The 72089-nt window shown below is 38.4% G+C and overlaps 2 protein-coding genes across 8 annotated transcripts; one reads left to right on the top strand and one right to left on the bottom strand.

Annotated features, from left to right (window-relative positions):
* Nucleotides 1–5364: 5364 nt before the first annotated feature.
* Nucleotides 5365–37484, top strand: mslnb (mesothelin b). Of its 6 annotated transcripts, XM_051908569.1 has the most exons (86): nucleotides 5365–5462; nucleotides 5741–5765; nucleotides 5982–6030; nucleotides 7685–7804; nucleotides 7884–8062; nucleotides 8178–8281; nucleotides 8378–8490; nucleotides 8610–8822; nucleotides 8955–9029; nucleotides 9160–9398; nucleotides 9496–9580; nucleotides 9680–9823; nucleotides 9949–10151; nucleotides 10243–10343; nucleotides 10435–10544; nucleotides 10736–10912; nucleotides 11016–11047; nucleotides 11136–11227; nucleotides 11351–11373; nucleotides 11471–11492; nucleotides 11579–11606; nucleotides 11696–11771; nucleotides 11929–12087; nucleotides 12175–12386; nucleotides 12475–12563; nucleotides 12657–12775; nucleotides 12906–13082; nucleotides 13655–13686; nucleotides 13777–13874; nucleotides 13990–14015; nucleotides 14193–14214; nucleotides 14950–14977; nucleotides 15067–15142; nucleotides 15304–15462; nucleotides 15550–15761; nucleotides 15850–15938; nucleotides 16032–16150; nucleotides 16281–16457; nucleotides 16691–16722; nucleotides 16809–16906; nucleotides 16990–17018; nucleotides 17138–17159; nucleotides 17271–17298; nucleotides 17382–17466; nucleotides 17557–17709; nucleotides 19179–19375; nucleotides 19504–19604; nucleotides 19718–19830; nucleotides 20219–20395; nucleotides 20476–20507; nucleotides 20593–20690; nucleotides 20809–20831; nucleotides 20924–20945; nucleotides 21030–21057; nucleotides 21699–21783; nucleotides 21871–22017; nucleotides 22300–22508; nucleotides 22590–22693; nucleotides 22776–22888; nucleotides 22980–23135; nucleotides 23432–23640; nucleotides 23713–23798; nucleotides 23871–23998; nucleotides 24137–24262; nucleotides 24447–24640; nucleotides 26243–26334; nucleotides 26428–26555; nucleotides 26633–26751; nucleotides 27255–27372; nucleotides 27473–27688; nucleotides 27912–28082; nucleotides 28210–28359; nucleotides 30182–30231; nucleotides 30317–30446; nucleotides 30623–30705; nucleotides 30794–30923; nucleotides 31063–31253; nucleotides 32327–32417; nucleotides 32497–32629; nucleotides 32895–33082; nucleotides 33169–33324; nucleotides 34328–34464; nucleotides 34932–35080; nucleotides 35169–35263; nucleotides 35506–35725; nucleotides 36852–37484. In XM_051908569.1, exons 1-86 carry the CDS (start codon nucleotides 5411–5413, stop codon nucleotides 36935–36937), a joined length of 9684 nt encoding a protein of 3227 aa, XP_051764529.1. In that variant the 5' UTR covers nucleotides 5365–5410; the 3' UTR covers nucleotides 36938–37484. The 6 variants fall into 6 exon arrangements, with proteins under 6 accessions (XP_051764529.1, XP_051764537.1, XP_051764545.1 ...); XM_051908577.1 differs by lacking the exons at nucleotides 11929–12087; nucleotides 12175–12386; nucleotides 12475–12563; ... (6 more) ...; nucleotides 14950–14977; nucleotides 15067–15142; XM_051908585.1 differs by lacking the exons at nucleotides 12175–12386; nucleotides 12475–12563; nucleotides 12657–12775; ... (6 more) ...; nucleotides 15067–15142; nucleotides 15304–15462.
* A 4184-nt stretch (nucleotides 37485–41668) lies between these two features.
* LOC127517950 (NACHT, LRR and PYD domains-containing protein 12-like) lies at nucleotides 41669–60838 on the bottom strand. Of its 2 annotated transcripts, XM_051904190.1 has the most exons (10): nucleotides 60561–60838; nucleotides 57407–57561; nucleotides 57165–57278; nucleotides 49156–51005; nucleotides 47977–48150; nucleotides 44534–44707; nucleotides 44258–44431; nucleotides 43383–43556; nucleotides 43245–43291; nucleotides 41669–42536 (listed from the first exon to the last, which is right to left on the bottom strand). In XM_051904190.1, the coding sequence occupies exons 4-10, from the start codon at nucleotides 50784–50786 to the stop codon at nucleotides 41971–41973; spliced, it is 2940 nt and encodes a 979-aa protein (XP_051760150.1). In that variant the 5' UTR covers nucleotides 50787–51005; nucleotides 57165–57278; nucleotides 57407–57561; nucleotides 60561–60838; the 3' UTR covers nucleotides 41669–41970. The 2 variants fall into 2 exon arrangements, with proteins under 2 accessions (XP_051760150.1, XP_051760159.1); XM_051904199.1 differs by lacking the exons at nucleotides 57165–57278; nucleotides 57407–57561; nucleotides 60561–60838 and adding an exon at nucleotides 51106–51560.
* Between the last annotated feature and the right edge of the window lie 11251 nt (nucleotides 60839–72089).

Here is a 72089-nt window from a genome sequence, read left to right as displayed (position 1 = left end):
TTGGTTCTCGTTTGGTCCAAGTACAATTCCTTTGTCAGTCCCACCTTATATTAGGTGTTATGTACTTACATAAATAATAATAATTATGTTGGTAACACTTTAGTATAGGGAACACATATTCACTATTAACTACAACTTTTCCCTCAATAAACTCCTAATTTACTGCTTATTAATAGTCAGTCAGTTAGTTGTTAAGTTCAGGTATTGGGTAGGATTAAGAATGTAGAATAAGGTCATGCAGAATAAGGCATTGATATGTGCTTAATAAGTACTAATAAACAGCCAATATTCTAGTAATATGTATGATAAAAAACAACTAGTTAAAAGACCCTAAAATAAAGTGTTACCGATATGTCCAATGTGCTTATTGTGTTGATGTTGTATTGGAAACTCTTGCACTGCTGTTGAGGAGGATACCGTAAGGTTAGGACAGGTTTGCTGGTTCAAGGGAAGGTTCAAGGAAGTTATTACAGACATGCAGGTATTTAACTGTAAGTACAAACACGCATGTACACGATAAGCGCATAGATTTAAATATTAGTATGTAATAGTTAAAGACACTTCATATAAAGTGTGATTGAGATGTCTGTGTGGAGTCTCAGTCCACTATCACCTGTGACCTCTCTCTCTCTCTCTCTCTCTCTCTCTCAAATTCAAATTCAAATTCAAATTCAATTGAGCTTTATTAGCATGACCGTGAATCACAATGTTGCCAAAGCATTAACATATTATATACAAATAATAAACAAAGAAACAAACAAAACATATATGTATACATCATGTCATATGTAGCATAGTAAATAAATCCATCTAAGTAAATGAATAAATAAAGCAGGTCTCTCTAGAGAGTTATCCGTCTCTAATGTTGTGAATGGCTAACACATATTGTGCAGCTAGTGTAGCTGTGTTATCATCTTCACCAAGTATGAAGGGCATTTTCTCAGTATCACTCAGTTCAATGAATGATGGAATGAGTGTTTCAAATCTCTCTCTCTCTCTCTGTGCTGTGGGCGGAGTCAGGTGAATGGCATTGGCTGCAGGACAGACTCAGTTTAATTCTTCAACTCTAACACACCTGACAGGTACAGTCACTGCTTTTCTCCATTTATACAGCTGCGCTCGTCTGTGTTTGCAGGTTTATTGTTCTGATGGTTTAACTGTGTGCGAGTGTTTGTGTGTGTGTGTGTGTGCGTGTGTGTTGTGCTGTTACTCTGGTAATACTCCTCTGAGAGTTTAGTGTGTTTAAGTGACTATGACACAGCAGGATTGACTGAGAATCGCTGTAAAATCTCATCTGTTATTGATCTTATATGTGTGTAGAGATGAGCTGTGTGTGAGTGTCCGTCTCTACACTGAATCATATGATTAATTTGATACATTTTATATTTAATGGAAATATAGTTTTTCTTCATTTTTTTATGATTTTCACATATTTTAGTAGATTTGTTAAAAATCATGTCTTGGAAAGATCAAGTGAAATACTGTCACGTTCAACACATGAGCTGATCGTGACGCTCTGTTATCTGAGATCTCATATCTGGAGAATTACGAGACGTGACGGAGACGTCTGTGATTTGTTTTGTAATCGGTCTTTCACGTGTTAGATCATGGAAATAAGTGGTGGCGTCTCAGTTATGTAAACCAGGAGCATTAAAGCAATGTGAGTTATATTGAAATCATGGGCACTTTTTGAAACAAACATTTTATTGGTAACACTTTACAATAAGGTTCATTAGTTAACATGAACTAATAATGAACTGCTCTTATACAGCATTTATTAATCTTTGTTAATGTTAATTTCAACATTTACTAATACATTATTAAAATCTTGTCAACATTAGTTAATGCACTGTGAACTGACATGAACTAATAATGAACAACTGTATTTTCATTAACTAACGTTAACGAAGATTAGTAAATACAGTAACAAATGTATTGCTCATGGTTAGTTCATGTTAGTTAATATATTAACTAATGTTTAACTAATGAACCTTATTGTAAAGTGTTACCATTTTATTAATAGTTTACAGATTTACAGCGGTAGAAAACAGACAATCAAAAGTTAAATAAGAACACATGTGGGGTACAAAATTACCAAAGTTATCATGTAAGTCTTGTAAGTTTTAGTTGCTTCCCATGTTTTACACACTATGAGTAATTTCTAGATAATGTTGCCGAGGTACAGTGTTGAAAATCCTCTCGTACAGAAGTGTCCAAAAGTGATGTCTGGCCTAAAGGAAAACTGACATCCTCACCCTCGATGCAAACATCATTAAAGATTTTGTAATCATTTTGCGTAGTTGTGCTTGGAGTCGATTGTTTTATTTGTGATAACACACAGAAACATGACAAATTGTTTAACATAATTTTTGTTCAGGCTGTCATACAAAGAATGCAAAAAACAAGAGAGAACCAACCACATATTAATAACTGATTATGATGTAGTTAATGTTTGCTTTTTCCTTTGTATATAGTAAAATACAACCTGTAATTATAATTTAGTCAAATAAATGTGGAGATATCTCTTTTTATCTAAATGTGAGCTTCATGGAAAAATTAAGGATAAATAAATAAAAAATAAAATAAAATGACCTTTACCAAGTTTAGTGTTTTGTTTTTCTCTCATATTTAAAATATTTATATCATGGATTAATCAAACTTGTAGGGTCATTGAACTCAAACATGGCCTCCGGACATCATCACATTTGAACACTGCTGTACATCACTCTCATTTCAATCCAGCAATTCATATCTCACAATATATGATCTGTCCACATATCGTCTGATAGTTCCTTACACTTTATAATAATCATAAGATTTACAACTCTTTCCACTCTTCCTTCATCATCTGATGTTTTATATAAAGTGATGTGTTTCCTGTCCATCAAATCTGGAAATTATTACTCTTTGTACATCAGTCATTGATAACATATTTGTAGGAAATGATAACACGCCTAATTTACCTTAATTGTACTTCTAAAGTTATATCATATCTTTCATATCACATCAAAGTCATATCTTGGTGGTTTCCTTCTATCCCAAATAAACACGGACACTTATATGACATGAGAAATCAAGAAAAATCCTTGAGACTTGTCAATATTTCTCAAATTATTATTATAATTGTTATTATATAGTTTCATTATTTAGGTTGTTTTATTGGTAACACTTAAGACTTCATTTGTTAACATTAGTTAACTACATTAGTTAACATGAATTAACAACGAGCAATACTTCTGCAGCTTTTATTAATCTTGGTTAATGTTAATCTCAACATTTAATAGTACATTTTAATGTAAGATCAAATGCTTACATTACATTTACATATGTTAACATCAGTTAATGCACTGTGAACTAACATGAGCATTTCTATTAACTAACATTAACATAAAAATGTATTGCTCATTGTCAGTTCATGTTAGTTAATGCATAAACTAATGAGTCCTTGTTGTGAAGTGTTACTGATTTATTTAATGAGATAACACTTGTCTTGAAGAGTGGACTGGGTGTGATTCATCTGACGAGCGGTCGATTGACCGGTCGGACCAGCTGGGGTTTCCACTGGCTCTATTGTGTTGCGTGAGGAATGACGGAGATGTGTGGGAGAATCTTTTGTGTTTGAAATCCAACACATGATGCCACACCGCCCACAGCTGCAGATCACAACACACATGACTTCACCTCTGATTGATTTCTACCTGATATTAATTCATATTATCAGCTGAAACACATGCTTTGTAAATGCCCTTTGAGTTCATGTGTTTTATTTTGTTGTGTTGGTTATCATTCAAAGGATTTTAAATATGCACAGTACCAGTCAAAAGTTTGGAAGCATTACAGTTTTTTAAATGTTTCTGAAAGAGTCTCTTCTGCTCACCAAGGCTGCAATTATTTGATCAAAAATACAGTAAAAACAGTGAAATATTATTACAATGTAAATCAGCTGTTTTCTATGTGAATATATAGTAAAGTGTAATTTATTCCTGTGATCAAAGCTGAATTTTCAGCATCATTACTCCAGTCTTCAGTGTCACATGATCCTTCAGAAATCATTCTGATATGATGATTTGATGATCAAGAAACATTTATGATTATTATCAATGTTGAAACAGTTTTTGCTACTTAACATTTTTTTGTGGAAACAATGATACCATTCAAATATTTGTGGTCTGATTAAAAAATTAGTGAAATTAATACTTTTATTTATCAAGGATGCATTAAACTGATAAAAAAAAAGTCACAGTGAAAACATTTATAATGTTAAAAAGATTATATTTAATAAATGCTTTAATAAATGTAACAAATAAATGTAATAAATAAAAATAAATTGTTCTTTTGAACTTTCTATTCATCAAAGAATCCTGAAAAATAAAGTGTACCATGGATTACAAAGAAATCTGTTTTCAACATTGATAATAATCATAAATGTTTCTTGAGCAGCAAATCATCATATTAGAATGATTTCTGAAGGATCATGTGACACTGAAGCTGTTTTAAATTGTAATAATATTTTGCAATTTGATGAAATAAAAGCAGCCTTGTTGAGCAGAAATGACTTCAAAAACAAAACAAAAAGTTGTAATGGTTCATTAATATATCACATCCTTTTCATGCATAAATAAACAACAGACGGACTGTATTGTTTTTCAGGCAAAACATTATATTATATTATATTACATAATATTATATTATATGGTAACACTTTACAATAAGGTTCATTTGTTAACATTAATGTATTAACTAACATGAACTTACCATGAGCAATATATTTATTACTGTATTTGTTTATCTTTGTTAGTTAATAAAAATCCAGCAGTTCATGTTAGTTCACAGTGCATTAACTAATGTTAACAAATGCAACTCTTGGTTTTAATAATGTATTAGTAAATGCTGAAATTAATATCAACAAAGATTAATAAATGCTGTAGAAGTGCAGTTAGTTATTGCAGCATTATTAGTTTGTGTTAATGTAGTTAACTAATGTTAACTGATGAACCTTATTGTAATGTATTACATATATTATATTATATTATATTATATTATATTATTATATTATTATATTATTATATTATATTATATTATTATATTATATTATATTTTATTATTATATTATATTATATTATATTATATGAACTAAAGTAAAATTTAGTTTTATGAGTTTGATGGTGTGTGTGTGTGTGTGTGTGTGTGTGTGTGTGTGTGTGTGTGTGTGTGTGTGTGTGTGTTGTTGTCGTCCCTTCAAATATCTATAAAATCTTTCTTGTTTGTCAAAATCCTGTCTTCAGTAATTACATTCAGCAATCATTCGAGAGGCAGTGAATTAGCACTACACTCATCTGGTGTTTTGTTTGTTTCTCTCAGAGTTTATTATATTTCACATGAACGTCTCAAGAGAAGGAGAACTGTCTTCATGAGAACGCCTCTTATTTTCCCACTCCTGTGTGTGGGAGTGATGGCTTTCGGTGAGTCCACAATCATCATTTATATTTGAACTGATTAACGAAACGACACACTAATCAAACAGTGCTAGGTTCATGTGTTGTATCGCTCCATACTCTCTTTCTTCTCACAGAATAAAATCATACAGACTCAATATTTCATGACATGTATTAAATACAACAGTGAAGCCCTGATCTCTCCATCTGAGTGTACTTTGCCATAATGACCAGCTGACTGTACATTATCACTCACATGAGACACCAATCTCTGTCTCTCTTTCTGTCTCTCTCTGTTTTTTCAGGCAGCATATGTTCTGCAGTACAGACGTGAGTGAAACTCTTCAGATCTGCCCATTATATAACCTAAAGAAACTTTTGGGACAAAGAGCCCATCCAGAATGCAGTCTTTCTTGTGTTTTATGTAGTTGTTGTGAAATGACTTTAACATTTCTAGCTTTCATTCATCACCGTGACCTATCGCTCACTTTCCACTCACTCTCTTGTCTCTCTGAATTAATCTTCTTCTCATTTCATGACTCACAGTCAAACCTGCGGAACAAGTGCTGGGCTTACAGCAGAACAATGCACTGATGTGAGTTCACACACACACCGTACACACACACACACACACCTATTTTTAGATTGTTCTTTGTTCAAGAATGTTGTTTGTTTTGGTAAGACAGCAGCTAAACACAAAAACTCACTATGAACTAAGCAGTAATGTAACATGAGCAAAGCAGTATAAAAAACTCGAGTACAGTTTTTTAACATTAAAAGAGCTAAAATGACACAATCCAAGACTAAGTGATCTCAGAGGTGATACAAAAACTCACCAAAACCATCAACAAAGATACATGTAAGCACAGACAAACTGGAGAGAGATGCAAACACACTGATTAGACAACAAGACTCCAGACAGAAACATGAAACCAAAGGGAACATGATGACTCTTTTTAAATAAAAGTACCCTAGACAAAAACAAGATCATACACACAATGAAACTTCACCACTCCCATCAAGTCTATGGAACGTGTTACTTAAAGACTTTATTGAAGTTCCTAAACATAGTTTACGTAAACATGTGAATCCATCTAATCTTTCAATTAACTGCCGGAGCATATAAGAAGCCGCTCACCTTGCTCCAGAACCAGCTGTTTCAGCATCCCTCCACCTCCCCAGCTCCACCAACATAATTTAGTCATCTTTCTACCAGACTCATCTTCCAAGTACTAGTAGTTCCACTGGGGGGTTTATTTAAGCTGCAGTTGAAGCTGCTTCCTCGAGCCATATATGTTAAAACGTAATAGCTTAAAGATTATATGGGCAAACTAACTCGTGAAAACTCATCTAGAGCAGCTTCTCCTGTCCAGGTAACATGAAACATGAATAACATTCTGTTGAATTTGGAACAGTACGAGAGAGTGAAAATCCATAGAGGCAGGAGAATGGGAGCAGAAGGACTGTGGGCCTATGAGCAGGAACCAAAAGGAATATTGAGTGCATGGACAGCCATGAGCTTTAGTTCTTTGATTAGTCATCTGTGATGATTTATGTCAAGCCCTAAGACAGGCCAGAGAGTTTAGGGGCTAAAAACAGGATCAGAAACAGGCTTGGGTAGTGACAGGAACCCAAGGGCAACAGGCCCAGGAGCTTGTGTGGACACCGCAGGCAGAGCGGGGCGGGTGCAGCTCTGGTGGAAAGGTTGTGGGAACAAGTGAAGACCACACAAAGAACCAGGACAGGGATAAATAACTATAGGGATCAGGACAGGAGCTGCCAGAGACAACATCCACATGGTCATCCCAGGGACTCTGGCAGGACATGATGCCTTCCTCCTCCTCTTAGACTAGCTTTCCCTGGAGTGGAAAGTGCTGTTCTCCTCAAGCACATCAACTAGAAATGAGCAGCCACTCAAATAACCAAAGAAAAAATTGAGGGCTAGTTCTTCATCACAATTGCTTCTTGTTTCAACTGTGAACTTTATTTCCTGGTGGACTATATAAACCAGCACAACAATGTCCCGTGTAGTCCTCTATGAGACTGTCACCCTGATGGAAAGACAGCATTTCATTTTCTAGATGTTTTTTTCTGTAACACAGTAGCTGATTGAACAACAATACAGGCATGTAAACTTTGGAGGAAGCTAGTGAAAGTCCTAGCGAAATCCTATCCATACACTCCACGTTATACAGAACTGAACTGTTGTAAACTCATGTTCTCAATCTGTGCTGCTTCTGTCGCCTCAGATGGACGGTCCTACGCAGGGCTTCCTGACCTGTGCTGGCGTCCCATCAGAGCCTGACGCAGACCACATCCTGAACCTGAAGGGACTCATCAGCGCTGCTCTGGATGTCTACTCATTCATGGTACGCCAGCACACACAGACACACATATCCCATGAGCCTTCGCTGCTGCGGCTCTGCTGTGATACTGTCTCTCTCTCAGCGCTCCAGCGTGTCCGGAGTTCCAGTCTTGGATCTGTCGGGAGGTGTCAGTTTGAACGAGGATCACGTGATCAGAGCGTGGCTGGACATCAAACTCACTCCTCTGCTGTCGTCCATCTCCAGAAACTTCCTCACATGTCTCAGCAACAGAAACTTCAGCTGCAGCGCCTACCAGACTGTGTACGACAATGAGCACACGAAACTAGCGGAATATAATTAATGACTTAATTTCATTGTGTAAATGACTGTTTGTATGTTCTGGTGTTTGTGTGTGTTTTGTTGTGTGTGTATATAGTGTCAAGGAGTTGAGTCAACATTTCTCCGGTCTGGATCCAGTGAGACAGAAGTGGATCTATTCTTTCTTCATGTACCCGTTTCTCTCCAGAAACACATCCTCAGGTAACACTTCTACTCTTGGATGGAGTGTTGTTTGTCAGGTCATGTTGTTTGTGTTCTGTAAAGTTTTTAGGCACGCCTGATCATGTGTTGTTGTAGGTTGTGTGGATCCAGAGGACAGCACTGAAGACTGGCTGATGAAGAACTTCGGCTCGTTCGCTGTCATGGCTCAAGTGCGAGACTTCACATCCATCAACATGCTCTTTGGCGGGGTAGGAATACTCCCTCCTGCATCTGATGCTCTCCTGAGGGTCATATGATGGCACCAGTTTAACTTCAATACTATGTTGATGTCCTGGAGATATTCTGAGGTTCTTCCCTGTCTTGTCAGTTGGAGGTTTTGCACCTCTTGAGTCCAGAACAGAAGGCAGAGCTTCTCCTTCATCCGGAGGTGGTGGGCTTGACTAACAGCTCCCTCGACCTGGTGTTTCAGAGTTTGTTGTCCTCTCTGATGCCTTCTGAGGATCCATGGACTTCAAATAACAGCACACAATATTATTTGAGCACTCTTCCATCCTCTTTACCGCAAGACCCCCTCGGACAGGCAAGAAAGCCAGTCTAATGGATGTAGATGACTAAATCTGTTTCAGTACTTTAACAAGTTTTACTAGTAAAGTGACCTAAATATGCTGAGATTTTGAATGATTAATGTAGTATGTCTGTTGTGTGGCTGCAGGCACTGAATGGTTTCATGACGGCATTTAGACCTGTCGGGAGTTTTGTGAGAGAATTTGTGTCCTTGACACAGCAGGTAACACACACACACACACACACACACACCTACACACATTCACACACACATTCAGTAAAGCATTACAAACCTAAACTGAATGTCCTGAGTTTGAGGAATTCTGCTTTGTATATCTGCTCTCTTCCTTAAGCAAAATTTGAGCGGCATGCGGAGCGCCACACTTTTGCAGGCCATGATAAACCTGACGCTCGCCGAGATCGCCGCTCCTTTCAAGCAGAATCCCACCCAAGAGCAGCAGGTGGTTTCTTTTGACCCCACGAACATTAATGACTGGTTCACGCATGTGGTTTCTCCTTTACTCCGGCGGTTCCTTCCTCACAACCAGATAGAAATCCACCCCAACCTCACGGCTGTCTTCCATAACCAGTTGTGAGTTTGCCATGCTAGAACACAGTCACAGTTATCCACAAACACATCTCATAGAGTAAGGAGAACATTCTGATGTGGTTTGGGGTGTTTTCTTTAGCTACATCGAGACAGGGATGGGACCTGGAGCCCAGAATGAAAGTCAGGACATCTGCAGCGTTTTTATTGATAATAGAACATGTGGGGTAAGCTGAAAGAATTTATCATTCCAAGCATCTTCTCTGCTGGTATGGCATTATGTTTTCATATCATATCTCACACAATGTGTTTATATGTCTTACTAGCTTACTGACTTGGTGGAACATGTGGCCACTGTCCTGCACTGTGCAGCTCGATCAAACCTCACGCTCAATGAGGAGACGCTCTTGAATGTTCTCCTGCATCTCTCCCAGAACCTCAATGCTCTACTGCAGCAGCTCTCCATGACTGTAAGTACGACCAGATTTCACATCAGTTGTGTATAAACCAGTGCTCTTAAGGAGGAACACTGTTTTAACCTTATCTGCTTTTGATATCATTTCTGTTTGCATGTTGTTTCTTGCCACTCTCCCAGAACTTCAGTTCCCAGAGTTCCCCTTTCAGTGACATGCTGGACCAAATCGTTGATGACACCTTCACGATGAGCAACTTGCAGGATGAGTCGTTTGTTAGATTATGGTTCCAGGTCAAGTTAAAGCCTCTTCTCTCCACACTGACCCCAGAATATCTCATGTGCCTCAGTCACAAAGAGTTCAGCTGCCAAACTTTCCAGATACTGTACGTCCACCGTACGCATTCTCACCTGAACGCTGATGTAATTTGATGACCTCTATTCTCAGCTGACCTGACTTTCATTCATTACTTTCAGTATTTCAGAGCTCAGCGACAACATGTTCCTGATGTCAGAAGGAGCGGAGAATATTTATAAGTATTTCATCTTCTCATTCCTGAGCCGACAAAATGTTTCAGGTACATCTGTCCATTCATCCATCCATTCATGTGTCCATCCATTGACCTATCTATCAATCCATCTAAAAATATGTTATCAACATGTTTTCAGGTGGCTGCCCTGCTGAGAACAGCATCGTCTGGGTTACTCTGAATCTTGGTGAATTTTCACAGTTTTCAACATTGAGGGAAATGTACCAGCTGAACCAAGACTTCAACGCTGTGAGTTACACACATTCCCACTGTCCCATTACAACTTGTTTTATTATATTTCTACAACAAAGATTTAACTCTATGCTTGACCTTCTCATGTGCTTGATGAATTGGATTTCTGGTTATTTTCGATCTTTTTATGCATGCCTTGTACTTCAATGTCTGTCTGTTAAATGAAATGTTCTCTTTGTGTATTTCAGATAAATGCACTGGTGGTTCTCTCCCCCAAACAGACAGCTGAACTGATAGTTGAGGATTTTGCAGGTCTCCCAGAGAAAAGCGTCATCATAAACATGGTCTTTGATCACATCTTGTTTTCACCTGAAGACCGTGGTCTACTTGAGATGCTCAGATATCTCATTGTACTCGCTGGCGAGGTAAGAGCATCTCCGCCAAAGAATGTCTGTCTGTGGACAGATTTCAGCACATATAAAAGGTTTGCTGTAAGTTGAATTGTTTGTTGTTTTCTGTCAATATCAGATGGGTTTGGAGTGCTCATCATACCAACAGATGTAAGTAATACACATAAGCTCACACATTTCTACTACTGTTTCTGAACTGCTTCAGTCAAGACCCAGTTTCACATGATCTCTCTTTCAGAGTTCAGAAGCTGCAGGAATCTGCGGTTCCTCCACACATGATGCAGCCCATCAAGAACAACATCAATCAGCTGGAACAGATGGCACCTCCTGGTATGCACAAACTAAGCAAATAATAATAGTAAATGTCTGAACAATTTAGTTTCTAAAGTATAGTTAGGATTAACACGTCTCTAAACTATATTTATGAGGTCTGTTGTGTGTTTTTTTTAACAGGCTGTTTTCCTCCACTTGTTACGGTAAGAAACACAAGTATTAATTTATTGGGTTGATATTTTCAAAAACATGAAAAGTACTTCATAATCTATTATTGTTTTGTGCTCATATCCTTTGCAGTGTATTTCAACGCCATTCAATGGTAAGTACAATATTATTCTGTAAAGTTCTATAAAAGATAATTATCTGTTATTGTCTGTTTTTCTTATTTTCCTTTTACTTTTACAGAAACCTCAATTTGTGATGGAATCAGCAGGTAGTGTTTATATTAGACTTTTCACTAAATGAAAATAAAACTCATGTCAAATAAATCAAATTCATGAGAAGAGTTTATCTACCCCACAGTAACAAGACTCTCCTGTCCGCTGGTCTCGTGAGCGCCCCCTGTAGTATCGACCTGCAGCAGTACGCTTGCTCTTCGGTAAGCAGAAAGCAGAAAACTCTATTAAAATGAGCTGATACTGATGATTGTGTGGGAATCTACGTCTCTCCAGCGAGCAAATGTGCTGTACTTTCTGGAATCATCATAATATTTCCTGAATGTTGATGACCACTGATGAAATCTTTTGTGTTCGTAGCTGACAGGCTTCACTGCTGTAAACCTGGCTGAACTTCTAAAGTGTCAACTATCCAGCAGCAGCAATTACTCCAAGGAGATCTGGAAGTTGCTTTTCTCCAAAACAAACAATGTTCTCGATGAAGCCCTCGTCATCTTTTCCAGCACCGCAGCAAATATGGTAAATAAGCCTTGTACAAATCTGCTCTAGTGTTCATTGGAAGATTGACTGCGAATATGGCATAATTCCTCCTCATTACATCATCAGTCTCAGCCAATCAGAGGTGATGTCATGTCCCAAGTCCTGGATGTGATTGGGGAGCTGAAATTGGAGCGCATCAGTCCTGACCAATGGAGTAACGTTACGTTCATCAGCATGTTGTTGGGTTCATATCTGAAGCTGTTTTTACCGTACGCGTCACCATCCCTACTGAAGTGCACTAGCAGCAAAAACCTCAGCTGCCAAACTTACCAGAACATGTAAGAAAAGCATTTCCTCAACAATAGCTCAACACTATCGTGAGTTGATAAGATGCGTTGTTCAACATTATTTCCAACCCTTTCTCAGTCTGACAGATTTCCCGCCTATGACCAAGGGACAGAGAATAAACACAGTGGAATTTTTCATCTTGCCCTTCCTCAGGAGAAACGCAACAGGTGAGGTGGAGGTTTGCAGGGGTTTAATGCAGAAAGTCACTCATGTTGAGGTTCTAGAGATCATGAAGGTGATTTTACTGTGTTGTGTGTCAGATGCGGGCTGTGTGTCGAGTTCTAACAACAGCACTGACTGGCTGCTGAAGAACTTTGGCTCGTTCGCTCAGTTTGTGACTCTTAAAGATCTGCTCTCCATCAACAGACTCTTTGACCCCGTATGTATCTTCACATGTGATATAATCAAAGAACAGAAATGACAAGAAGGTTTAATAACCACCAACATGCAATTTAAATGTAGGACTTTTCCACTCAGTGTTGCTCTCTTGTTCTTCTGTGTGTCTTTAGTTGGAGACCCTGGTCTATCTGTCTCCAGCACAGATGGTTGCACTAATGGTTGAAGAACTTACTGGTCTTCCACAGAAGGAAGTTGTGATCAATAGAGTGTTTAATCATCTGCTCGTGTCTCCTGTGGATCGAGGACTTCCTGGTGTTCTTGACAACCTGCTCTTGCTCCCACAGACGGTAAAACTATTTGGATGTTTTCAACTGTAGTGAGATGCCCATCCAGATGGCAATTTTAGGCATTATGAGTGCGCACTTGCGTCTCATTAAACAATTCCAGAATTAATTGTCAAGTTCAGTCAAAGGAATATCGAATATAAGTACATTTTAATCAGTTCAAAAAAGTATTAATCAAACTTGCCTCATGTTACAAATGAATTGCTTCTGGCATTCTTTGTGTGTGTGTTTTGTGCTCATTCGAGGGTTGAGTAATTAGCTTAGCAACATGCTAACATCTGACTGTATTGAAACTGTAAGTATTAGTCGAGTCTTTCTTCACGTATCGCTTGAAGAGTACTATTTGTTTGGTGCTATTGTGAATCAATTTACTGCTCGAGTTTTGTAAGGTCGCTGTCTATGTAGACAGTAGACAGTAAGGCTGCCGCTCACTAGGCTTTGGAGCCAGCGTGTTTGGCTTTTACATGTGCATTATCTGACATGTGATTGTAGGGTATATGCGCAGAGGTCAAAGAAATGAGTTTGATGAATCAGAAATGTGAGGATAACACTGATACATGTTTGTGTTTCCACAGACTGTAATACAGTGCAGCTCCCTCACACTGATGTAAGTGTACTTGAGCCTCTGGTGTCACATTATTGAGTCTCTAGTGTCTCTTATGCTGAAATCTCCTCTAATCCTGTGTGTCTTTCTCAGTTTTGAGAGGCTGATTCAGGCTCTACCTTTCCTGCCATTAGACATACAGACTCTGGTCTTCCACACAACTGGAGAACTTGAGAAGAAAGCAGTAACAGGTGATTCTCAGTCTTTGTGTCTTCATCATCTCTCACTGTTGACTCCACTAGAAGATCAACATGTTTCTCAGTATTTCTACTGGAATTATTGATCAAATGTGTGTCTTATTTTCAGGCTGTTCACTTCCTGAACCTCCAACAGTAAGAGATTGTTTTTTTTAGCACAATTTTCCTTATGAACCTCTTTCAGTCCTAAAGGATTGCTTACCTTTATTCACTTTTTAAAACCTACTCACAAAGCTTTTATATACATAGTACTTGAAAACATGTATTTACATTTTGCCTTTTATTTTGTTTTGCCGTGTTTGTCTGTTTCAGTGTCTGATCACTCCCATGAATGGTAAGTGCATTTATGCTCTAAGTTTGATTCTGATATGAACTCATCAGAGTGTCTTGTTTAGTCCAAAAGAATGTTCCACTACCAACCATCTGTAATCACTGAGCCCAACGTTGTAGTGATCTCTGTTCAGACGCTCCCTATTGAGTGTGCAACATTGGCAGCTGTTGTCTGCACTACAGATCTATTGGCGGCCCTAGAGCTCAGCCAGATGAATAATAAGTACACTAACCAATATGACGGGTGTCCTCACACCTTCATGCTCGGCTCTGTATGATGGCAATTGCGAGTAGCCTGTTGGACAAGCACACTGAAACATAAGCGCTAAAAAGTTTTTAACAGTTTAAGGATATTATCAGATTCAATCATCTCAGTTTATACATTTCCAAAGGGTCAAGCCCAGTAGTTTTTAACTCTAGTAGATGTTTGGCAAGAAATTTAAAAACAAGATTTGTTCCCCACTGGATATTGCTCAGAGGGACTTATTGACCAGACAGTGCTGAATAAGACTTGAGACTCAAAGTCACTCACTGTCGCCACCTACTGCTGTAACCATGTAGCCAACAGGAAGAGACACTGATCAAATCTGCCAACAAGTCTGAACAAGATTTGTTGGTCAAGTTTATACTTTTAAATTCTCTTAACCGTCTTGAGCTTTACATTGGGATTTACAAGATTTGTATTGAGTTATAATGAAATCCAGTAGCACTAATCAATGTTTTCTGATTAATTTAACAGCTACCAGTGTTTGTTCAGGAGTCAACAGGTACAAACAAACACTCTTTTCTGAACTTTGACACTGTGACATCATCTATGAGACAGGAAGTGCTCATGAAATTCTGATGTCTTCCACAGTAATGAGACTCTCCTGTCCGCTGGTCTTGTGAGTGCCCCCTGTAGTATCGACCTGCAGCAGTACGCTTGCTCTTCGGTAAGAAGACGACAAGCAGAAAACTCTATTAAAATGAACTGATACTGATGATTGTGTGGGAATCTACGTCTCTCCAGCGAGCAAATGTGCAGCACTTTCTGGAATCATCATAATATTTCCTGAACGTTGATGAACACTGATGAAATCTTTTGTGTTCGTAGCTGACAGGCTTCACTGCTGTAAACCTGGCTGAACTTCTAAAGTGTCAACTATCCAGCAGCAGCAATTACTCCAAGGAGATCTGGAAGTTGCTTTTCCTCAAAACAAACAATGTTCTCGATGAAGCCCTCGTCATCTTTTCCAGCACCGCAGCAAATATGGTAAATAAGCCTTGTACAAATCTGCTCTAGTGTTCATTGGAAGATTGACTGAGAATATGACATAATTCCTCCTCATTACATCATCAGTCTCAGCCAATCAGAGGTGATGTCATGTCCCAAGTCCTGGATGTGATTGGGGAGCTGAGACTGGAGAGCATCAGTCCTGACCAATGGAGTAACGTTACGTTCATCAGCATGTTGTTGGGTTCATATCTGAAGCCGTTTTTACCGTACGCGTCACCATCCCTACTGAAGTGCACTAGCAGCAAAAACCTCAGCTGCCAAACTTACCAGAACATGTAAGAAAAGCATTTCCTCAACAATAGCTCAACACTATCGTGAGTTGATAAGATGCGTTGTTCAACATTATTTCCAACCCTTTCTCAGTCTGACAGATTTCCCGCCTATGACCAAGGGACAGAGAATAAACACAGTGGAATTTTTCATCTTGCCCTTCCTCAGGAGAAACGCAACAGGTGAGGTGGAGGTTTGCAGGGGTTTAATGCAGAAAGTCACTCATGTTGAGGTTCTAGAGATCATGAAGGTGATTTTACTGTGTTGTGTGTCAGATGCGGGCTGTGTGTCGAGTTCTAACAACAGCACTGACTGGCTGCTGAAGAACTTTGGCTCGTTCGCTCAGTTTGTGACTCTTAAAGATCTGCTCTCCATCAACAGACTCTTTGACCCCGTATGTATCTTCACATGTGATATAATCAAAGAACAGAAATGACAAGAAGGTTTAATAACCACCAACATGCAATTTAAATGTAGGACTTTTCCACTCAGTGTTGCTCTCTTGTTCTTCTGTGTGTCTTTAGTTGGAGACCCTGGTCTATCTGTCTCCAGCACAGATGGTTGCACTAATGGTTGAAGATCTTCCTGGTCTTCCACAGAAGGAAGTTGTGATCAATAGAGTGTTTAATCATCTGCTCGTGTCTCCTGTGGATCGAGAACTTCCTAAAGTTCTTGAGCTGCTGTATGTTTTCTCCACAACGGTAAGAATTGTTTCAGAGTTATGGTTGGAAGTCTTTGGCAATTTCTAGAACCATGCTAACACTTTTCTGTATTTGATCCCATTGTAATTTCATAGTTCTTCTTTCCTATTATTCATTCAATCATGCTTGCATTATGTTTCTTCACTTGGCCGTGTTATTGCTGCTTGTAGTTATATTCCTCTAAATGGAAATAAATTAGGTTAATTTCTATGCATACTGGTTTTCTTTTCTAGAGTCCACTCAGCTGTCAAACCAACCAGATAATGTAAGTGTTTGTTTATTAATAACCAAGAGAGACCAAGACATCAATGTTAGAATCTTCTTGACTGCTTCTTTTCTGTTGTAAATCAGCTTCACGCGACTTGACCACATCTTGAGATCAGCAGCGGGTGATTTGGAGCCCATCATCTGGGCGAGCGTTTATAACTTCAGCCTCACGGCACCTACAGGTCAGCACAGTGCGATCTGTGTTCCTCTAAGCCATCGTGTCTGTTTCCCATGTTCCTTAATGCTATTTCTGACTTTCTCGCAGGTTGCTCTCTACTCCCAGGTGTGGATGAGGTATGTCTGTTATTTAAAATGAATCACTTTTTATGTTCACAGCATCCTAAACAAGCATTTTCTTTAAAAAGGCAGTCTGTTCTGTACATTTCACACTGTATTTGTCTTTTCCTCCACAGTGTCCTTTGACTCCATACAACGGTAGTCAGCGATTCCTGTTCATCGCTATCTCTGCATGATCATGTGTGAGTGTGCAGTAATGTGTTGTGTGTCTGTGTATGTGATGTTTTCCTCTGTTTGTGTGTATTTCAGAGACTCGAGTTTGCAGTGGAGTGGACAGGTAGAGTGAAGTTTTGATAACTGCTTTATTTTTCAGGGTTTTTTTTCTCCTTGACTGAATAATTGTGTCCTCTCTGTCCTCAGTTCTGCATTACAGCTCTTCCTGAACAATGGAGATGCTACAAAGAGCCTTTGTGACTTCAGTATCGCAGAATACGCGTGTACCCCGGTAATCAGATATGACTCTCAATCCCAGAATGCACCTCTCTGATCAGGAATGAGACAGTTGTGTCAACAGTGGTGTTTTGATGTGCTTCAGGTGCTGAATGTCAGTGTGGAGCAGCTGCTGTCTGTACTGGACTGTCACCTGTCTGGACTGTCACCTGTCACCAGCTCACCTGACAGCTGGAAGCTCCTCCTGACCAGAGTCTCAAACCTGCTGGACGGCGCCCTCATCACGCTCTCTAACAGGGTACCAGACAGCTGCATTTGCTGCTTACTCAGAATCACTAAAGCCCTCAGTATACTTCGTTTTTTTTACACGTACACTGGTGTATCCACACAGTGGAACACACAGCCTTGGAAAGTATACTTCATTTGACGCGTACACAGGTGTTCGACTCATGCGCATGAGCAATGTCTACAACCCATGTAAACATCTTTGTGTTCATTCATGCTAGAGTTGTACAAATGAGGGTACTTTCTAACCTCTTCGCACAACCTCTCGTCTATGTATGCCTCCATCGTCGCTGTAGCTTGCATGAGTTCTGGTCTGTTCTGTTTATGCAGTTTTTCTTTGACTACCTTGTGAATTGACGCCCCCAGGGCACGGTTGCCACGTTGTGGATAAACTAATTACTGCAAAAAAAATTAAACAAGTATGTGCGGATGCAAAAATCCAGCGGTGCACGTACGGTACACACATACACTTCTGATGATGAAATTCGCATCACTGTACGCTCACCCTCATGTAAGCATAAAAGTATAGTATGCTTTGGGCTTTAGACTGTAAAACACGATTTTGACGACATTCCATGAAGTACTGTTATCCATAATCTTGCACTTATGTCTACATTTATACTTATTAAACTTAATCCCCCGGTTTCACAGACAAGGCTTAAGCTAGTCCCATACTAAAATGCATGTTTGAGCTGTTTTAACTTAGAGTAACTTGCACTGACATACCTTAAAATATGTCAGTGCCATTGTCTTGTATCAAGACGCACACCAGTAATGTTTTATTCTAGTGAACATTTATAAAAGCTACTTAAATGCCCTAATTGAACTAAGGCCTAATCCTAGCTTAGGCTAAGGCCTGTCTGTGAAACTGGGCCAATAAGTTATGTGTATTGCTATTTGCACTTTGCTGAGAGGCTAACTGCATTTCATAGTCTCTGTACCCAGCAACCAAAAATATGTTCCAAGAAAGTTTTCCTAATGTTCCTATACTAAGTATGTTCTCTGCAATGTTTCAGGAGTCCAGGTTGTTTTTAAAATGTTTTTACAGTGTTTTTTACTTGGTATGCGTATGCTAAGGGAACATTCCATTTTAATTCTTCAAACATTTTCGGAACGTTACTTTTGAATGTTCTCTGAACGTTCTGAAACAAGAAGTAACGTTTAGAAAAATGTCAGACGAATAACGTTTGTCCATAACTTTGGGAGAACCTTGCCAGAACGTTAGCTAAAGTTCTGAGAACGTTCCCTGTTAGCTGCGATAAGTAACACAGATAAATCTCAGCTCATTTCTTCAGTGCTTTCATGCACACATGAACTGAGAGGCTCAAAATGACTGTAAACATCGCAGAAATAATACATTTATACATTCTGAATTATGAACGTTGGTTTGGAAACTTTGCGGCTCATTTGACTGTATATTGAGTACTTTTTCTGTACTTCTTTCCTTGTGTTGACGAATGCTGCAATATTCTCTCTGTTTAGTCGGCGTGGTGGAGCAGCAGCTCCGGCTCCGTCGTTCTGGATGTTCTGCGAGAACTACGACTGGACAGACTCACGGACGACGGCAGTGTCGCGCTGTGGCTCGGCGAGCGTCTCCGACCGTTCCTGCCGTTCGCTTCGAACACGTTCCTGCAGTGTCTGCGCAGCAAGAACTTCAGCTGTCAGAACTTCCAGACAGTGTAAACAGCCCAGATCTTCCTCACAATACACCTGGTTTCTGATTAGCTGTGTATTTATGCTGAATCTTTATGTCAGTGGAGTCTCAGTGTTATTGACATATGCATGTGTGTGTGTGTGTGTGATGAAGGGTTGAGGCGTTCAATGCAGGATTTCTCCATATGAATGATCTTCAGCGCCAAATAACAGTGACAGACTTCATCGTACCGTTCCTCTCGAGTCAGCCCAAAGGTACTGAACAGACGCTCACTCCTGTGTTTCACTCGCCTGTCCTGGTCAGATTAGCTCATTAATGACGTTCTGCAGTGATGAGTTTAAATTCGTGTGTGTGTGTGTTTGCGCAGGTGCGGCGTGTGTGTCTGACGACAGCTCTCAGTGGCTCATCCGTAACTTTGGCCAGTTTTCTGCTCTCGTCCCTCTGAATCAGCTGATCTCGCTCAACACGCAGTTCAGCCCGGTACAGGCAAAGTCAAAGATGCATTCACACTGCAAAAACAATCACTGTATTCATCAGTAATGTGTCTTGTTTTCCCATTAGACATTTAAATGCCTCTACAACAAACTTGAGAAGTAAAACTGAGTAATACATTAATTTTGTTTGTTTGTTTGAAACATAAATTTAACAGTTTAGGTTAATGCTTTTTTAGGTTTAGGTTTATGTTTGTGAACAGAAGTATCAACAGATCCTTTCTTCCATATTGTAAAGAACAGAACAAGACACAGCATCTTCCATGGTTTTGCTTCTCAAGTACATGTTTAGATATTTTACTGAAAAGCAAGGCAGAGATGTTTTGAACCTTAGGAGAGTTTTAACTTTGTATTTCTTCACTCTTCTCTGTTTCCAGCTGAGCAGCCTGCTCTCTCTCTCTCCAGAGCAGTTGGTTGGGCTGATGTTTGATGACGTTCCTGGTCTTCCAGAGAAATCCGTCATCATCAATGCCGTGTTCGATCACCTGATCGCATATCCACAGGAAGTGAGGATCAAATCCACGCTTCACTTCCTGGTTGAGTTGTCAAAGACGGTAAAAGGGTTTTTCGGCACACTTTTACATCTCTTTCTCATGTCTGTCCAGTCATTAACATCTGGACTTGTTTCTTTCAGAGGAACATCTCCTGTGCGTCGTATCAGATCATGTGAGTGTGTTGTCACATGCTGCGTGTGCTTCATGTGTTGAATCTCAGGCTCTCACGCTCACACGTCTGTCTGTATGTTTGCTAGTTTCCACCGTCTGGACCACCTGATGGTCAGCGTGTCTGTTAATCTGGAGACGGTGATTCTGAGGAGCAAATCGGCTCTGCTGCAGCAAGTCCCACCAGGTAAGACACAATTGCAGTTGTTTTAAAGTCACATAGTCAGCTGAATTGGGCTCAGTATGTGAGCGTGTTCCTCAGTAACGTGCTTCACATACTCATCAGTGTGTCTTTTCTGTCTCAGGTTGTGTGAGCTCCAGCAGACAGGTGAGTGTTGGAGATGCTTTGGTTACGGTTAGGTTTAAGCTGATGATTTAATCTCATTTGATGCTCACGTGCGTCTCTTCTGTCTCTCCCAGTGTGGCGTGACACCAGTCGACGGTTAGTATTCCTCTGAGTGAGTTGTGATTTCTGTCTGTAATCGTGCGATATGTGAGCTGAACTCTCTCTCTGTCTCTCCCTCAGAAACGGCAGTGTGCAGGAGTGTCAACAGGTGAAAACACCTTCGGATGATTTTGTAACTCAAATAGTCTTTTAAACGATTAATCGATTATTGGAAGAAGGAAAAAAAATCAGCCAAATAATCGACTATCAAAATAATCCTTAATTTCAGCCCAAGTTCTGATTGGCCATTTCAGCTAACAAAAATATATTCAAAGAAAGTTTTTCTGGCATTTTCAGTAAGTTACGAAAATTTTATTTCTGAATGTTCCCTGAATGTTCAAAACATCCATTTTTTAAATGTTTTAAAAACATTGTTTCTTGCTTATGTGAACGTTAAGGGAACATTTCATTGCATCATTCTTCAAACATAGTGGGAACGTTCTTAAACAAGAAGTAACATTTAAAAAATGTTAAACGAATGTCCAACGAAAACGTTTCAGAAAAACAATATATAAATGTTTTCGTGCGAACGTTCTAAGAACATTATAAAAACCAGATAACTTTGAACAAACATTCTATTAACGTTAATGGAAGAACGTTTGATCATAACCTAGCCACAATGTTCAGAGAATGTTCCTGTTATCTGGGAAATGAGGTGCACCTGTCTTCTGATTGGCTGTTTTTGAGTATCTGTGTTGTGATTGGTCGTTTGAGGTATATCTGTCGTACTCATCAGTGTGTGTGTTACAGCTCTGGTCTTTTGGCGTATCTCGCCTCGACTCATGACGGCAGTCAGCTCTGTCAATTCAGCATCACACAGTACGCTTGTGCAGAGGTACACAAACACTTCCGTACACACAGACATATGAACACACTTTCTCTCTCTCTCTGTAAACATGTTTTGTGTGTGTGTTGTGTTCAGTTGTCAGTTCTGAGCGCACAGGATCTGGTGAAGGTGTTGTTATGCAGTCTCAATCTAAACGAAAACGTGTCCAGTGAGACGTGGAAGCTCTTCACGCAGAAGGTCAACCCTGTGCTGGGTCCAGCGCTCGACCAGCTTGCCAACACGGTACACGACAACACACTCGTCTCCGTCTTCAGTCCAGTTCAGGCTGCTTCCACATGAATCCAGATAGATTTGAAACCCATATATTCTCCATGTTTTGGCCTCCCATCCGCACTAAGACAGCATTTTTGTCAAGCGAATATGGAGGTTTTTTGAAAATGGCAAAAAACTTAGAAAAGATGTTTGAGACATCTGTGGAGAATGACAACAGTGTAAACATTCTTATAAAGTAATATTAACAAATAAGTGTAATTAAGAAGCATGAACTGTGTTTGTCTCTGTCAGAGGCTGAATAAGTCCCTCCCCTCAGTGTCATTCTTGAATATGATTGGAGAGGTCACTCTGAGTTCCTTCAGCTCCACCAACCTGAGAGATGTTTCGTTCGTCCAGCACTGGTTTGGCTCCAGGCTCCGCCCGTTTTTACCGTACGCCTCTGAGGCGTTCCTGTCCTGTCTCTCCACCAGAGACTTCAGCTGCGACACCTTCAGGATCGTGTGAGTTTACATCACAAACACACACACACACACACACGTGTTACATGTCGTTGCAGCTCTAAGACTTTATCTCTTTCACAGTGTCCAGAGCTTCAGTCAGAGTTTTGACATCATGTCCAACGATACTCAAGCTAACGTCTACGTTGACTTCATCAAAGTCTTCCTCTCTCAGAACAACACTGCAGGTTGGACTCTCTCAGAAACAAACAGATAAACACACAGGGTTTCTGGCGAACGCTCAGCTGTGATGTGTTGCTCTGTGTTTAGGGTGTGTGGGCGTCTCTCAGAACAGCTCTGATTGGCTGATCAGCAGCTTTGGACGTTTCTCTGTCTTCACAAAAGTGACCGAACTGCAGACGCTCAACCCCAGCTTCAGTGTGGTACGAACACACACGCACACACACACAGCACAACAGTCAGTCAGCGTACAGATGTTCACGTGTGTTCGCCTGTTTGTGTGTGTTTGTTCAGTTGGACATTCTGAGTCTGCTGAGCCTGAAACAGTTAGTGGAGGTTTCCAGCACTCCTGGAGTCCTGTCCAGCGCCGCCGCGGTCGATCATCTGCTGCTCAACGTGCCGGACGCACAGTTTACGACTTTCTACACATCTCTCTCTGTGTCGCTACAGGTGACACCCACACACACGCACATACACCCCTAACCAATGCTGTTTATCACCATGGATATGCTATCTGCGTTTTGATTCTGATCGTACATTTGTGCTGCACGAATTTGGAATAATGTGTTTTTCCCCCAGTAAAATAAAGAAAATCAAATCTGGCTTTTTATCCAATTAAATTATTATTCATAGAAATCATTGGCTGATTAACCCATAATCAATATAAACTGAGTTGCATGCCCAGATCTGATTGGCTGTTTGTGTAGTGCCTGTGTTCTGATTGGCTGTAGGTCTGCGTCTGTCAGATGCAGGGCGTCGTTCTCCCTCCTCCAGTGCAGGACACGTTTCTGCAGCAGGTATTTGACCGGGCCAATCTGACCACGTTATCAGATGATAATCTGAAGACCTGGATCCTGAACATACTGCCTCCGTTCATAACCAACATTACAGTCCAGCACGTGACGACTTACTTCAGCGTCGTCCAGCAGCGACCCTGTCCCATCAGCCAGCAGGCGTAAGACTCACAGACACACACGTGTGACCTCACTCACACTGACTGCGTACTCACTGATGCTTGTTCTTACAGGGTGCAGCTGCTGAACTCGTCCAGCTCCACCTTCCAGCCTGCAACGCAAGATCAGATCTATCAGCAGATCCTCGGCTCTCTCGCAGGTGTCCATCCATCCGTCCCTTCATCCATCCATGTGTTTATCACTCCATCCACTCATCCTTCTGTCTCCACAGGCCCCACCCCGCTGCGCTGCTATGGTAACCAGAGCTACTACGCTTTCCTGACGTCATCCTTCATGAGTTTCCAGTTCCCGAATCTGACCACCTTCCTGACCCTGATGCCACCCGCCCGTGTGCCAGAGGTCAGAAACATCAGGCCGTCTCCATCTGCCGATTTCGAATACATCCAATGATAAAGTCCATGAATAAATCAAGTGTTGAAGGAATCAAGTGTCCTATCATAAGTTCTGCTGTTGTTTCACGCGTGTGTCGCCTCACAGCTGATGGAGTCGATGTCTCCAGTGGAGGTCAGCAGTCTCCTGAACCGCCCGAATGCCGTTGACGATGTTACCAAAATCTGCCAACTCTTCACAAACTACCCAAAGACACCCCAGTACTTACAGACGGTACGGACATCTTACACTCCTTTAAAAGCTTGGGCAAATAGTTTTGTCAAATAGTTTTGTCTGATAATATCTTATTATCTGCTGGTCATGTTTAATGAATATGCATTACTCTCATTTACTGTAAAATGGCCAGAGCGAACCCGATTCGCAGCAGTAAATGAATCTGTGTGTCTGTGTCCCACAGCAGCCGCTGGGGTCCGTGGCTTTGGCCCGGCAGGTGTTGTCCTGCGTCTGGCTTCAGGTTCTGAAGGTGGAGCTCCAGTCTGAGGTGAATCAGTGGTTCGATTCTCGACTCGTTCAGTACCTGCCGCTGCTCACTTCAGAGTTCATCGGTCCGGACGTCATGCAATATTCCTCCTGTCTCTCCTTCAAGAAGTTGTGAGTAGCACGTTTTCAACATTATGATAATAAGTGAAGCGGTGTTGTGCAGCAAATGACAGATACAAGCCTAAAGGTGATATAATAATGTATCATTACTGCTTAGGTAAAAAAATGGAAGTTAAAAATTCAACTGTTAAAACACGAAGTAAAGTACCACGAATTAGTGATTTTGAGTTTAATGTGGGTGTATTATCAGTAATAAAGTAATCATTAAAAAATTTCTTATCATTCAAAACTGTATGTCAGCCATTTATATCAATGTGATTCAGAAACGAAGGCCATAATACCATTGTTGCCCACTAGAGGGAGCCACAGGATAGCAAATCCTTTAAGATCTATTTAAAGACTGTTAAATATAAAATTACCTACAAAATTGTTCAATAAATGTACATTGCATATAAATTCATTATAGTTTAATAAAGCGTCTTGTTTGAATGTTTTGTGAAAGGATTTTTTGTAAAGATAAAACAGAATTTACTTTAAAGGTACAGTAGGTGATCTGGGGAATGCTAATGTTAGCCTGTTAGCATTGAAAGCCACCCTCCCTGCAAATTGCCGTCCAAAGCCACGCCTCCTCCAGATCACAAGAACGCGCGCACACACACAGCTGCTCTCTGCAAAGCGTCACAAGAGATGGCGTTAAACTATCTCATGTCTTAAAGCACATAACATTACAATAATAATGAACGTAAAAAAATTTTGTAAAGATAAAACCTGAATTTATTTTAAAGGTGCAGTAGGTGATCTGGGAAATGCTAACGTTAGCCTGTTAGCATTGAAAGCGTACACCCTCCCTGCAAAGCTCAGCCTCAAGTCACATGAGTTTCAAAATTTTATGGACCTACATAGACACAGAACGAATCGAATATAATAATAATTCAATAATATTTTGATTTTTAATAGGTGCTAACATAACTACCAGTCGAATAATATGACTAAATAATGTTATTTCGTAATTATTTTCCAACATATATTTAACTTATTTGTAACATGTTAAAGTAGTTTTCTTCTCTGAGTAACTTGAAGGGGGCAGGTGCCCTAGCGCCCGCTATTGACCAATCGCCACTGATCAATAATGTAGTGGTGAATGAAGCAGTCCAACTTGAACACAAGCGAAATCTGCTTGGTGAAATTTTTCACCCTCATGCTAGACTCCCATTCACACAGGTTACTACTGAAATTACTGTTTGATTTAATGTTTTAAAAACTTTTTTTTTTTTTTTCTCGGTCTTGTGAAATTTATAGGAACATTCCATTTTATAATTTTTCAAACATTATTGAAATGTTAATTTTTAATGTTTTGTGAAAGTTCTGAAACAAGTAGTAACATTTTAAAACATTTCAGAAAAAAAAAAGTTCTGCAAGCGATGTATAAATAATGTTTTTGTGCTAAAGTTTTGAGAACATTATTAAAGACCAGACAGCTTTGAATGAAAGTTCTATTAACGTTACTGGAAGAAAGTTTGTTCATAACTTTGAGAGAACCTTGCCAGAACGTTGCCTGTTAGCTTGCTGATGAAGGAAAGATCTCAACAGAGCTATTTTCCCCCTAAATGCATAAATCTGCTGATGACGGATTCCATGTGTTTCTCTGTTTAGTGTTTCAGTAATGTCTAAATACAACTTCAGCGCAGTGGAGTTTTCTCAGAGTGACGTCTACAATACCATCCTGGTCTACCTGAACACCACCTGTGAGTTACTGTTGATAAATTGCATGATTGATTCTGCTGTCTAATAATCAAGAGGATTCGTTGGTGAACCTGTGTTTGTCGTGTGTTCCTCAGCTTCAGCTCCTAAATGTTATAACACCTCGAACCCCAATCTCAACTCCACCGCCTGGTTCGTAGACTACATCTCCGTTTTCTTGAGCTTCATCACACTGGACGACTTGCACCTCTTTGGCTCGATTCAGGTGTGACAACACTTTGAAGAACTCTACCAGTTCAAAACTTTGTCCTCATTTATTCACCCTCATGTAACATGTTTCAGCCATTCACGGTGAACCTGGAGAACCTGCAGCTCTTCAGCCAGATCAGCGTTCCTGATGATGTCATGGAGTTCTACGTGACTACGCTGTTCGAGCAGAATCAGTCCTTCAGCGCCTACTAGTGAGAGACACCAACAATAACTAACCTTAATCGTATCTCACTAAACTACATTCTTAAAAATAAAGGTTTCTAAAGGGGGTTTTCATAGCAATGCCACAGAAGAACCATTTTGGGCTCCTCAAAGAACCTTTCAGTGATCAGTTCTTAAAATAACCTTTTTTTTTTTCTTTTTTTTTTGTATAAAGAACCTTTTGTGCAATGGAAAGTTTCCGTGGATGTTAAAGGTTCTTCGTGGAACCATAAAAGCCCATAAAGTACCTTAATTTTTAAGAGTGTACCATTTGAAACATTCCTCTGCTGAAAAGATTGCTCTGGTTTGATGGTTTTAGAGAAGTTTTGGCCACTTGTCTGTGAGACCATCTAAACCAGCTTAGACCAGCAAACCAATGAAGGCTGGTTGAAGCTGTTGTTTCAGCAGAACTGTGACGCTGGCAAGATCTGAAGCTACAAAAGACACCCCGATGAGCTTTAATAGCTTTAATGTGGTGTTTGCGTGTTTATAGTCTGCCTGTGAAGTTCCGCTGCTTGGCTCCTGCGAGTTCCTTCATTCAGTTGAGTGCAGAGCAGTTGAAGAACGTCTCTTCCAGCGTCCAACAGAACTGCACCAACATCCAACCCGACGTACGTACAGGAGTGTGTGTGTGTGTGTGTGTGTGTGTTTGTCATCTGAAATAAGCTCTTTACAAGCTAAATGTGTGTGTGTGTGTGTGTGCATGCACAGGTGTCAGCAGCTCTGGCGAGCAACGCAGGCGTTCTGACGGCGAACACCATTGAGGATCTGGGTCAGTCGTGCACGGGTTTGAGCACGGCTCAGATCAGCGCCGCTGGAGGGAACGTGCTGCTCGACGCGCTGTCTGTGCTCAGACTCGTACTGGGCTGGAACCTCGATCAGGCCATGATGATCATACAAACCCTGCTGTCGTCTGGAGATTTCCAGGTACAAACCACCAGTGATGCTTCATAGCCAATGCTGAATCAATTGTTTGTGGCTCCGAGGAACTCAGTAGTGGTGTTTCATTCCTGAATGGATCAGTGTTGTTGAACAAACTCATTTTTCTCATACAATTAATCGATGATTCAGTGACTCAATCATACAGACAGGATGACTGTTGTATGAATTTAGATGTACTAACACACATCTATGTCTCTGTCTACGGCAGATTGATAGTGCAGACAGTCTGGAGAAATTGGGTTCATTGATCATTGGTGTTCAAACATCGGTCATCAACGTAATCTCAGGAAATGTGTGGCTTCTGGCTGTGAAATCCCAGTCTTTCTTGGCTAGTGTCACCGGCACACCCATTGTTGTCCAACAGACCATCGTCAGCCAGGTAACTAACACACACACACACACACACACACACACAGACACACACACAGAGACACACACACACACACACACACACACACACACACACTCAGGTTTGTCTCGTGACGCCTCTCTCTGTCTCTCTTTAGATCATCGCTGTAAACAGCTCGACTGACGGCATCATCACAAATGTTCCTGACCTGATGGCGACGGAGATCCCACGCAACTTCCTGCTGGGCGTGTCGTCCTCATCCGTGGTGGTGCAGATGGTCAATCAGAAGAAATGGAAACATGAGCAGGTGCGTCAGGCTGAGAAATCACCCTTAAAAGAAAAGGTTCTATACAGCACCTTAAAGAGTTCTGTCAGGAGCTTCATCTATAGAGCATTTTATGGGTTCCCATCAAGGGATCATTTTATGGAATTAATTTTAACTAATTAATTTTGTTTAAAAATTCATTTTTAAAAAAATACATTTTATGAATTAAACAGCTCATAAACATACTTCATATGCCATTAAACATGAAAGTATTGTGCAATTATTTAAAGAGGACCTATTATGCCGTTTTCATGCTTGAATGTTTAAAACACATTACTTTTCCCATATTTGTCATTAGCTATGTTTCCATCCACTTATTTTTATGCAAATTTTGGGATATCGTAATTTGTTCTCTTTGACTCACTGGATGGAAACGGTGCTTTATTTGCAAATGTTTTATGCAATATTCCAAGTCAAATTCGCAACTTTGGATGGAAACATAGAGCGTTACTGACAGACTGGGAAGATATAGCTGTTTAGTTCCTGTCTCTATGAAGCCCCTCCTTCTAAAAAAAAGCACAAAATGCTCTGATTGGTCGGCTGGAGCAGTGTGTTGTGATTGGTCAAGCGTCTCGCGCGTGTTTGGGAAATGTCCCACCCCTTAACGTAACTGCCAGTTTCAACACACTACTAACTAACTCAACCAGGCCCCGCCCCTTTATTCTGCGTATTAATTATTTAAAGGGGTGGTTGATTATGATTTGACTTTTTTAACTTTAGTTAGTGTGTAATGTTGCTGTTTGATCATAAACAACATCTGCAAAGTTACGACACTCAAAGTTCAATGCAAAGGGAGATATTTTCTTTTAAAGAATTCACTGTTTAAGGACTACAACAAACAGCTAGTAGGGACTACAACGAGCTTCTTCCCGGGTTGGTGACATCACAAGCCCTAAAATTTACATAAACCCCGCCCCCGAGAACACACAACAAAGGGGGCGGGGCCATGTTGGGCTGCTTTAGAGAAGAGGAAGAGTTGTTGTAGTAGAGTGTTGTTTTACACCGGACTGCTTCACAAACAAGGGTCAATTCAACACAAAAGATTAACATGACGACACATGCTAGTGGATGAGTTGAATCAACTCCACAGCAACTACATAAATTTATCCACTAACCATTCAGAAACGTCTAAAAGTTGTAACTTCTTCCTGAGTCTCTCCATCAGTGTCGACTCCTGTTTGAACAATGTAAGGCTGAACACCGTTACTGACAATCCTCATTTTGGCTGCGTGAGATTCTCCAGCTTTGTAGTTGTTGAGCGACCGAAGTGTGAGCTGTTAAAGCTCCGCCCTCTTCTGGAAAGGGGGCCGGGCGCAGCAGCTTATTTGCATTTAAAGGGACACACACAAAAACGGCATGTTTTTGCTCACACCCAGATAGGGGAAAATTTGACAAGTTATAATAAATGATCTGTGGGGTATTTTGAGCTGAAACTTCACAGACACATTCTATATTACATCTTGTGAACGGAGGCATTATAGGTCACCTTTATTTTAAAGAGGAATATTGTGATGTGTTCGTACCCGGAAGAAAACTCAAGACTACAATGGAGGTGTTTCAGGGAGTTCAGAAACAGTGACACTGATATAGAAAGAACTCCCAATGGAGGAACTTTGCAGAGCAATTTCATTCTCAAACAGCAACATTACACACTAAAGAATGTAAAAGAGCACAACAGGTCCTCTTTTAGACATTCCTCAGGAACAAGTTCTATACAGTACCCCATTGAACCTTTTTTTCTAAGAGTGCATGTTATTTTCTATTAGAAATGTAAATGACATGGTTGAAATTCTCTTCCTCTCAGGCCGTTTTGCTCTTTGAAACCGTCGCCGTGGAGTTCAGTGACCCAGACGCGTGAGTAAAGACAGTTATTATTATCATCATTAGTCAGTCTGGCTGGTGAGGTTTTAGTTTTGACCATATGTTGGTGTTTGTGTAGCATATCTTTCCAAGTGCTGCAGGGTTTCACCTGTTCACGGATCCAGAGCTTCAGCACCAGTAAAGTCATGAGTCTGATCCGCGGCTGCCGGCAACGAGTCAACCAGACGCTCGTCCTGCAGGAGTCACAGGTGAACACAGCCACTATCCACTAACAGCTCTTTGACTGATAAACAAATGTTGCCATTTACAGTCAGAGACTCATGAAACATTTATAAAAGAATAGAATGTGGATCAGGTTTTCAGAAATGATTCAAACCTCACGAGTGCTGATGTGTTGATGTGTGTGTGTGTGATTGTCCTTCAGCTGACCTGCATGTACTACTACATCAAGAGCGCTGACCTGAACGCCTTCTCGCAGTATCCCGCCGAAGTGCTCATCTACTACAAGTATGTCAGCAGGATTATTTGTGCTCATGGAGGAGTTCATGAAGACTGGCTCATCACACAGCTGTTGGTCTGTTTGTTTGTGTTGCAGTTACTCTATGATTGACAGATCTCTGTGCCGCTCGTATTTTGCGTCGCTGGGAAAGGCCAACTTCTCAGTGCTGTCCAGCACTCTGTCCTTCAAGAAACAAATCCTGCTCAACAGCGCCAGGGAGTGTCTGGTGAGTGCAAACACGCACAAATCACGTGACACACAATCTCACATTTGAGCTTTTCATATTCATTTATAGACTCCAAAAATATTTAGGCCAAAATGTAAGATTTATGTATTTGAATTGCATGTAAAATCATGTCTTTCAGGGAATCTCCGGGTTCAGCGTCACTCAGGAGCAGCTGGATGTTCTGGGCAGCATGTGCTGCTTCCTGAGCACCGACTACATCCAGAACTCGGACCCGTACGTGCTGGAGAAGCTCAAACAGTGTCCGGATCTATCGGCTCAGCAGATCTCTGCGGTCGAGAGCGTCCTACTCAGAGGAAACACAGTCTATGGGTACAAACTCACTCGCTCACACATCACACAAATCGGTCACACTTTAGAATACTGATTCTTCATTAATGAATAACTACACAGGAACAAATGAATAATGCATTATTAACACTCTAGTAACTACTATTAACTAACAAGAAACTCTGATTAATGAATTAGTAAGTAATAGTGATCAGTTGAAGGTAGTAGTTCACTATTAGCTAATCAGTAATTACTGTTTTTTCATTCCTCCTAGAGAACTACTAAGAACTACTATATACAGGTTCATAATTAACATGAATGATGCATAATGTATAATTAATTCTAAAGTAAAGGTTATGAAAACCCACTAGTAATGACTGAAGAATTACCAAACCCTTCAGGAGGAATTACTAATTATTTGGATCAGTATTATAAAGTGAGAAACATGATAACTCTCTAGTAACTACTGGAGTCATTGTAAACTTTTGAGGTTTTTGTAAAGTAATGGATAGTAATAACTCAAAAGTTACTATATAACTCTAAAGTACTTATTTGGATCAGTATTCTAAAGTGAAGATCATGGTAACCCACTAGTAATTACTAAGTGTTACCAAATACATCAGAATAAATTACTGTACAAAAATGTGCAAAAACCTCAAAAGTTTACAATGACTCCACTAGTTACTAGAGAGTTATCATGTTTCTCACTTTATAATACTGATCCAAATAATTAGTAATTCCTTCTGAAGGATTTGGTAATACTTCAGTCATTACTAGTGGGTTTTCATAACCTTTACTTTAGAATTAATTATACATTATGCATTATTCACATTAATTATGAACCTGTATATAGTAGTTCGTAGTAGTTCTCTGGGAGGAATGAAAAAACAATAGTTACTGATTAGCTAATAGTGAACTACTACCTTCAACTGATCACTATTACTTACTAATTCATTAATCAGAGTTTCTTGTTAGCTAATAGTAGTTACTAGAGTGTTAATAATGCATTACTCATTTGTTCTTGTGTAGTTATTCATTGATGAAGAATCAGTATTCTAAAGTGTTACCCACAAATCAATGTATGAGCACAGACTGATGTGAGATGTTCCTCTCAGATCTTCAAACAGCTGGAACAGAACCACTCTGGAGAACCTGGGGATGCTGCCACTGTACGTCACCACCAACATATGGAGCAAATTCACACAGGTACGAGAGTGTATGAAGAAACAAGCAGCTGTTTGTGAATTTCACTGATAACTCTGTGTGTGTGTGTGTGTTGTGTTAGGAAAACAAGCAGAGGTTTCTCAAGACGTTTATCCGTGACCTGAGGAGGAACAACAAGGCTTCGGAGATGAAGATCCTTAACATGATGAACGAGGTCAACAAAATCTCACGAGTTAAAATCAAGAGAGCTGCTGGTGAGAAATACCACAAAAACATTATTAACACTATATTCACCAAGCAAAAACAACAGGACATAAACACAAGCGTCTGTTATACGAGGGTCGTGTGGTCTAGATCAGATTCTAGGTTTGTACTTTAACGTTGTAATTATCATTGACTAAAATTCTGACATTTCCACAACACTGACCCAACATTACTATAATCACACTACATTATTAACTGAGCATGTGTAATATTTCTGAAGCTTTCATTCACGTGTTCTTCTCTCATCTCCTGTAGAAACAACGTGTACTGCTGGAGAAATAACGCAGGTTCAGGTTTACAGCGATATGTTTCCATTTGCCTACGACGTGACGCAGTTTAACGCCTGTTTGATCGTTCAAACGCTGAAGGACAACCTGGAGGCCATCACTGATCGAGTCTACGACAGGAGTTACCAGCGGATCATACTGAACAAACTCTACCAGGTAACAACACACACCTGAACCCTGCTGTAACTGCAGTGTCAATCACAGTTGTCATAGAGACACCATGTGTTTCCCGCCCCTCACAGGCGTATCCTGACGGACTGTCTGATGAGGTGCTGCAGGTTTTAGGCTCCACCTCCCGCACGGCCACACCTGATGATGTCAGAAAGTGGAACGTGAAGAAGATCGACACACTCTCGTCTCTGATGAACTCACGCAATGGAGACTGGGACACCGAAATGGTACTGTGTGTGCGTGTGCGTGTGTGTGTGCGTGTGTGTGTGTGCAAACAATGAGTGCACAGGCAAACAGAGAAACCCAGGACAACAGGCAGAAGATTCAAACCAAGACACGGGAAACCAGGATACAAGGGCTCAGAAATGCAGTAAAGACAGATATATAGACAGAGTTAACAAGGGTATTGAGCAACAGCTGGAAGTTATCAGGGCAGTGCGTTCTGGGAAATGTAGTCCATGCAGAATAATAATGAACATCTGGCACACCAGCTGGTGATCGTAACAGCTGGGTGTTCATTTTTGTTCATGTTACTTAATGAAAAACCACATGAACTATGAACTAACAACTGTTTATTGTTCATGTTAGGTCAGGTTCTTTAAATAATATTTAATTTAAATAAGACAGAGCTTTTGATTATAATAATGTATTATTAAATGTTTGTTTTTTTAAGTAAGCTTAATAATTGCTTTAGAAGTTTTGACTATAGTAAGTTCATGTTAACTAATATTGTGAAGTGTTACGGATGCACCAAAGCGCTTGAATGTAGTTTGTTTGTGAGTCACAGTGTGTCTGCAGAAAATAAATCTGAAGGTGTTTTTATTCTTGTGAAAATGCTTCTGTAACTCCATTATCTAGCGTGACGCTCAACACATGCAGAAAACACACTAGAAAGTTTCTCCAGATAAAAATAACTTTGTGCTCTTTTAAACTAGAGTTTATTGTTGCATTTCTAATAGTTTACTGTTCCATCTAATCAGTTTCTTTTTCACCTGTGAAACAATGACTGGGCCACCTTCTGGACAAACTATTTAGTGCAAATAAATGTGGAAAAATATGGCTGTGTATGTACCATAATGATGATGAAATTCATTTTCAGGCTCACTGTATGCAAACACTAGTGTACACATAAAAGCTGAAGTATACTTTGGGCTTCAGCGGGACCGAGCATCATGAAGTTGGTCCGGTTCTGGTGGTTCTTCACAGTGTGTGTGTGATTCTCTCTCTCAGGTCCAGCTGCTGGTCAGTAAGTATCTCAGTGTGAGTGGAAACACGCTTGGGACTAACGAGCTGAACGCGCTGGGAGGAACAAACCTGTGTGCGCTAACCACGAGTGTGCTGAACAACATCACAGCTGCCAGCGTGGAGTGAGTACACACACACACACACACACACACACACACACACACACACACACACACAGGCCTTTAAAGGGCTCTCAGAAAGTGAGGACTAGCTTGCAGGTCACTTTTCTTATATTGTCCACACTCTGATGGTATACAACTAGCCCTCACAAAAATTGCTATGTAACTACATCTTTGTTTTTGTATCTTTGTTGGGAGTTCTGTTTTTGTGATTATAATATATTCTATCCCTGAAACTCTTACAGAAACCCTTTTGAATTGTTGCATATTAAATCATTATTTAGTATGTTTATTAATCCTTTTTCCTCATGGAGACTATTGGTTGATCTCCACAATGTGGCTGATTTCAGGTTTTGGGTTGTGGGGGGACTTTGTAGGTTACACAAATGTAGGTTAAACCTGTAGACTCATATGTGTTAGTGTGTGTTTGTGTGTGTGTGTGTGTGTGTGTGTGTGTGTGTGTGTTTCAGGCAAGCTTCTGCTCTCTCTTTGACCAACTGCAGCTCGGAGAAGAAATTGATTCTGTTCAGTATCGCTCTGAACGCATTCAGCACAAAAAACACACGCAATACAAACACCGTCAGCATCCCGACATACCAGCTGCTGCAGAACTACCTCGGTAACGACACATACACATAGACACACATAGACGACACACTGCTACTGTCAGGCTGAACTTGTGTGTGTGTGTGTGTGTGTGTGTGCAGGTGGTGCTGATTCGACATTTATTCGTAAACTTGTGAACTCCGCTGTGAATATGGACGTGCCGACCTTCATAAGTCTGCAGCAGAGCGTCATCAACGTGAGTCTGTAATTCATGTCTGATGATGGTGTGTCACTCACCACAGAAAATCACCAGTGTAAATGAACAGAAAACATTCACATTAATGCACTTTTATATTCACATTTACACATTTGAGAAATGCAAATGAGTCTCTGTACTTCAATATTTCAGAGTGTCATTTACAATTCATAGAAATGTTTAACTGGTGTATTTAAAAAGGCTTAATTATTAATTGTAATAAAATGGATGTGTTTGTGTAGGTGCTGAACGTGACTGACGTGAAGAGTTTGCTAGGGGTGAACATAGGAGATCTGAAGACGTATGAAAGCGCAGCACAGATACAGGAGTGGATCAGGCTTCAGCCGCAGTCGGATCTCGACATACTACAGATCGGCCTGACGGGCGGCAGGAACACCACTGAAACCACCGCGACCACTGCGACCAGTACCACTAAAGCCCCGTCAGTCGCCGCCACCACAGGTAACCCTCACACGCTCACCAACCGGCCCACATCTGGTACATGTGGATTACACGTGGGCCGGATCTGGGCCGACACTATGTTGCTGTCAGGGAACACATCCAAAGCTGCGAATTTAACTCCTGTGCAAAACTGCAATATTGCATAAAACATTAGTGGATAAAGAATGTGTTCAAAAGAACAAAATCGACACTTCCTGGGAAACTGGAAGTTTTTACCTTTATTACTGGAATATCAGTAATAAAGGTGTAAGTTGCTGCAATCAGGCTCTTTTTCCCTCCGTCATAAATGAGTTGGTCTTAGAGCGTCAGACGAAACACAATGAAGCTGTCATGTTCTTTTGTGTTCTGATGCTGGTGTTTGGGAACACAATCGTGTGAGACGCTTCTGGAGGGAATTAAACCAAATCATTCTGATGACAGACTCCGACTTTTCAGAACCACCAAACCAACATTCGAGATGCGTTAGTCCAGTCCACTGGTTAGTCCAGTTATCCAGTCACATGAATTTGTAGTTTAGAGGACAGAAATGAAAAAAAAAAAACTTTGTTTCATTTACAATAGTTTTCAAAGCTGCAGTCTGTAACATTTTTTTGGTTAAATTATCCAAAATCGATTTTTGAGCAAGTACATAACCAGCCAGTGTTCAAAACTATCTACAAAGTATAACAATAATAATAATTTGCACGGTTTGATGTGATCCAAGCTAAGCGATCGTTAGATTTAATCACCATTGGCAGCGCGGTTTATTGTAATGTTTTTTTTCTCAGTTGGTCAGAACAAAAGTGGCAGACATGTTACTTATTCAGACATTTTCCAGTGAAAATTCTTATTTTGGTCATACTTCCAAGACTATAATCTGTGATTGTGAAGTACAGTATCCACACCGGAGCGGTGACTGACAGCAAACATTAGATTCATCCGCGCTGAGGAGCCGTGCCGACGTAACCCACATAAAGATAATAATTCCACAAATAACTGCAATTGCAGGTTTCAAACAGAGATGGCAACAAAGAGGCAACATTTACAGACTGCAGCTTTAACATATAAAAACACTGCTAGATAAAACAGAGTGAAGAAATGTGCTGAAAGTTTGTTTGTAAACAGTAATTTGTGTGTCTCTCTGCAGCCGCTGCATCCAGAGTTTGGGCACCGGTCTGTCTGCAGCTGCTCCTATTGGCTGTTACCATGACAACACTACAGCTGCTGCACTGATGACATCATCTCTGAACGTACCGTGTGTCAGCTGAATGGCGCACTGTGATAATCTCTCTCTCTCTCTCTCTGTCTAGTATTTAAAAGAGTTTCTGCACTTTCACCTGTAATGCACTTTCACTTTTCATGAAGTGTCATGAACTGTTTCTGTGTGGAATTGATGAATAAATCACATTTGATTCAAACTGATCAGTGACACACATTTAACAGGATCTAGTCAGTCATTTACTGCTAATGTATCAGAGAGAAAGAAACATAAATAAAGGTTGCTGTGGTCACATCTGATTCACTCACATCAACATTGTTAAAATTTAACCCAATGAAATCTCAAATATATTTAGTTAAAATAAATAAAAATCATCTTAATGAATGATATTTCAAAAAGAACTTGTGATAGAAAATGAAATTTTGTGAATGTAAACTCTTGTAAACCTTGCAAAGAGTGATCCATGTCCATCAACACACTGAACCTCAGGTTACTCCACAAGAACTGAAGCTGTAATAAGTGTAAAAACTTTGTGTGGATAAAAGCATATATGATAGATGATTGATGTCTTGGTTGTCATTTTCACACATTTCCTTCTATGTTCAAATAAGAAATATATATATTTGTTCTCTTTAATCATTCAATGAATTTTATTTAAAATTCTGCATACCTTTTTCTTCACATTGAAGAGTTCAGTATGGGTGGGTAGATGATATAATGTATTGGGCTTTTAAGACAGACATGGATTCCAGGCACGCTTTATAGTTTCTTAGTTGGCGGCAAACAGTGCTGAGGAGCGATAGTGTTTTATGTCCATTACAGCCAAAGGTAATCATTAGAAAAAAATTAATTCAAATACTATAATGAAATTTTAACAAATTGTATCTAAGGCTCTGAGCAAAAGATCACGCAAATGAGTTGTATATCGTTCGTTCTCTTTGAGTGAGAAAACCACAAAAATGTTCATAAAAGCATTTATTTCTAATTAGATACGGGTATGCGATGTTATCCATGTTATGTTTTTAAATCATTTAATTTGGTTAATCCCTTTAGTATGTGTTGTGTCATGTAAAATACCACTAACTTTGAGCAGGAATGCACAAACGGTGATAAGAGATTTCATGGCTAAAAATGCCTGGAAAAAAGCCACAAAAATGTACCCATAAAATAATTTAATCCATGATTATATGCAGACAGACAATAAGACATTGGCAGCACCCTGAGGTTTTATGTCTCATTCATTCAGCCGTTAATTCATAATCAAACACAATGCACAGGAATGCTTGATTTTTTCAGGACTTCAACGATAAGGTGAGTGATGATAAAAGTGTCATTGTCACGCATTGTTGTAGAAGCAGGTGATGACGAAGAAGGTTGGGTTAAAAGTCTTTAATAACACGCTCGAAAGGTAAATTCAACAAATACAAATGAAATAAAGTTGTGGCAAATTCGATGTCCCTTCAGTTCTGATCTCAAACAAAACTCTCAGAGTCGAATCTCCAGGTCCCAGTTTTAACTTTATTGTCAAGCAACAAAGTGAGATGCCAGCTGTATATCTGATCATCTCACTCGCAACTCACACTTTACCAATGATCTGATTTGCAGGTGCTCTTTTCCCTTTCTCTTCCTGGAATCTCCCAAGTACTCCACAACACTTTCACCACAGTTACTTCATTAACTGGCTATCTTGTTCTCTTTGTAAGGGTGACCGTCTGCCAACTAATCTACACTCGTTAAGAGAGAGAAAGCCATTTTACCTGTCCCACTTTCTGTGGAATAAAGTCCTGGTCAGATGTATTAGAGTAGCTGCTTTCTGTCTAAACAAAAGGAAACAAACTTAAATGGTCCCTGCAATAATGTGTTAAATTACCCATCATATTCCTACCTAAATTTAATATCTGCACTGGACAACATATTTAGCACTGCCTTTTATGCTTAACTTGAACAAGAAAAAAAATATTCATTTAAAATATGAAATAAATGTCATAAAAACCATTCTTATATAATTTTTGCTATATGGAATGCAAAAACTTTGAAGCTCAATATCTCAAAACTGCTCAGAATGCAGACAGAACCTAATAATTCCAAGGGGAAATGTATAAAATTCCCAGACAGCAGGTGACTCCGAGCAGGATCCATTTACAAAAGGGCAAATCCGAGTTACTGTCACATCCTTTTACTGCTCTTATACAGATCCAGTCTGGGCCTGGTATTCAGTGGGCAGGAACAACAGTTGCAAAAACGCACTTGACCAGCTTAAACCAGCTCATGACCAGCTAATGACCAGTATAGACCAGCATAAACCAGCTTCAAAACATACCTAACCAGCATATGCTGGTTTTTTCAACAGGGTAGTCGGCTTGGAGCTTTTATTTCTCTTTAGATCGGTATTGAATCGTAATGTTAGCTAACTTGTTATCAGAATTCATGCTAACATACATTATGACGGTCAGTGGCCTGATGTTATGTTATTTAACTATTTTTAATCGATTCAATTATTTATTTATTTTTCTGTTAAAGTTTGCTTTGTGATAATGTTAGTGACTGGCTAGCATTAAGTTAATGCTTAAGCTAGTAACCCTCGTTTATATCCTATAATTTTTTTGCCAATTCTCCGACCCACTATCCTGGAGAGTTTAGTTCCAACCCTAATCAAACACACCTGAAGCAGCAAATCAAGCTCTTCGCGAACGCTTGAAACTATACATGCAGGTGTGCTGAAGTAGTTTGGAAATAAACTTTGCTGGACTGTGGGTCGCTAGGAGCAGGGTTTGAAGGCCTCTTGGAACTGATGCAGTAACTTCATGTGCTCAGTGAACTCCTCAGACTCCAGAGGGTTAAGAAAATGTATTTTCTTTTTTTTTCTTTTTTTTTTTTCTTTTTTTTGTCTTTAAATGCTTCCTTAACTCTTTTTGTAACTGCTCAGCTGCACATCCTAACACTTTTGAACAGAGACTCCTGTGGCTGAAATGCCTCACAATAGGCCATAGTTTCACTGGCCAATACATCAGAAGCTGAGGAGTTGGAGGAATGACTCAAAGATTTATGGTACATTTTATTATTATTTTTATTATTATGTAACGCTACTTCATGTTTGCTGTAAAGATTTACTCTATGCTTATATTTTGACAATTAATCAAAAGAGAATAATACATTTTATATTCTATATTTTTTTGTCTTTTCAGATATCTACTCTGACTGCCATTGGAGCACAAAAACACCAAGAGAGTCACATGGAACAAACTTTCAAGTATATGGTATAATACCAAGAAGTTGAGTATTAGACATCTTTCTTAAGGTGCATCTTTGATTAAACTATCTCTTGTGTGCTACTTGTGTCATTTGATCTTGCGCTCTCTCACCTAAGGTGAATTTTGTGACAATTACATGATTATCAACTGTTTTGATTTAAATGAAGGCTAAAAAAAAAAAAACTATATTTTGTAAAATAGTCCAAATACAGATACTACAACTTATCTTAGGCAACTTATTTCTTCTTGGTCTTTTGTTTGCAGATGCATCTTGGAAATTAAACAGCACAGCACGTGTGAAGTGGTTTGGATTTCCTACCCGTCCTGCATGGTACTTGATCTGTTTACAGCTCATCATATGAAATTATTTTTTGATTTTTTTTTCTTTTCATTTCTGTGCAGCTTTTCAGCAGAGACTTAAGTGTTTTATATAAATTCTGATTTGAGTTCTTGTGCAAAAATTATCAAAATGAAAGAAAATCCACAGTGGCACTGTTCTTGCATTGTTTTATGTATTAATTTGTTTTAATATGCTAAATAAATGGAAGATGGATTAACAGATAAAGCCCTTGAATATGTCAAATGTACTCTTGTGTCTAATTTTATTTTTAATGTATGTTTACAGACAGTGAAGTAGTGGCTGCTGAGTTAGCACAAACACTAGATTATCAGGTGGTATTTTAGTGTAAAAACATTTTCAATGAAGTGAATGTATATACACCTAAATCAGTATTTTCACCTTTGTTTTCTAATAGCTTCATGTGAAAACAGAAAAAAATAATGCCATAAAGACAATAAGATATTTAAATTTTAAATATGTATACTACTTTGTGTGTGTGTGTGTGTGTGTATACAAAATGAGCTGGCCCAGATCTGGCAGATCCACATTTGGGCCAAATCACCTTAAAGGAATCCGCATCTGGTCCAGATGAGCAAAAACAGATCTGTGCCGGTACTGGCCTGTTGTGCCAAAAGACCGTGGCCCAAGTCCACTGAGCGGATCTGGCTCAGAACTTACGATGCGTCTGGGCCAGGTGATTTTTGCTATCTGTGGTATGTGGTACAGCGGACAAGGTTGAAGCCAAATGGAAAAAAACGATGAGATAAATGTTTCTGTCAGCATCACCTTATATTGCCCAACCATCGGCTTGGTGTGTCCCTGAAGTACTGTAGTTTCATAGGCATTCAATGGGTAGTCAATTTTGGCCTTACACCCAGAAGTGAAACAATTGAGAAAATGGACCCCATCAAACAGACCTAATTTACATAAAACGGCCTAAAGCCTTGTGAGCACCAGCATTCCTAGACTCCATAGATAACATCATCACCAAATGTTTTAAGCACCACCTGATCACTACCACTATAGACATGTAAACATTCACAGACAATTTGAGTCTCAGTAGAAAGATCAAAGACTGACAAATTCCCCTCAATGGAAACTATATTGAATCTAATTATTAAACGGATGCCGTGTCAGGACTTAGAATCAGCAGATCTTAAAACGATTTTTAGATTTGTATTCCCACAGCAACAAACAAGGTAAGACAGGAACTAAACACAGGAACAACAACACTGGAAACAACTGGAGCAGAAAATACACTTCAAAATAAAAGTCCAAATAGCTAAAACAAGAAACAAAAACCAGGGAACATGTAAAATCTATGACCATGTAAATGTTTGTTGTGAAAGTGAAAGACTTGTTGACAAGTTTTGAATGTAGAAATTATCTGAAAATAATAACAGTTTTGTGAGATTTGAAGAGACATTTGTGTGCATATCGACTTTAGAATGAGGATTTACAATTGTGTGTGTGTCTGTGTTTTAATCTGACACAGAGACACTGAAGAGTTTACTGGAGATTCATAATCAACCCTAAATCCAGCAAAGAGGGGTTCAGTGAATGTGGTGTTGAGTGTGTGTAAGTGTGTGAGTGTGTGTGTTTCAGAGACGCTGTAGAAGGACAGAGTGCCAGCCGACACATCCACATACACTCCTACTCTTTTAGAGGATGAATGAATGGCAGGTGTGTGAGTGAACTTCTTATTGTGACGGACAGTGAATCTGTAACCAGAGCAGTCCAGACTCCAGGATTTGTCATTCCATCCAAAAACACTGTCACTCACTCCTTTCCTGCTGATTCCTTTATATGAAACTGATATTTCAGCACATCCATCCCATTCAGCCTCCCAGTAACAGCGTCCAGTCAGACTCTCTCCACACAGAACCTGAATCTCCTTATTGAATCTCTCTGGATGATCAGGATAAGGCTGGTGCTCTTTCACACACAGCAGCTTCCTGTTCTCATCAGACAGAATGAGTTGAGTGTTTGCTGTGTTTGGATCCAGTTTGAGATCACATGAATCTGAACACAAGAAGAGAGAAACATCTGTACCCACAAAACAACAGTCACTATACATTGTACGAGTGTGTGTGTGTGTTTGAAGTATTTGTGTTTAACTATAGTTGTGAGGGCCAAATGTCCTCACTTATATAGAAAATTATCATGACAACCATCTAATGAGGACACTTCATGTTTCTATTTAAATCTATTGTTTTACACAGGTTTCTGTGAGGGTTGCGTTTAGTGGTAGGGGTTGAGTTAGGAAATATAATACATCATTAATCTGATATAAAAACAATGGAAGTCTATGAGATTTCCTCACTAGTATAGTGAAACAAACGTGTTGGCGTGTGTATGAGTGTGTGTGTACAAGTTTGTACACAGAAATGAGCTAAACACTTAAAAAAAAAAAAAAAAAAAATACTACATAAGGGTGAGGGTTAGGTTATAGTATTTCTAACTAGCTTAACATTAAAACAGTAGTAGTCTATGCAATGACCCATTTTAGATAGCTATGTAAATGTGTGTGTGTATGTGTGGTTCAGGTACAAAATGTCTCCACAAGGATAGTAATACCAGAAATTTTCGACCTTGTGGGGACACAAAGAAAACAGCTTATAAATCATTTTAAGTGATGTTTGAAAATGTAAAAATGTAGAAAGTTTTCTGTGATGGGTAGGTTTACCAGTCTGTGTGTGTGTGTGTGTGTGTGTGTGTGTGTAGACATACACTTTCGTAGTCCTGCTGTCATCATGATCTCTCCTCCATGATCCACACTATAAACACACAAACACACATTAATGCAAATGTGCATCATGCACATCATGCACACAACGTTCAGTATGTCAGTATTAGTGTCAGGCATACTTGAGTAGCTGCAGTGAGCAGTTTGGATCCTTCAGTTTGTCAGAGAGAAGTTTGAATCCTGAATCTCCTGGGTGATTGTAACTCAAATCCAGCTCTCTCAGATGTGAGGGGTTTGAACTCAGAGCTGAAGACACATAACCACAGCCTTCCTCTGTCACCATACAGCCAGACAACCTACAGAGTGATCAAAGCACTCATCATCTACAAAACACAATCAACGCTCAACAGTTGAGTGAATATCATTCATAGTGTAGATTTATACAAGAGTTCTCTTTATTTGTCTCACATTTCATATTTCTCTATTAACCACATCAAAACACACTGGATTTTCATCAGCAATAATGCAACTCAATCAAGTATATCAGCAGTAATTTAATAATAAACACTTCAGAAATGTAATCTTACATGCTGTTCACATTTACATTTATATGAATTATGGTGTTTCTCTGTGTTTCACTGATATTTTACTTGTTGAGTTTTTAAATGTGCTTTGATTCATCTACTGATAAAGAGTGTATGTGTATGTATAGGCCAATTCACACTGCACCGACAGAGGTTAACAGAAACTTCGAGTTTTGTCAGATCAGTGTTTTCCCGGAGTCTGTTGGCATCTGTTGGTGTATGTATGTGTGCGAGTGTGTGTGTGTGTGTATGTGTGTGTGTGTGTGTGTGTGTTCATTACTTAAACATCTTACAGTGTTTTTCACCTTTGGCTACTGACTCTACTTTAAGACATTAAGGCTCAATTTTCAGTAAAGCAGCTTGGAAAGCACTTGGATTGTGAAAAACACTGCAAATAAAATTGACTTGACATTGATTTGTTTTCTTTCCTTTTATTTCAACAAAATTAATGAAACTGAATGTGTAAATTAAACCTCAATATCTGCAGCTGACAGTTTGGGCTCTTCAGTCCATCAGAAAGCAGCTTCACTCCTGAATCCTGCAGGTCATTGTTACTCAGGTCCAGCTGTCTCAGTACACAGTTTGAGGATTGTAGAGCTAAAGACAAACTCTCACAACACTGACAAGTGAGATTACACCCAGACAGACTGAAAAAGAGCAGAACACACACATCAACAGTCACATCATCTACAAACACACATCAACATTATGACCAGCTGACTAAATAATGTCTTATATGTTCTTAATACCTTAGTATCTGCAGCTGACAGTTTGGGATCTTTAGTCCATCAGAGAGCAGCTTCACTCCTGAATACTGAAGGTCATTGTTACTCAGGTCCAGCTCTCTCAGTACACAGTTCGAGGACTGAAGAGCTGACAACAAACTCTCACAGCAATGAACAGTGAGATTACAGATCGACAAACTATAATAACAAAACAAAAGTGATTACACACTGATTAAAATGAGCACTGAGACTGGAGTGACATTTAATTAATGAATTTCTCTTAAAAAAATAAAACTATGTCCCCTCATTGTTTTCCTTCATACTGTACAGTATCGCTGTCTTTGAAACTTTCAGTTTAATGCAAAACAAATATATATAAAATATTTACCTTTGTTTTGGTGTGTAATATAGCTGTTTGTGCATGTAAACAATCTGCAAAGTTACAAAGCAAAAAGTCCACACCAAAAAGAGTTAATCTCTCCAACAGGAAAAAAAAAAAAAAAAAAAAAACTGTTCACAAACTGCCTGAACTGCTTATTTGTAGTCCTGCCATTATTTCTTGACTTGGCTACGTCAAAATGTAACACATTTGCATAATGTCCGGTCTGCTGACTACTTTGTCCCACCCTCTATCAAATGCAGTTATAGCAGAGGCCATGAAGAGATGGTGTTATCATTATGATAAGAAGATGCTTACACTGCAAAACATATGGTAAACAGAGTTTCCAGTTTTGACACTAGAGAAAATATATGGTGAGGCCCATCCACAGTGGTCTCCTGTCCACTTCTTAAAAAACAACAGACTGGAGTCAAAAACAAAATGGTAAAAAATATGATAAATAATAGTGACATGTATGGAATGTATTAACCACGCCTTGGTAGATATACTGTACCACGCCATATATACTGTATATAAGCAGGTACAAACACAGATGCTACAGTTGCTCAGCAGACCATCTCGGCTTTATGTTTCTGATAATAAAGTCTGTCTTCTGGCATCAAAACCCCAAGATTTTGAGAATGATTTTACATATAGGCAGCAGAAGTCATGACAGTTGATACTTGTTCCTATGCAATGGCTAAAGTCAGCAAAAAAGTCAGCAGCAAAAAGATCTTTTTTTTTTTTTTTTTTGCAAATATATGGAAAAAACTACCAGTATTATAAGTGAACAAGGTCAAGTCAAATCACCTTCATTTATACAGTGCTCTATACAATACGATTGTTTCAAAGCAGCTTTACAGTGATAACAGAAAAAATATATACATTTAGGATGTTGTTCAGATGAAGTCATTTTAATGTTGATTCTGTTCCATTGTAAAGATCATCAATTTTTAAATGAGTAAATTTAATCTATAAAGCAGTTCTGCAAAGAATGGTGTCATCATCCAGCTCAGTTCAGTTCTCATACAACAGCATCTGTACAGTCAGATCAATATTATGTGTCGTCAACTAAGCAAGCCAGAGGCGACAGTGGAAAGAAACCAAACTCCATCAGGTGACAAAATGGAGAAAAAAACCTTGGGAGAAACTAGGCTCAGTCGGGGAGCCAGTTCTCCTCTGGCCAGCAAACAAACAATGTGTGGTTATGATTCAGGCCGCATCACGAGTCAGAATTCAGATTGGGACTGGTAGCATTCAAACATTCATCCAGTTCCTTTTGCTTGAAGATTGATTCATCACACCGGTATGGAGCCAAAGCTGGCCACAGGGTCTTTGCGAAGGACCTGTCTAGTTCTTGTGGTCTTTGTTGAGGATTTGTGCCAATGGCTCTCATGTCAAAACAATCTCTGTTGGATTAATTTCCTGTCATCACTGTAAAGCTGCTTTAAAACTATTTGTATTTTAAAAAGTGATAAATAAATAAAGGTGACTTGACTTGATGACTAACTGATGACGAAGACTTGACAGAGCAGTCATCAAGTGTTAGACAGTATTGTAGGTTATTAGGTGTAGGTTTTTGGTCCAATAATTAGAATCTCTGTTTTTTTTTTTTTTTTTTTTTTTCCAGAATTAAGTAGTAGGAAATTCTTAGTCATCCATTTTTTATATCAACTATGCATTCCGTTAATTTTGTGAATTGGTAAGTTTCGTCAGGGCATGAAGAAATATAGAGCTGAGTATCATCAGCGTAACAGTGAAAACTAACGCCATGCTTCCTAATGATATCTCCCAAAGTTAGCATGTATAGGGTGAAAAGCAACGGTCCTAGTCCCGAGCCTTGCAGTACTCCGTACTGAACTTGTGATCGCTATGACCCCTCTTTATTCACTGCTACAAATTGACAATGGTTAGGTAAATATAATTTGAACCATTCAAATGCAATTCCATTAATGCCAACATCATTTTAGAGTCTATTCAAGAGAATGCTGTCTGTCTATATTGTCAAATGCAGCACTAAGATCCAGTAATACTAATAGAGAGATACAACCATGATTGGATGATAAGAGCAAATCATTTGTAACTCTAATGAGAGCAGTCTCAGTACTGTGATATGGTCTAAATCATGTCTGATACCATTAAACCATTTCACCATGGCTGAAATCCTTGCAGATACCATTTCTTTCTAAAAAAGGAGCATAATTGTGAGGATACTTGCCAGGAGTGCAAAATAATCAATCGGTAACTTATGATATTTTGAATAGAATAAAAGAATGCACTCATATTCAGTCAAGTCTGCTGTGGTTTATTTGTGTTCATACAGCTGCACTGTACAGCGTCCGTTAGGGCTCTTAGTCCAAAAGAAATATTGATTTATTCTCACGTTTGCAAAATATTTTGTCATACACAATCTAATTTCTATTTATTTCGCACTGAATTATGCAACCTGAAGAGCCTAACCCTAACCCTTACACAGCACTGTCTGTTCTGTTGCGGATTTGAATTAGAATAGAGTAGAATAGAATAGAATAGAATAGAATAGAATAGAATAGAATAGAATAGAAAGCCTTTATTGTCATTATACTCATGTTCAAAAACAAATATTAAACAGTTGCTGAAGGACAACTGTAAACTACAGCAGCCAGACAGCAAGAGACACATCACTGACTGCTGTCTGCATCTCTCTAGGCAATTCAGGGTGGACTTTAGTAACTACACTAATTACTGTCCTTACAGTTTAAACATGGCCTCACTAACATACTGAAAACAAATAATTTAATTTATTTAATAAACATTTATATCACACAGGATCATATTTACCGTATTTACATTCATTGTGATGTTAAAAGAGGATCAGCTCCTCTCAAGGTTTTTCTCTGCACTACTTAAACATCTTATAATGTTTTTCACCTTTGGCTGTTCACTCTGGCTTTAAGACATTAAGGAACACTTTTGATTAAAGCAGCCTGGAAAGCACTCGGATTGTGAAAAGCTCTATGAAATTAACATTGACTTGACATTGCTTTGTTTCCTTTCCATTCATTTCAACAAAATTAATGAAACTGAATGTGAAAATCAAGCCTAATACCTTAGTATCTGCAGCTGACAGTTTGGACTCTTCAGTCCATCAGAGAGCAGCTTCACTCCTGAATCCTGTATGGTATTGTTACTCAGGTCCAGCTCTCTCAGGACAAAATTCGAGGATTGAAGAACTGATGACAAATTCTCACAACACTGACCAGTGAGATTACAGCAAGAAAGACTAGAAGAGATAAAATAATAACATTAATAATATTAAACAATAATAAAAAATAATCATGTTGTGCAAATATTAGGGGTGTGAATCGTCACTGCTCTCACGATTCGATTCGATTACAATTATCATGTCAACGCTTCGATTCGATTTGATGCCATGATGCATCGCATCCTCAATTTTCAATAGTACTGCACATGGCTACATTTTTGACAATGATTACAAGCAGACAGATATATGAACTCCTTTTTATTTTATCTACTCCAAGAAAGTACACTTCCTGAATGTAGCAAACATCAAACAAAACCTAAGCCTGAACACAGCAGATGACAGGAGCATTTAGAATGAATAACACTAGTAAAAACTAAAAGTGCGTGAAACTGTCAAGTAGTGTACTTAAGTTATAATAACGCTCATGCACACTTACACCATTCGCACATGCTCACTCGCATGCACACGCTCGCACACACACACATGCAAGCACATGCTCACACACACTCGCATGCACATGCTCTCTCTCTCTCACACACACACACAGTCGCACACACGCGCTCTCTCTCTCACACGCTCACACGCTGTAAATGTTTAAATAGTGGGTGCATTTTTTATTACTCGCTTTTGTGTTTCGCCTCCCTCCACCATTTTACGCCAGCGCGAGAAGCACATATGCGACGAATGACGTCAGAGAAATGTCAGTAGGCTATGATTGATTATGGTCTATTACTGCATCGATGCAGAATCGCCCACATCTGAATCATGATGCATCGTAGAAACAATTAATTTTAACACCCCTAGCAAATGCATGACTGCTTTTGTGCAAACAAACATTACTAACATTGTAAGTGAACTTCAAAGATCACTTAAAATCACATTAAAATAATGAAAAGGAATGTCATGATTCCCTTAAGCTTGTTATTTAGAAAAATAATCGAATTTAGACAATAGTCAATAGTTAATTTTAAAGCTGCTTGACTCATTATAAACATGATTCTTCATCTGTTAATTATCACTCACAGAGCTTTTCTGCAGTTTATCACAGCTGGTACCAGTCTTCTTTTACCCTCATCTGTTGTGTTGTATTTCTTGAGGTCCAGCTCATCCAGCACCTCCTCCGACATCTGAAGCATGTAGGCGATTGTTGAGCAGTGAGCAGAAGAGAGTTTCTTCTCTGAGCGTTTGTCTGATTTCACAAACTCCTGAATCTCTCTGGACAGAGTCTGATCTTTCACTTCCAATAGACAGAGGAACAGATTGATGGATCTTTCAGTGGAGAGTCCATGTCCATCCTTGAGCTTCTCTTTAATGTACTTTGTGGTTCTCTTGATGCTCTCTGAGCTGTTCTCTGTGTGTGTCAGTAGATCCTGTAAGAGTCTCTGACTGGACTCCAGTGAGATGCCCAACAAGAACCGCAGAAACAGATCTAGATGTCCATTCTCACTCTCAAGGGTTTTAACTACTGCTGATGCTAGTAGGTCAAACAGAGGGTCTTCAAACCTGTAACATCTGACTTCATACAGAAAAAACTGATGTGACTCCATTTTCTTTGATAAATAGCAGTAAAACACATAGAAAGCCGCGAGAAACTCCTGAACGCTCAGATGAATGAAGCTGTAGACTTTGCTCTGAAGAATTACATATTCCTCCTTAAAGATCTCAGTGCAAATCCCAGAATACACTGAGGCATCAGTGACGTCTATGCCACTCTCTCTCAGGTCCTCCTCATAGAACATCAAATTGCCCTTCATCAGCTGTTTGAAAGCCACTTCAGCAAGTTTCACAATCACTTCTCTGTTGGATTGCAGGAGTTTCTCTGGATCTCTCTCTTCATACTTCTGATTCCTCATGTTGATCTGAATCAGCAGGAAGTGGATGTACATTTCAGTCAGAGTTTGAGGGATTTCTGCATTCAGATCTTCTTCCAGGAGCTTTAGAATCACAGTGGATGAAATCCAGCAGAAGATGGGTATGTGGCACATGATGTAGAGGCTTCTTGCTTTTCTGATGTGTGAGATGATCCTGCTGGCTTGATGTTCGTCACTGATTCTCTTCCTGAAATATTCCTCCTTCTGGGGCTCATTGAATCCCTGAATTTCTGTCAGACGGTTGATGTATTTGTATGGGATCTGATTTGCTGCTGCTGGTCTGGAGGTGATCCAGATGAGAGCAGAGGGAAGCAGCTCTCCTTTCATTAGCTTTGACATCAACACACCCACTGATGAAGTCTCAGTCACATCAGAAATCACTTTATGAGCATCTGAAAACATCAGTGTGATTCTGCTTTCATCCAGACCATCAAAGATGAACACAACTTTACACTCCTCATAAATCTTTGAGTCCAGATCTTGAAGTTCAGGATGAAAGTCCAGCAGAAGTCTGTGAAGACTGTACTGCTGATCTCGGATCAAGTTCAACTCTCGAAATGGAAGCACAAACATGAAATCTACATCCTGATTGTCTTTTCCCTCAGCCCAGTCCAGAATGAACTTCTGCACAGAGACGGTTTTTCCGATTCCAGCGATGCCTTTAGTAAGAACAGTCTTGATTTGGTCTTTCTCCTCACATCCTGGTTCAAGTGAGGCTTTAAAGATGTCATTGCAGTAGATTGGAGTGTATTGTGAGTGCTGTGTTCTGGCTGTTTTCTCCATCTGTAAAACCTCATGTTCTTCATTCACTCCTTCACTCTATCCCTCTATGATGTAGAGCTGTGTGTAGATCCTGTTCAGCAGTGTTTCATTATCATGGAGTTTCACCCCTCAAATAATCTCTCATACTTGTTCTTCATGCTGGTTTTGTGCTGGTCTTTAACTCTTTGTAGTTCATCATTCATTGGTTGAGGAGAATCTTGGTTTCCAGTCTGATCATCTCTAATTGGTATCAAAATACAAACATAAAAGCATTTATATATATATATATATATATATATATATATATATATATATATATATATATATTTTATTTATTTACCTTTATTTTACCAGGAAGTCTCACTGAGTTTAACACTCTGGAGTCGGAGGTATCACCGGCGATACCACCTCGGTTTTTTTCTTACCAGTGTGAAAGAGACTCAAAATACTCTGTCAATGTTGCACATACAATTAAGAGTGATACACCATTTTAATCTGTTGAATATCTTCTTTTATTTGTGTACACTCAGAGTAAAAACAAAATGTTGTGCTTTTTGTAAAATAAAGAAAACAAACATGATGCGTGATCTCTCGTCTCCCTCTGAACGAAGTCCAATCTGATAGTTCTCAGAAAATGAAGTGTAACTTAGTGAATACAAATCACAAAAATTTGACTTATGTATTTATATACAGGTGCTGGTCATATAATTAGAATATCACATTAGAATATCTGTGCACATTTAGTCCACAAATATCTCAGTAAAAGAAGAGGCATATCATGTGACATTCCAGGAACTAGCAGGCTTCCAGAGATCGCTTTAACATACAGATAAACACTTTTGAAGATAATAAATACATGATTATATAAATACATATATAAATACATTATATAAATACATTACAGGTGCTGGTCATATAATTAGAATATCATGAAAAAGTTCATTTTTTTATTGTAAATTATTTTTAAAAATGAAACTTTCATATATTCTAGATTCCCTACATGTAAAGTAAAACATTTCAAAAGTTTTTTTTTTTTTTTTTTTTAATTTGTTGATTAGAGCGTACAGCTAATGAAAGTCCAAAATCCAGTATCTCAAAATATTAGAATATTTACATTTGAGTTTCATTAAATGACCATCCCTACAGTATAAATTCCGGGTATCTCTTGTTCTTTGAAACCACACTAATGGGGAAGACTGCTGACTTGGCAATGGTCCAGGAGACAATCATTGACACCCTCCACAAAGAGAGTAAGTCACAGAAGGTCATTACTGAATGGGGTGGCTGTTTACAGAGTGAAATATCAAAGCATATTAAATGCAAAGTTGACTGGAAGGAAGAAATTGGGTAGGCAAAGGTGCACAAGCAACAGGGATGACCGCAAGCTTGAGAATACTGTCAAGTAAAGCCAATTCAAACACTTGGGAGAGCTTCACAATGAGTAGAATGAAGCCGGAGTCAGCGCATCAAGAGTCACCACACTCAGACATCTTCAGGAAAAGGACTACCAAGCCACTTCTGAAACAGAAACAAAGAAGCATCTTACCTGGGCTAAGGAGAAAAAGAACTGGACAGTGAACAGTGGTCGAAAGTCCTCTTTTCAGATAAAAGTAAATTTTGCATTTCATGTTGAAATCATGATCCCAGAGTCTGAAGGAAGACTGGAGAGGCACAGAATCCAAGCTGCTTGAAGTCTAGTGTGAAGTTTCTGAAGTCAGTAATGATTTGGGGGGGCCGTGATGTCTGCTGGTGTTGGTCCATTGTGTTTTATCAAGTGCAAAGTCAATGCAGCCATCTTCCAGGAGATTTTGGAGCACTTTATGCTTCCATCTGCTGACAAGCTTTATGGAGATGCTGATTTCCTTTTCCAGCAGGACTTTAGCACCTGCCCACAGTGCAAAAACCACTTCCAAGTGGTTTGCTGACCATGATATTACTGTGCTTTATTGGCCAGCCAACATGCCTGACCTGAATCTATGGGATATTTTCAAGAGAAAGATGAGAAACAGTCGATCCAACAATATACAGATGATCTGAAGGCTCAATAGTGCCTCAGCAGTGCCACAGGCTGATCACTTCCATGCCACACTTCTCTGATGCTGTAATTTGTGCTAGGAGCAAGTCATTTGCTGTAATATGTGCTGCCGACCAAGTATTGAGTGCACAAATGAACATACTTTAAAGAACTTGAACTTTTCTGTTTTGCAAATCCATTTTTTGATTGATCTTAGGAAATATTCTACTATTTTGAGATACTGGATTTTGGACTTTCATTAGCTGTACGCTCTAATCATCAAAATTAAAAAAAAAAAAAACCTTTTGAAATGTTTTACTTTACATGTAGGGAATCTAGAATATATGAAAGTTTCATTTTTAAAAATAATTTACAATAAAAAAATGAACTTTTTCATGATATTCTAATTATATGACCAGCACCTGTAATGTATTTATATAATGTATTTATATATGTATTTATATAATCATGTATTTATTATCTTCAAAAGTGTTTATCTGTATGTTAAAGCGATCTCTGGAAGCCTGTTAGTTCCTGGAATGTCACATGATATGCCTCTTCTTTTACTGAGATATTTGTGGACTAAATGTGCACAGAGCACCCTCCGGCTGCAAGTATGAACTGAAAACACAGTATCCAGCGTTCACAGTGATGACAATAAATATTGAATAAATATTACTCCTCTGTATAGAAAATTGATATAAACATATGAGAATCCATCAATATTTCTCCAAATGTGCATGCTTTCAAGCATATTAAGAAATTACGGTCAATATCAAAATGTGAAGCTTGAGTCTTAGATCTTTTTAATGATGTATAGTTTGTCAACTAAACATTAACATTTAGGCTACATAATATAACAAATATATTAGCCTACATGAAATGCCATATTTTATAGTATATTAAAATAGAAAACCATTATTTGGTTAGAGACTTAAGACTTTTTAAAAAAAAAAATGTGTCCAATATTTTGACTGGTACTGTAATTTAACATAGGCCTATACAAAATTTTCTTCACATCATGTGCAATAATATGTGCATGCATGAGATCACAAAAATCACGTTTTTGTTTTTTTTGTCAAGAGTGGGCATTAATCCTGTAATCAGCATGATCACAGAGGGTTTTTTCACAGCCTACCTGACTGAAAGAGCTCATTAATATGCAGGTCATTACAGGTCCTTATGCGGATCTTTTGTCTTCTCAGGTGTGAATTACAGTATTATTCATGATGATTCACGCCTCATCATTTTTGTTTCCTGACAAAAAGTGTCTTATATGAACGAGTAGGCAGGATAATTTTTTACATCATTTTGAAGCAAAAACTCTATTCTACGACCTCCAGTACCAAGAAGTTGTGTGAACACAGATTTAATATTTTTTTTGTCCTTCTTTCAGTGACTTAAATTTTTTGTTTTTTCAATAACCACGCATAAACGTTATTCCTTCAAAAACACAAACATGTACATACATGTTCTTTACATATTACTGTAGCCTAGTTTGTGCTGAATACAGTGTAATGACACTTTTGTCATTAATATGTTTATGAACAACTGAAAAAAGCACAAATGTCAGGACATGTCAAAACTTCTCCAGGGCCCCAAAAATCCTCAGACCCCAGAGGGTTAAAATCTCTTTTACAAGAGAGACCGGGCCCAGGTAGAAGCCATACAGTAAAACAACATTTTAAAATACAACAATTACACAATATAACAGAAATATTAGAACAAAGTTTCCTCTCAACAAAAACAATCACAATCCTCCATTACAACTGTCTTTATGATACCTTTAAATTCACCAATAGGCACAAATTTTTCTAGTTTTATTTTTTTTTTGCAAATTAAACATGCAATAAATAAAACATGCAAAGAACAGAAAATCTTTTAAGACAGAAGTGTCAGTTTAACAGACTACGGTTATATGCATGTCTACAGTCAGCCGGAACCGGAAACACTTCCCATAACACCTGATGTACTCGTTACATCATAAGAAGAATGCGATCTATGCTAATATTAGTCTAGCTTATCCTGAGGTTTACACCAGTCCGCATCCAGATCAGATGGAGGACCTGCCCCTAGACACAAACACAACACAACCCTGAAGTGTCAGCAGAGACCGTGTCAACTGGACTCTCCCCTGTGAAGGCTTCATCAAACACAACAAAAGTTTTTGCCTCTGTACAGATGGAAACGTTATCAAAATAATTCCCGTTCGCACAGATTCTAAAAACTTAAAAGTAATTGGCGATGTCACTTTGTAAAGAAAGAGTACACGCCCGCGCACATACACATTCAAACGCACATACCTATAGACTAAACATGTAATATGCATGTGCATGCCATCAGCGTTTTCACAGATTCACGTTTTTGAAGTTTACACGGAGATGATAATGGTATCGTTTTCAAAACTCATTTTCAAAAACTTGCACTTTGAAACCTATTTCAAAGTTTATGTTCTCAGGCCACCAAAACGCCACTGTCGTATTAATGAACGGCCAGAATGCATTCAAAGTTTTCTGTTTTCAGTTGGTGTTTGTCATGTAAGCGGCCCCTAAGTTAACACTCTGGAGTCGGTGGTCGCGCAGACGATACCACCTTGCTTTTTTTCTTATCAGTGTGAAAGAGACTCAAAATACTCCATCAATATTGGACATACAATTAAGAGTTATACACCATTCTAATCTAATCTGTAACTTAGTGAATACTAATGGCACAAAAATGAGACATATGTTTGAAGAAATGTTGAAATGTCAGGTTTTAAATCATGTAAGTCAAATCGAAAACAAATATTCTCTGTTTATGTAATCTGTATGAAAAAAGAGACATGTCAGAGGATGGCGAGTCATCTCATTATCCGCCAATGCGGCCACACCCACAGACCGCACTCGGAAAAACGCATCAAGTTTAGTCAGTTTCATGTACTTTTGAGCATGACTGGTTTCACTTTCATTTCGAGGATCAGCTAGATCGAGCTGATGATTGTGAACATTAACAGGCTCTATAATATAATATATATAATATATAAAATGCCATAGAGGTAACATGAATGTTTAGACGCTTTGCATCACAGAAATACATTATATTTTAAAGTATATTAAAACAGAAAACCATTATTTTCAATTGTAATAATATTTCACAGTATTGCTGTTTTTTTCTGTATTTTTGATCAAATAAATGCAGGCTTGATGAGCATGAGACTTCTTTCAAAAATATTATAAATAGTAATGCGTCCAATCTTTTGACTGGTACTGTAATTTAAAATATAATAGGCCTATACAAAATTTTCTTCACATGATGTGCAATAATACGTGCATGCATAAGATCACAAAAATCATGTTTTCTGTTAAGAGTGGACGTTATATTAATGTTAATACAATAGCTGATATGATCCTGTTATCAGCATGCTCACAGAGGGTTTTTTTCTTTTATCTCACAGATTTGAGAATCATAGTGACCAGATATCGGTCTACACTGGACTGCATGCATACGATACTGAGATCACTGACTGGAAGCAGGAAAGTTTTTTTCTTCTTCTTCTTCTTTTTCCTCATTGCAGAAACACCAAATGCCAGGTATGTGATGTTCACATACATCTTTGAACAGGATTTATTTCCAGGTATAACTGTGTACTCAAAATGTGTCTTTGACTCTCATTTATATAGTTAACTATGTTTTAAATAAACTAAACTATATAAGAATTATATAATTATATATAAGAATTATAACTATATTTTAAATAAGCTAAATCTCTAGACTAAAATATACAAATCCCAAAAGTCTTGTGAAAAAACATTTAGTATGCATTTTGAGGCCTTATTTCAGTAACTTATTTTTTTTTTATTTTTTTTTTATTTATTTTTTTTTTGCTTTTTCAAAAACCACGCACATATGTAATACTCTCAAAAATTCAAACATGTAGATACTTGTTGCTTACATATTATTGTAGCCTAGTTTCTGCTGAATATAGTGTAATTAGACATTTGTAATTAATATGTTTATGAACAACTGAAAAAAGCACAAATGTCAAAACTACTCCAGGACCCCAAATCAGCCTCAGACTCCAGAGGGTTAAGCTGGACAATAATTTTTTCTAGAACTGCTGTACAGCCAAAACAATCTTTGTTGCATTAATGTCCTATTATCACTGTAAAGCTGATTTGAAACAATCTCTATTGTAAAAAGAGCTATATAAATGATGGAGACTTGACTTGACGTGACAGTATAATTGCTTTCCTGACATATCAACTTAAGATTTTGGTCTCCATTTAGGCCTGTACATTCTTTTAGATTTATCTTGCAGTATAAGTAAACATTCACACTGTGTACTGATTTTACTCATACTAGTTGCATTAGAGCAGTTAAATCACTAAACACACGTTGATAATTACCTGGGGTCAGAGGTCACTGCTTCATCACTGAATGTAGGAGGAAGATTTATAGATTGATTGCTCTTCAGAGACACGCAGCTGGGTTCTGGCGATGAAGTTCTCTGACTCCCCCTACTGGAGATACTAAGATGTAATAATTCATATACATCTTAACACTGTAAGTAACACAATATAATTAGTTCAGATGATCTCTGATGTTGTATAAGTCAGTCTGTTGTCTCCAGTACTGGACAGTGTCTCACCTGGTGTCAGAGGTCACTGCTTCATCACTGAATTTAGGAGGATGATTGATGGATTGATTGCTTTTCATAGACACACAGCTGGGATATGGAGATGAAGATCTCTGACTCTTCCTCATTTCAAAGACTGACTTGTTCCCTGTATATGGAATGAGTGACTACTTTATATTAATAATATATTTACATTTATGCCTTTAGCAGTCACCTTAATTTGAAGTGATTTACTGTGTATTTAAGCTAAACATTTCAGCACATTCCCTGTGAACTTCAATGATATGAACACAACAAAAGCATCAATTAATCAAAAATGAAGTTAATTAAAATATCTATTTTTTCTAATTTTATAGATAACAAGTTAGTTCACCTAAATATAGCTTCAGTGGAAATATATTTATGTTTTTGGTAAATATTAGAAAATCCCTGACATTCTTTATAGTTTACTCCCTGATGGCAAATAATGAGGGAGTGTCACAGAAATGGAAAAGTCGCTATAATGTCTCTTTAATGACTTTATTTCAGATTTTCACAGATGAACAGGAATGAAAATCAAACTAATCCTGTTATGTTTATTTTTTAACTTTATCTGTCGATATCTCATCTATTTTGTGGGCATTATAGTTTTTGTTCTTTTTATCTGTGGTGGCTCATCACGTGAGGCAAGGGAGGCTCGGTCTACCCAAGATTTTAGGAGAAAAACAGGAGAAGAACCATTTAATGTCAATAAAATTCCTAGTTATTCATTTCATGTCTCAGAATGTGTATTCCATGTTTGTAATTTCACCATTGTAACACCATAAAATATTACTGAAATCTGAACCATTGCTGCTCTTTCCAATGAATCTGCCAATGTAATTACAATCTTTCAGAAAACTGTGAGTATTGAGTATTTGACTTTCAGTGGTTAGAGTGTTGAGAAGAAAAAAAAACATGGAGGAGGCTAACCTCGCTTTGTATATGAAGCGATTCTCACAGAGACATAAATTATGTGATATTTGTTTGAACTGCATTATCTACATTAATTATGGCAGTTAGAGAGATTGAATATTTAATCACCATTAAATGTACCAAGCTGTCATTCAAGCAGAAGCTTTAAATTAAAAATACAGGACGACTCGACACCTAAGCTTGACTTCAAAGGCTACATCAACAGGGGCACAACTGCACATTTGCTGAGGTTTGCAAGATCAGTTGTATATTCTATCCTCTAAAACTTATCTGCCAAGTCAATGACAGCTTTTGTAATTAAAAAATGATATCTAGATAAGGTAATTTACTCACATATTGTCAGCAAACAGACGAATACAATACATATCTTCCACAAAAGATGTTTACTGGCAGGTAAGAGAAGGAAACAAGCGATGCAAGCAGGTGAGTGACTGAGCTCAAACACTTTGTAGCAGTGATGGGAATAACGTTACTTTTTTAATCAAACAAATTACTGTTTCTCCCGTTACAACGCCGTTACCATTACTGACAATAAAATGTGGCGTACCTATAATTGAGCTCACTGAAGTGGTTTTCATATGAGTAGGCTCTCTCTCAGCCATAGGACCAGCAAAGTTTTTTCTCTGGTGTAGTGACGTCTGGTTCGCGAACGAATCGTTCTTTTTAACAGGTTCTTTTTTAGTGAACCGGTCGAACCAGTTCATCAAATCGGACTAAATCGTTCCAAACAGTTCGCGTCTCAAGTCAGCACTGATCCACAATTTTTTAAAGTTACTCATTTTCGGACATGCCTGACAGTCCCTCTGACCCGAAATAAACTAATATCCCGGAGTATATAGTTACTCCAGTAACTCAATCACAGCATGAACAGACATGCTGTGCTGAGAGAACTGATGAGAACGAGCTTTGTGTGTTGGGGCGGGACACGTGCAAATTGATGATGGCTGAAAGCCTATGACACAGGAGAAAATATGGAATGTTCTTACAGACATGGTGGCTGGAAATATTGCCCTTCTAGTGTCGGCATTCCAAAGGCGTGCTGTTGCTTCTCCTTTTGACTTGTACACTCCTGCCAAAGTGAGCAACCCAATGTAGGCTTCAAGTCAGTCACCTCAAAGTCTTTCCAACTGTCCCCATGCACACGCCTCCCCTCTAAGTTTGTCATTTCAGGTATATTCTTTTCAATTGATGGTGTAGTGAAAAACTCAAATGCTGATTTATATATCTGGTGGGCCCTGGAAACATTTTGATGACATTAGCAGCACCAAGTCTACCCTGCCGTTCAAGTGGGGCGCGGGACCATAGTAACTTTTCATTCTTGGCATTTAATGATTCTGCTGGTGGTTGAGAGACAACAGGAGGGTCAACCCTCAATATTATCATCTGTCTCAGACACATTCTCCTCTGTGTCACTATCACTGTCAAAGAACTGTGACAAAATCTCATTGACAGAAAATCTTTGCTTAGAGGTCATTTTCAATTGAGAGAGCATAAAGAGAGAGCCCACAGAGCACAAAAAGAAATGGTTTAGAAGGCATCTGTGCAAGCTTTCATATGTTTGCTCCTCCCCTGTGTTTGATAAACCACGAGACTTATGTTTTCCCCACCCCCACAGCACGGGAAATATCAAAGTTCTTGTAAGAATTAGGTTTCCCCCTTCCCCCATGTCATGTGAACTATCAGTGGTTCTGTTAATACTATAGGTCAGAGCCCTAAAAAGGGACATTTTTTGAATATTATATTGAATATATAACATTATAGTGAATATTTTAAGATTATAGCATGTTATAGTGACCTCAATATCACTTAAAACAACCAAAACAAATGTGTGTAAAATATTGATATTTTCTGTTCTGAATTTTTCCCTCCTCTATTCATTTTAGTCATGTAACTAATTTAAAATGCTAATCGAGTCAAATAATAAAAAAAAATCATTATTTTTCTTTAACATTTTATTAAAAAAGTTTTTTTTTAAATAGAAGGATGTTTTTTCTTCAAGTAAAATTATATTTATATTATCTTGCTGAAAAATGAAAAAAAAAAAAACACAAAACATTTTAAAGCATTTAAGCGAAAACCCCGGACCTCTACAATTAAGTGCCTGCATGTTTAGTTAAATTGTAGTGTTTGGTACAATTACGATCTTATAAAGACATAGAACAACATCATATAACTACATAACACAATGTTAAAGGCTGATAACTGAACTTACTGTGATATATGATCCTTTATGAGGGTTTTAAACATCCAGCATCTTTACAGTAATGGTAAACAGTTTTGGTCTGAGCTCGCTTGACATGTTCAGGGCGCTTGAGAGCTGAAGACCTGCTGAAGGACCTTTAGTGACTCTATTAAGTGCCTGATTAGAAAACATGCACATCACATATGTCGTCTTAACTATGCAAGTGACTTTTAAATTATATGGATAATGGTAAATAAATCAAGCTATGGATTGTGAAATTATCCTTACTGAACCACTTTCAAATCAGCACGTTCCAGTGCAGTAAAGTTAGTTTTAGTTTTACTTTTGATAGCCGCTGCATATTCGCCTAGGCTGCTAACGGGACCATTTGCAAATTCCACTCACAATCCAAAAATATAAACACCCAATCATTAATTTAAATGAATAATATATTTACTAAGTTATAGTAAATGCCTAGTGGGCAGACTGACTTACTGTATATGAGCTTCTGCCAATATTTCACTTGTACAATACAAAATTATTTAAAAGAAAAAAAAAATACTGTAACTCACCGTAAGGTTTTTTTAATGTTTCAATGGTTGTGATTATCCCTAGTGACCAAACTGACTTACTACAAGTGGAATTTTGCCTATACCACCCTTAATGTATATACAGTGAATGATTATTTTTAGAATTGTTTTCACTGTAATTCAAGAGGAACCTACTACAAGCTTTGGAATTTTAACATGTCTGTTTTTAAATGTTAAAAGTCATTTTAATCCATAAAAATTATACATTTTAACGCAGTTGGTGAAATTGGCAGACGTTCCCTTAGGCATCATGTGCCATGGTAGAGTGTCAAAGCATTCTCAGGTATAAATATGCAGTTATAACACACATAGCTGATTTTGAATTAATATTTCATGTCAATAGACAATGGTTACATACTGTTAAAACTAATCATGGTAATATCTCTGTAAGACTGCTGATGTAACCCCTCCGGTCCTACTCACCCCACTCTGAGCGGGATTTGAACCCGGGTCTCTGGCATGGCTCTCTAACAAGGAAGCTAAAGGCCGCAGTCAGTCACTAGAGCTCCTCTTGAAATCAAGAGAGTGAGGTTTACATGCACAGCTCTTTCTAGCCTACGTCTGTTACACCGACTCTATAGAACAGTGGAAAGGCAAAACAAATGTCCGGCAAATATAAAACCTAAAACTAATTTTACTGTGCTGCATGAGCCTCTCTGAAAACAATATGATGTATAACTGTTTACACGAATAAATCCACCAATATATCTCTATAAATCTCTATATATCTCCTTACAATCTTCTACTGAGAGAATAAAATATTTATAAGAGTTTATCAATGGATTATGATGTGATTAGTAAATAATGAGGTCAACTATGTTTGAAACTGAATGCATAGCCACGGGAATGTATTTTGATCGGGGGGCAGGGGGTCCGGTCAGCGCAGAGCCGCAGGAGTCACGTGATGAGAGTGAGGCGTGATGACTGACAAAACTATGGAGGAGGCAAAAGCACAAGAGAACTTTTATTAATACAAGTTCCATTTCTCAGTTTAAAATAAGTGAGTTTGTTGTGTTATTAGGGCCAAAGACTTGAAAGGGCAAAGGCCCTATTGTTTTCCTAAGGATTATTAGGGCCAGAGCACTGATGGTGTGAGGACACTATTGTAATCCTATTGTATTTTAACCCAACCTAGAGATTTTATTAGATAAACGTCATATTTGGTCTGTCTAATCTTAAGGCCTTAGCGATGTTAAATTGCAAAGATCTTGAGTTTTCGCTGAAGGGTGTGTCCATGGAGACCTGACAAAGTTTGATGTTTCACCATTAAACAGGAAGTTGTTGTAACTCGGGCATACAATATCCGATCTGCCTGAAACTTCACGTTTTATTAGAGTCCTGGCCTGAGGACATCTACATGCCAAAATTGAGTTATAGTCATAGCACCACCAGCTGGCAGCAGGAAGTGTGGCAAATACAAATGACTGACACGGTCCTCAATTTATATACTTCTAGGATTAGTTCACTTTGAAATAAAAATTAGCCCAAGCTTTACTCACCCTCAAGCCATCCTAGGTGTATATGACTCTTCTTTCTGATGAACATAATCTGAGAAATATTAATAAATATCCTGATGCATCCACATTATAATGGCAGTGATATGGATCAATGAGAATGAGCAGAAGAAAGTGCATCCATCCACATCCATCTATCATAAATGCATGCTCCGGGGGGTTAATAAAGGCCTTCTGAAGTGAAGCGATGCATTTGTGTAAAAAAAAAATTATCCATATTTAAACCGTTTGAGTGAAAGTTTTCACTGTGTTGTGGGGTTTTCACTGTGGTTAACCATTAAGACAATTTTCTTTGCTACTTGTGAATTTTAAGTTTTCTTTTGTTTTTTGATCGAGATATTTTTCTTTGCTTTCTTATTTAGCTGCTGATTTATGCATTTATTTCGGAAGCCGTAGGGGGGAGGTTGCCATTTTCTGTATGAATCTTTGTTTTCTCCTGTTTTTGGTCAGTTAGAGAGTAAGGGAGTTAGACTGTAAAAGTTGTATCATCTGGTGGAGCTGTTTTGAGGGATCCAAATCTTTCACGATGAAGGGAAGAGCTTATTTTTTGCATCTGGTTGGGGCTTTAAGTTTTATTTTCATTGTTTTAGACCTTGCAGGTCCTGATTTTATTTTTTATTACTTGAATGCTGTGTTTTTTTGTTGCGCTGTGCCAGTCTAACCATTACAGTACTGAAGGCCGTTTTCATGGGTATTCACCCATTTAGTGACATTTAAACCCCCATTTAGACACTCTTGGTCACAGCATACAGAGGAACGTCTGTATGCTGTGACCAAATGGTCTAGCTCCGGTATATATTACTGATTTACTATCTGATCATAATCCTGGAAGGTCTCTTAGGCCTTCCAACCAGAGACAGTTAAACGTTCCTCAGGCTAGACTGAAATCAAGAGGAGACAGAGCCTTTGCTGTTGCTGCACCAAAACTCTGGAATAGTCTACCTGTTTTTATTAGAACTGCCTCTACACTACATGAGTTTAAAACAAAACTCAAAACCCATCTTTTTTCTTTGGCTTTTAACTGTCGTTGACGTGTGCTGTGTCTGGTTTGTTTTGTCCTGTAATTTATGGTGTACATGGTGTTAGTTTGTTATACTGTACAGCACCCTGGTCAATAATTGTTGTTTTTATTGGTGCTATATAAATAAAGCTGAGTTGAGAGTTGAGTTGAGTCTGCATCTGGCTTTACACTGGAGGTGTCATATGTCAGGTTGTCCAGTCCTGTTTCTGCACTGTGGACCTGGTACGTTTGACCAATGTTATGGTTCTTTGGGATGATTTTACAATTTTTATAAATACTCACTGGAATCTCAAAATAGTAGAGGCAAATTCCAAAGGCTATAATATTAAATCATTTAGACAGAGGTGCTTGATTGTTTTATTACTTTTGATCTTGGGAAACTTATCCAGGCCCGGTCTCTGCCTGAAGTTTTGAAACACCTGCAGATTTTAAAGGTACAGACTTGGTTTTATTCTTTTAAATGTTCAGAGTCTAATCTCTAAAATTGTTCGCATTGGACTGACCAACCAAAAAGGGGTGGGGGTGTAGTAATTTTTATATAAAAAAAGGTTGAAGTACCGCTCTCTAAATCAGTGAGTAAACCAACTGAATTTTTAGCTTTTGATCTTGAGGTCTCTCTAAATCTCTCAGCATAACAGTTGTTGGCTGCTTTAGAACACCATCTGCTGTTAGTAGTGTTACGTCCAAAGACGTATTGATTTTTGTGACGATTGCATGTTGCACTGTGGTGGTTGCTTTTTGTTTTCCTCTGTGTCTCCTGCTCTCTCTGGCTCCTCCCACTCTTTCACTCTGGCAGGTAGCTGATTGCACCCCCAGCTGCACCTGCTTACCATCCAGGAGAAAAGCAGCATAAAAGCAGAGCACAACTCTTGACCAATGAGAATCTTTCTCCGGAGCATGATCTGAGTCCAGTCCAGTTCAGTCCAGTTCAGTTCAGTTCAGTTCAGTTGTTGAAGCTGTGGTGCATCCAGAGCATCCATTTTTTCCCCTTTGGTCTAAAATGCTGTTGCTTTAGCTGCTTGCTTTCTACTGAACACTTTAGTCCTGTTAAACTCGTAAGCTAAGAGTTCTGTTGTTTTGCTGTGATGAAGTACCTTGTTTCTTTGTTTTACCTTCTTAAAGGTATTTATTTATTTTTTGTTATTTATCTGATTGTCTGTTTTGTTTCATCATTAGTTGGGAACTGTAGGGAGGTGGGTGCCATTTTTATTTTGTAATCCCCTGTTTTCTCCTGGTTTGTGGCTAGATGGGGAGTGAACGTAAATTCTGTTTTCTTTTCTTTGAGAGACTTAGTAAGAATTTAACTCCCAAGTTAGACTAAACTTTTGTTTATTTTGGCATTGCCCCCTTCTGAAGCCTTTGTTTCCCTCTTAAATTTTTTTTTTTTTTTTTCGTTCCAAAGAAACCTGGCTATGCTTAGCTAGCCTTTAATAAAGCTGTTAAAAGAAATCTTGTTGTTGTGATGCTGTGGCAGGGCCCAGACAAATGCTCTTCAAACATTTTGTTACTTTCTAGTAAAACAACCCCTAGACCACCTGTAGGACGTAACAGTAGTGCTCTCCCATTTCAGATTTGTATTCTATAAAATTGGTAGTTCTTGGTGACTTAAATTGGAATTGGTTGCATTCAGAAACTTATGAATTTAAACCCTATTGTAATGCATTAAATCTTTTTCAGATTGTTTACAGTCCCACTAGACAATCTAAAATGTCCAAAAAATCATCTCTAATAGATTTAATCTTAACCCTCTGGGGTCTGAATTTGTGGGGCCCTGGAGAAGTTTTGACATGCCTTGACATTTGTGCTTTTTTCAGTTGTTGGCAAAAGTGTCATTACACTGTATTCAGCACAAACTAGGCTACCATAATATGTGAGCTACATGTATGTACGTTTGTATTTTTGAGAGAATAATGTTTATGTGTGGTTATTGAAAAAACAAGAAACTTAAGTCACTGAAATAAGGCCACAAAACAAATACGAAATATGTTTACAACACTTCTGGGTAATGGAAGTTGCAGACTAGAGTTTTTGCTTCAAAATGATGTTTTATATATATATATATATATATATATATATATATATATATATATATATATATATTATATGTGTGTGTATCTTGTTCATATAAAACAATATATTGATTTAAATTTTATAAGACACTTTTTTGTCAAGAAAGACAGTTTGTGTGAAGGCATGAATAATCCTGAAGAATGCTGTGATTCACACCTGAGAAGACAAAGACCCACATAAAACTAGAAGTTTTTTGCATTTCGTGGAGAGAGAATGATTGAGTACAGAAAGGCCTTAAAAACTGCTAGATCTGCTTATTTCTTAAATCTTTTAGAAGAAAATAAACACAACCCTAGGTATTTATTTGATACAGTGGCTAAATTAACGAGAAATAGAGCTTCATCTTCTGATGTTTCCAAACAGCACAGCAGTAATGACTTTATGAACTTCTTTACTTGCAAGATTGACAATATTAGAGAGAAAATTATAACCATGCAACCGTCTACTACAGTATCGTGTCAGACAGTGCACTGTAGTGTCCCTGAGGAAAAATTCCATTAATTCGTTGCTTTAGGACAGGAAGAATTGTCTAAACTTGTTAAATCATCAAAATTGACCCTATACTGACTAAGCTATTGAAAGAGATGCTTCCAGAGGTCATACATTCTCTTCTTGAAATTAATTCATCTTTTTCACTAGGATACGTATCAAAAACTTTTAAGCTGGCTATTATTAAACCTCTTTTTAAAAAAACACAACTTGATCCTAGAGAATTAGTCAATTACAGGCCGATCTCGAATCTACCTTTTCTGTCAAAAATACTAGAAAAGGCAGTATCATCACAACTATGTTCCTTCTTGGAAAGAAATGGTATCTGTGAGGATTTCCAGTCAGGATTTAGACCGTACCATAGTACTGAGACTGCTCTCATTAGAGTTACAAATGATTTGCTCTTATCATCAGATCATGGTTGTATCTCTCTATTAGTGTTACTAGATCTCAGTGCTGCTTTTGACACTATCGACCACAATATTCTTTTGAATAGACTTGAAAATTATGTTGACATTAGTGGAATTGCATTGGCATGGTTCAAATCTTACTTATCTGAACACTATCAGTTTGTAGTAGTAAACTAAGAGATGTCATATCGATCACAAGTTCAATATGGAGTACCGCAAGGCTCAGTACTAGGACCGTTGCTTTTCACTCTGTACATGCTACCCTTGGGAGATATCATAAGGAAGCATGGCGTTAGTTTTCACTGTTACGCTGATGATACTCAGCTCTATATTTCTTCGAGCCCTGACGAAACTTACCTATTCACAAAATTAACGGAATGCTTAGCTTATATAACAAATTGTATGATCAGTAATTTCTTACTACTAAATTCAGAAAAAACAGAGATTCTAATTTTTGGACCAAAAACTTGTTGTCTAACACTTGATGGCTGCTCTTTTAAGTCTTCGTCGTCAGTTAGGAACCTGGGTGTGCTCTTTGATACCAATCTTTCATTTGAAAGCCATGTTTCTAGCATCTGTAAAACCACGTTCCTCCATCTTAAAAATATATCTAAACTACAGATGGTACTCAACCAGAATGCCTATTACCGGCGCGCTAGCCGCCGCGGCAAAGCCACTGCGGCAAAAATAAACCAGTCGCATTTCAAAGTTTGCGAAATGACCGCCAGGAGGCGCAAAGGGACATTTTGCAAAACAGCTGCAATTGTTGCATTTTGAAATGTAAGTAACGTTACAGCTGTAGTCATAAATCAACAATAATAAAAAAGCAACAGTTATATTATATAAGGTCACTGTTATATATAATCAAACCGAGAAGGCACGTGCCCTCTCAGATTTATGAGACAAATTAAATTTAAATGCACTGCAGCTTAAAAAAGACAAACATTAATATATATGTATTAATATACAAATTTCAACAGCTGCTAAATTCGATTGCGCTGATCCAAAGACTGCCATGCACTCATTTATCATTTATCTCAACCAAAGATCACAACTGTTCAGTGTTTACAGTTAGTTGACTAATAATATTTATATTAATTTTATTTCTTAAATACTGGAGAGAATAAACCATAATAATGAACGTTTACATAATTGCTAGTGTATATAGCACTCAAGCGCACACATAAAGCTTGCCACAAAGAACCGGCAAAAACAGCTCCAGTTCACGTGCAAGTGATCGCGCCGGCGCCTCCATGTCATGATTATATTTGCTTCTTATTTGATAAATACAGGCAATTGGTAGATGAAACATTAATTAAAATTAGGATACAATTTTGTACAAAACAAAATTCACTTTAAAGAAAGGCTTTCTACAAAACAAAACTTAATGAAGTGGTCAAAATCATGTCTGACCCACTCCTTTTCTCCCGATATATTACGCATCTTACTCATGCTTTTCACTTTTCATAATCAAATAGATAAAATAATAAAAAAAAATCATTATAATAGGCCTATTTAAACATAAATATGGAACTAAATACAGTGGGTACGGAAAGTATTCAGACCCCCTTAAATTTTTCACTCTTTGTTATATTGCAGCCATTTGCAAAAATAATTTAAGTTCATTTTTTTTCCTCATTAATGTAAACACAGCACCCCATATTGACAGAAAAACAGAATTGTTGACATTTTTGCAGATTTATTAAAAAAGAAAAACTGAAATATCACATGGTCCTAAGTATTCAGACCCTTTGCTCAGTATTTAGTAGAAGCACCCTTTTGATCTAATACAGCCATGAGTCTTTTTGGGAAAGATGCAACAAGTTTTTCACACCTGGATTTGGGGATCCTCTGCCATTCCTCCTTGCAGATCCTCTCCAGTTCTGTCAGGTTGGATGGTAAACGTTGGTGGACAGCCATTTTTAGGTCTCTCCAGAGATGCTCAATTGGGTTTAAGTCAGGGCTCTGGCTGGGCCATTCAAGAACAGTCACGGAGTTGTTGTGAAGCCACTCCTTCGTTATTTTAGCTGTGTGCTTAGGGTCATTGTCTTGTTGGAAGGTAAACCTTCGGCCCAGTCTGAGGTCCTGAGCACTCTGGAGAAGGTTTTCGTCCAGGATATCCCTGTACTTGGCCACATTCATCTTTCCCTCGATTGCAACCAGTCGTCCTGTCCCTGCAGCTGAAAAACACCCCCACAGCATGATGCTGCCACCACCATGCTTCACTGTTGGGACTGTATTGGACAGGAACTTAGAATTAAGGCCAAAAAGTTCTATCTTGGTCTCATCAGACCAGAGAATCTTATTTCTCACCATCTTGGAGTCCTTCAGGTGTTTTTTACCAAACTCCATGCAGGCTTTTATGTGTCTTGCACTGAGGAGAGGCTTCTGTCGGGCCACTCTGCCATAAAGCCCCGACTGGTGGAGGGCTGCAGTGATGGTTGACTTTCTACAACTTTCTCCCATCTCCCGACTGCATCTCTGGAGCTCAGCCACAGTGATCTTTGGGTTCTTCTTTACCTCTCTCACCAAGGCTCTTCTCCCCCGATAGCTCAGTTTTGCCGGACGACCAGCTCTAGGAAGGGTTCTGGTCATCCCAAACGTCTTCCATTTAAGGATTATGGAGGCCACTGTGCTCTTAGAAACCTTAAGTGAAAGCAGAATTTTTTTTGTAACCTTGGCCAGATCTGTGCCTTGCCACAATTCTGTCTCTGAGCTCTTCATTCAGTTCCTTTGACCTCATGATTCTCATTTGCTCTGACATGCACTGTGAGCTGTAAGGTCTTATATAGACAGGTGTGTGGCTTTCCTAATCAAGTCCAATCAGTATAATCAAACACAGCTGGACTCAAATGAAGGTGTAGAACCATCTCAAGGATGATCAGAAGAAATGGACAGCACCTGAGTTAAATATGAGTGTCAGAGCAAAGGGTCTGAATACTTAGGACCATGTGATATTTCAGTTTTTCTTTTTTAATAAATCTGCAAAAATGTCAACAATTCTGTGTTTTTCTGTCAATATGGGGTGCTGTGTGTACATTAATGAGGAAAAAAATGAACTTAAATGATTTTAGCAAATGGCTGCAATATAACAAAGAGTGAAAAATTTAAGGGGGTCTGAATACTTTCCGTACCCACTGTAAGTTTTCTTTAATGGCAACCAACGCGTAGAGCACAAGAGCGGATCATGAGTCGAGTCGGATCCACTATGATATGATAATATTTACAATAATATACTGAATTTGATAGGTGTCTCACATTGCCCCACAGCAAAATAAAAATAGTGTAGATTAGTGTACAATGTTTTATAACAATAATTTATTCTATTTAGTGTCCATTTCATTCATTTAACATATTTAATATTGGGGGCATCCAAGTTATTTTACATATTTGGGAAAAAAATTAAAAAGTAACGCAATGGTTACTTCCCTGGTAATAAGTTACTTTTATAATGATGTAACTAAGTTAGCTAAGAGACTCAGTTAGCTACTATTTGTAAGTGATACACTATAAGTAACTAGTAACTTTTTTAAAGTAATGTGCCCAACACTGTTCATGATCAACAATAATGCTAGCCTAATGTCTAGAATAGCGCTTTAAGTCTGAATTGCGAGTTCTTCGTTTTTGGTAGTCAGAGACGCTCCTCTCCTAACAGATAGTCTGGGGGGTGGGAGAAGCAGTTCAGTAGCTTCATCTTGGGGGTGCAAACAATAGAGGTGTGAATCGTGCTCTTTCATATGGAGAGTGTCGGACAGCCCGATGATACGTGTTTTAACTTAAAGAGCAGGCAAAATTCCTTTCAGGATAAATCTCTCAATGTGTCCATCTTGTCAAGTTATGAATATTGTGATGTTTGTTTCAGCTGGTTTTGTAGAGGTTTAGAATGTTTGAGCAGTGTTGTCAGTCAGGCATTATCTAAAAATGAACTGAGGAACCAGTTCATGCCAAGGAACGAATGCGAGTGCAGCAGTCAGGCGCGGATTGGGCTGCAGTGTGGAGGGGCACGGATTGGGCCGACTATTATTATTGTTATTAGTATTATTTCAAATTTACTTAAGCGTGAAAAAAGGCCCTCATTTTTTTTTTTTTTTTTTTTTTTTTAAATAACGTGATTGGAAAGATGTGACATTTGGGTTACATCTGTCCAATCAGCTGCTGGTCAAATCATGTCAATCATTTTCATTTTAATTTCTCTGTATACTATACATGTTGTAGCCATTAAAGAAAATGTATTTGGTTTCATATTTATATTTAATGCGAATATGTCGGGAATATGTCAGGAGACAAGGAGTGGCTCAGACACAATTTTGACCACTTATTTAATTTTTGTTTTGTAAAGCCTTTCTTTAAAGTGAATTTCCTTTTGTTTAAATTATATCTATCTTAATTTTAATCAATGTCTCATCAACTAATTGCCTGAATTTAATAAATAAGAAACAAATATAGCAGATGTTACAGGCCCCGTGCGGAAGGCCGTGTTGGCAGATTAGAAAGTCCTGTAGAAACAGGGAAAAAATGAGGAGACCAGAGCAACTGTGTGTGTGTCGCACATAATCCCCAGCAATTGTTTATTCAATTGTTTTCACATTGCAAAACCAATAAAGCATTTTCAATAAAACATATTTCTTTTTCCCCCCTTATTAATGCACAAATGTAATTTTCTTTTTACTCCGTCAAACAATGCACATTTCACATTCATGTTTCTCCCTTTTTTTCACAAACATACATTTGAGCTTTTCTTTTTGCTTCTTTAACTCAAAAACTTGTCTTATGCATATAATGCAATATAATACCATCACATAAATGAACATGTAAGTAGATGTATATAAACAATACACATTTAACATATGTTACTGATTTTACAATCAGATCTGCCATGCCACTTCAGCATCAATCTCCCCTCTGCATTAGCAGGAAATATATGCATTAACGTTACATCCGTTTGCACTGAGATGTCTCTTTAAAAAAAACTCAACTGGAGAAGTGCATTGTCAATTGACACACATGAGCTCTAAATAACCAAACAAATATAATAAGAATAAACAAATAATGAACATAACTTGGTAACTGGAGCCTGTATTAATCACATAAAATACATTTCGCGAGCATCACAGCATCCACAAAATGGCGGATCATATACGCATTTTTAATATCTTTATAAACTGGAACATTTATATGCAATATTTTTTTTGCAAAATAACACATACACATAGTTAACAAATGACTCGTGTGCATATTGCTTGGTTGTTGTACCAGTATTACCTGTAGAAACAGCGAAAAAAATGAGGAGACCGGAGCAACTGTGTGTGTGTCGCACATAATCCCCAGCAATTGTGAGGGCGCCGGTGCACAACGCTCCTCTGCACGAGTCCACAGTTCCCTTTCAAAATAAGAGTCCCGCTCTCACTCAACAAAAGATAATTTGACATTTTCCAGTTTCCCGTTACATTTAACATATAAAACAT

Source organism: Ctenopharyngodon idella, chromosome 1 (genome assembly GCF_019924925.1).
Source record: "Ctenopharyngodon idella isolate HZGC_01 chromosome 1, HZGC01, whole genome shotgun sequence".
Lineage (NCBI taxonomy): Eukaryota > Metazoa > Chordata > Actinopteri > Cypriniformes > Xenocyprididae > Ctenopharyngodon > Ctenopharyngodon idella.
This window is presented reverse-complemented; position numbering and strand designations above follow the sequence as displayed.

Excerpts from the sequence above, each read along its gene's own strand:
- mslnb (XM_051908569.1), top strand. The coding sequence starts at position 5,411 with ATGAGAACGCCTCTTATTTTCCCACTCCTGTGTGTGGGAGTGATGGCT. Across the intron at positions 12,387-12,474 it reads TGCCAAACTTACCAGAACAT|TCTGACAGATTTCCCGCCTA; the intron begins GTAAGAAAAGCA and ends ACCCTTTCTCAG. Across the intron at positions 35,264-35,505 it reads TGCAGCAGAGCGTCATCAAC|GTGCTGAACGTGACTGACGT; the intron begins GTGAGTCTGTAA and ends GTGTTTGTGTAG.
- LOC127517950 (XM_051904190.1), bottom strand. The coding sequence starts at position 50,786 with ATGGAGAAAACAGCCAGAACACAGCACTCACAATACACTCCAATCTAC. Across the intron at positions 44,708-47,976 it reads TGTCAGCTGCAGATACTAAG|TTTGTCGATCTGTAATCTCA; the intron begins GTATTAGGCTTG and ends TTGTTATTATAG. Across the intron at positions 44,432-44,533 it reads TGTCAGCTGCAGATACTAAG|TCTGTCTGGGTGTAATCTCA; the intron begins GTATTAAGAACA and ends GCTCTTTTTCAG.